Genomic DNA, 72,089 nt, shown 5'->3' with positions numbered 1-72,089 from the left:
CCCGAGCCGCTAGTTGAACACTTCACAAAAAAAAAAAAGAAAAAAGTATTTTTGCCTCGAAAAATATATGAAAAGCATTGGAATTTTTAATGAAATTTTCATTTGACAGGCGTGGTGGCGGTTTAAATGCACATTAATCCCCATCTGTACTTATATACCTACATGTATACATTCAAAGAAGCCAAGCTCAGCTCAGCTCTTTGCTTGTCTTAACATGTGACTTGGCTGTCACATTAAAAGGATATGTAGTGCATTCTCACTAACTCACTTTAGTGTATGTACGCAGATTCTTACCTGGTTGGTTGGTTGGTTGGTTGGTTAGTTTCTTTTTTCTTTTTTTTTTTTCTTCTCCTCTCTCTCTTTTTAATGCTGTTTTTGTAATGTTTGCCTTATTCATGTATTTGTGTTTGGACGCGACAGTGATTAAGCGAAAATTAAATGGTAAATGTGTGGCCGTTTATTAAAAACGTAGTAAGCATTAGTGCTATAAAACTGTTGATGCTTTTAAGACTAAAAACAGTGAACAGTGGGTGCTCTTGTTATAATACTTATAATATTTATATAGGCGTGTTTGTGTGTGTGCGTGTGTGTGTTTTTGTGCACCTAATCGGAAAGATTATAATAAATAAATGTTATTTTGTTTTGTTTTTTTTTTTTCTTATAACTTTGCCTTCTGCTTGAAATGCAGATCAGTCAATCTTTCAGGGATTTTAATTGAAAATGAACCGGAGCATATTTTAGCTGACAGCCTGTTAAGCGAAATGAATTGAGTGAGGTCATAATGTTAAGTTGATATGTCGGAGTAGAATGGTGATGGCTTTCCTTTACCTCTTATATCACGTATTAGGTAAATACTAAATGCTTTAAAAGGAAAAAATAGACATATATCCTGCTGAGTTGATGAATGCGTTAATATGACTAAAACAAGCTGCTTCTACTGTTGTTTGCTTATTTGTTTGCTGTTCATTCCCCCTCTTTCCTCTCTTTCCACGTTATATGTAAGTATGAAAACGATGACTGATATATGCCTGATGTATGCCTGATCATTGCTTAAGTTGCACTAAGTGTGCAGAGGAAAGAGCTGATAAAAGAACTTTTATGCGATGCATGTTTGCATGTTTTCCACAGTAAGCAAAAGCCAAAAGCCGAACTTTAAATAATAATATTTTCCAAATACTTTCTTGGAAAACTGAGATTTCCGCTTACTAAAGCGTCATGAAAATAAAAAGACTGCGTACTAAAAGAGTCTTTGGGAACATGGAAATATGATTTTTATTTTGTCTGCCCGAAAATATGATATACCAATTTAATTCTTATCGCTCGTTTTCTTGTCCGAAAATATGATAAGCTTTTATATAGTACAAGTTTTCGGTCCGAACTTATACTTTGGCTACTATAATTTTGCTCCGTAAGTATCATATAGGGCTTACACTTTGTTTCGTTTCCGTCTTGAAAGATGCAATATATAGTCTGTCCGCAAATATGGTTTGCAGTCTACATAATAGACATGTAACATTGCAAACAAGATCTTGAAAAAGTAAAAGGAAATATACACAACATAATAAAACATTTTTCATGTTTTTAATTTTCACAAAGAAGTTTATCCGTTTCTGTTAGCTAACTGCTTGATAACTTGTACGACGAAAAGACAACCTCTCCATCCCGTACAACTTAATAAGTTGTATTTGCTTATGTATGATGCATGTATTTGCTGAACACTTGTACTATAAGTATATGTTGTTCTTACGTTTATATGTACATTCAATTAATGAATGTTGTGCTTAGTAATAACACGGGATTGGCACAATCTTACGTTATGCACAGTGCGTTCAATCATCTCATTATTGACCGTAAAAAATAAGCGAGAACAGCGTAAATGCAAATTAATTAAAAAAAAAAAAAAAGGCGAAAAGTAAATAAAAGCTATAAGATGAACTTCGAGAACTCTACAGTATGGCATAGTACGGGCTCTTAGCCTAACCTGCAAACTACATTCAGTAAAAGCAAGGAAGCTCGGCTTGAGTTGTTAAGCATTGCTTTGTCTTATAGCCTTGCGAACGTCCAATCATATGAGAGCTATTGTGAAATATTTAAAAAGATTTTGCAAATGATGCAAAAAAGATTTCGGCCAAAAGAAAAGATTTCTGCTATAAGATATGTCTGCAAAAGAAAAATTTCTGCTAAATAACTGTCGCTGTTAAAAAAATTCCTTCTATTGAAAAAAAAAAATTCCCATTAAATATAGGACATGTGTAGTCTAGTCTGCACAAGGGAAGTACCTTTAAAGGAAGATGTTCTTTAAGGAAAAGTTTCTTCTAGAAAGGGATTTCCTCTACAGAAAGTCCTCATGATGCTGCCGTTTAGCGTTAATAGAAAGAAACGTTCGTAGAAAGAGCGTTTGTTGCTGAAGAAGTTTTACTGAATAGCTAGCAATCAATACAAATGAAATAAGTTCAAGAAGAGCACTGAGCTCAACACTTTCCTATAATTAATACATTTCTTTCAAGTGTCGTTTACATCTCAATCAAATTGTTTTGAATCGTTTACGCAGAGCAGAGAGAGTAACATTCTATGAAATGTAACTACTATTAGTCATGTCTTAAAGGCATTTTTTTAACTAAGCAAAATACTTAATCTAACAACGCGTTCGTGTAGCAAAAGCGTACAATTTGGGAGGTCTCGTTTTGAAAGGCGTGAATTTGTTAACTTGTTTGGGTATGTGTATGTTAAGCAAAACTGACAAATAAATGACAGTTTGAATGTTTGAAATGTTTCGTTGTTTTTCAAGTCATGATCTGTGTGATTAATTTGTTGTACTTGTTTTCCATTCTTTTTATTTATTTTTTTTTATTTTTTGTTCGCTTTTCATTTTTTAACTTTCATAAGAAGATTTAAGACTTATTCGCAGTCGCAAATGTTGAACTCGCAGACTTAAACTGTATTATGTCTTACTTTAGAATATATGATGGATATCCTGTCATAATAAACTGCTATTCAACTGACATGCATAAATGGCTAAGGCTTTTTTCCATTTTTTTTTTTTTTTTTTTTTTTTTTTCGAGCTATAAATATTTCAAATAATACGGATTTGAAATGCAAATAATTGCGGAATCATTCAAACAAAATGTCGAAAAAATTAAACCATAATTTACGAGTTCTTTAACCTTTCACAATACTCCATAGATCTACTTGGAGTAGCAATAAGTTGTTCCAAAACGTAGAAAGAAGAAAATGAAATAGAATCTGTTAAATCCTGGGCACGACTATTTCTCAAATCAGAAATCTTATGTAGAAATCTTTGGAATTTCACAAGTTTGAAATTCGAAGAGATGCGGTCATGTTTGCACAGTCACCAGGCGCTGTAAATGCTCTAAATGCTTTCCATATTTTTGGTATAAAGAAAAAATTAAAAACTTCTAGCTCTTCCTTGTATTTTCGTTTTGATTTTTTCTTATCGCTGGTAAAACTACAAAGGAAGAGATTGCCTTCACAGGTGGAGGTGGAATATATTGCGTAGGTGGAATGACAAGAGCGTATGCCGCACCTTAGGCGGAAATTGCTAAAAATTTGAAGACTGGATTTCCAGTTAAGCTATGTTTTCATGCAGGGGTTTGTCGGGAAAACTTTCATATCAAGCCGAAAGTTTGTGTCCAAGTTGCCGTCTAATGGACAAAAGAAGAAAAAATATTACGTTATTTAATCATAGCTTATTAATAAATCGTTGCCAGTAATCAAGCAAAACTAAAATATTATTGCTATTGTGCTCAAGAACAATGACGCGATCATTTGTACTGAGACGAAGAAGTCATCCATTGTAACTTGAAAAGTTTTAGTAAGGCAATGGAACGACAAGCAAAAGTTAGTTCGAAGAACTCCACGCTTCTGCTGATTCTGATTCTAGGTAGAACCAATCATTAAATTTTTTATTGCTACCAGCTACTAGAAGGGAGCGGGTGAGATATAGGGACAAGCGTATTATCGTATATCAATTGCTTTAAAATTACTTCTTACGATGTATGGATCCTTAATCTGAAAGCGTTAGGCAAGAGTTTCTTGAATTAATCTGAAAACTTTCTATTATAGAAGCAAAAAATTTAATATACTTGTGAAAGGAATGGTAATGATATGACAGCAAAAAAAAAATAAAAATAAAAAGATGAAAAAAAAAGTAAAAAAAAAAAAAACTTTGTTATCTTTATTTTTATGAAAGAATGAAAACTTTATATATTTTTTTATTTATGACATTTGTTTTTTCTTATATTATTGTTTAAGCTCTTTAGTTTACCATTTTACTTATGAAAGTTAAGCAAATCAATTTTTTTGCTTTTTTTATTATTTTCAAGGATAACATATATGTGGTCATTGCATAAGTTTTTTTTTTGTTATTCTAAAGTTATATCAAATCTCTTGAAACAAATTCCACGTAAGAAGTTTTCTTTTTAATGAAATCATCTGTGACCAAACGAAAAAGGTTGACTTAGTATATGTAAATCCTTAAGAGCTAATGCGCCAGAGAAGTACAATGACAGCCACACAAATTGACCAGGATACCGCAAAAGCGTCTGAATGAAAGGACAAAACTATCACCTACACTAAGCAAGCATTGATTTTTAAAGATTAGCGCAGACAAAAATTCATTATAATTGAAGCTTAAAAAATATTTTAATATATTTTCGAGATGAATACTTTCCTCTTTGCAAATCGTAAAAGTGTGTCATTCTATGGACTTAAAGTAGCCATAAGCAAATCGTGTTTTGGCTGTAGATTGGGTTTTAATATATTTTTAGTAAGTGGTAGTAGTAGTAGGTCTAGTGGTAGTAATAGTAATAGTGGTACTAGTAATTTTAGTGCAGACAACCTGATTAACATAGGACATACGAAAAAAGAGAGAGAGAGAGAGAGAGAGAGAGAGAGAGAGAGAGAGTGAAAGAGAGGATTTGAAGGATTTCATTTAGATCCTGAGGAAGAAGATAACCTCTCAACTACTGACAATGCGTTTATTTCTTGTTGACAAATCTAATGACAACATTAACATACTTACTTTCTGTGAAGATGCGTGAAAAAAGAAGAAAATTCGAAAAATCTCTTTGGTTTATGAAGCTAATGTCAAACGTACATATGACTTAATAAAAGTTTTAAAACAAACGTACATTTCTCATAAACATTTCAGTACAATATGCATGAGTACCAAGAGCAGTTCGCATACTTCCAAAAAAAGAAATAAGCAAACACAAAAAAATTGTGTTAGAAGCAACAAAAAACTGTAGGAAAAACAAAAAAAAAAAAAACAAAGGCAAAAAGTTGGATTTCTCTAATCCGAAAGTCATAAAAGGTAAAATAAGCGGAAAGGACATTAAAAGGACCAAAACATGAATTGCAATAAGTTTTATGCCAACGTGGACAAAATCCTATCTTAAAACTGTAAGGTGTAGTGACCTAACCTAAAGGAAATACGATACAATAAAGTAATAAAACAACAAATAAAAATCTTCTCCAGGACACGAAGCCATAAGAAATTTTTGAAAGTCTTCCGCATAATTTGCAAATATAAGTTTAATAAAAAAAACAAAAAAGATAAGAAGGTAAAAACACATAACAACGAAATTATATTTGGCTCTGGTCAAATCACCCTTCACTTGAATTTACTCGTCAGCTAAAAAGCACTGTAAACGTAAGATACTATGCTACCTTCTCATTTAATAATTGTCCTAAAGGATTTTGAATAAATTTCCGCCGAATTTTTAATAATGTTTACAAACAACAAATGGCACGGGGTGTGGCACGAAATACAAGTAAATAAAGTATTATACTTTTTTAGATACTAGTTATCTAATTTTTTAAACAGATTATAGGTTTCGTGAGAGAAAATCGGATTCCACTCAATCTCTCGGGCCTATACACAAAACGAACAATTTTTTGGGTGTCATTATAAGAATGCAAGCCCTGCTTGAATAGACAATCACTTATCCTTTGAAAGCGGTATTATTAGGAGAGAGCTATGTAGAAGGGGTCAATGTTTCCTAGGAATGTTTGGCCATAAGAGCTCGAAAGTCATCATGCATCAAAGTCTTAATATTAAGACTTATTTCCTAACCGTCTAACTTTATGAGAGCATTGGTTAGACGTAGTCATCATTCCTCAAGCAACTAAAGTATTTATATAAAGTAACCTTAAGTTGCCAAAACTGGTCGAACAATGCAAAGTGAAAGCAGCTCCTCAGCTAGTAACATTCATATAACATATGAGGACACATTGCTTAAAAACATCTCTTATTCCTTATATATACATTATAATTATATAGTAACCTAAAAAATATGTAATATGCAAACTAAAAAATATTGAGCTGTCAAAAGTTTAAAACTTATGCGTGTAATGCACTTCTTTAGACTCGCTTTTTCGACTATTCATTGTAAGTCGCGTGCTACACGTCATCTAACATAACTTCTCGAACGTATGCTATTGTTAACGTAGCGTACATAAAATAACCAAAAAGGATGTAAGGGACAGATTGATACGCCTAAGCAAAATTGGAGAATACGTTCTTGGTTTTTTTTTGGTAGCAACGACAGAGCTTACAGGAAGATTTACTGGACCGACAACATCAATTTGATCGGAATCAAGAAAAGGGATCTGATGCGTGATTTTAACAAACAGACCTTTCGAATCGTAACATGTAATAAACGTAATATACTTTCCAGAATGAGTGTAAAAACAAGTTGGAATAAAATTTAAATTTGGAAAACAAATCTTTTATTAAATATTTTCTATAAAAAAAAAAAAACAAGGTTATCGCGTTTAATTCATGCTCCCACATTTATACTTCCATATATATATATATATGTGTGTATATATATATATACATAAATATATGTCTATCTATGTGTTCTAGTAAAAATAAAAGACACGTGTGCTTGTTAAAGCATATGAATGACTTTTTATATTGAAATAAAAAAATTTCAATGCATATGAAATTTATTTTAAAATTACTTCCCTTTCTTCTTTTTTGGGTCCCATAGAAAGTTTTTGCTTAACTTCAAGAAAGTTTTTTTTTTCTTTTTTTTTTTTGTAAATCGTAATGAGAAGAATAAGAAGAAAGAGCAGGAAAACATATGTGGAATTAGAACAATTCTGTTGGTGTATGAAAATCGTAAAACTATTCTATATTTTATGACAATTTTACCTGATTTGATTTGCAAAACTCAAAACAATTTCTACACGCATAAGCATATTGTATTGTACACGAATACACTTAAGGTAAGTTTATATTGTAACTATTAAGCAGAGTACATTTTATTAGAAAAAGAAGTAAAACACAAAAACTTGTGTATTGTTTATTTACCTTATAAAACTGCCATCGAGGTAATTGGAAATATTTTAGAAAATTGATGTACACATAGAACCCACAACAGCTGTTGTGTTTGTTTGTTATCTGCAACGAAAGGTAATAATAAATCAAAATAAATTGTTGTAGATTAAAGTGGTTGAATACACACATTTATTTAACATTCAAGCAGTAAAATCATTTTTTTTTTTTAACCTCAAACAAGATCTGTCTTCGAAGAACAAAATTCTATATGCACAAGTTTAAAGTAAATCGAATCAGTCACACGATTTAATTTATATAAAAAATGTTATCAAAAATATATAATAACTGGATGAATGTAACGTGCTATGCAGTCGTAAGCATTCCATTCCATCGATGCAATTATGCGCATGTGCACTATTTACAGCAACACTTACCACTTGTTGTGCAAGGATGTGTTGAGTTTGTGCGCATCTATACGAGTCCCAAAAGAACTTGAGATGGACCCAGCTTTTGTTACACCGATCGATTGAGAAAGTGATTGTAGTCTGTTCATCTGTCCGTCTAGTTTTCTTATGTTCAAGACGACGCTTTTAATTGATATTCGAAACTCAAGTACTTCCGAAGTAAATATTGTCTCGCATTTTTAAATGCTGTTGCGTAAGGCGTTCCTGGCTTATGGAATAAAGAAAGAAAGAGACATTACTATGATAATTATTAATTTAATCGAAGAAATAAACTCCCAGACTAAAGTGTTATAGCATTAACATCTAACGCTATCAGCTTTATTGAAAACTCTAGCGGACTTGAGTTTTGGACCCCACAGAGCTCGAATCGAAAGTCTTGCTGCAAGTACATCGCTTTAGTGTGCAATTTTCGCAATTGTTAAAGCAGACAAGGAGGCATGCGGCTGTTTGCATAGAATGCCGAACTTGATATAGCCAAACGCTATTAATCAAATTGTAATCGATTGCTAAGGTATCAGAAAAATAATATTTTATCAAGTATTATATGAAAGCAATTAATGAGGAATAAAAAATGTCTTTTTTTTTAAATTTTTTTGACAATGTATTTACAACGCGAATGATTTCGAAAATTTCATCAAATCATTTCACTTGAAATCACAATCTCGTTTCCATTGTCCATTAATTGTCCATAGTTGCGATGTTTGTAAACATAAATTTTTTTTTACACGCGAGCATATGTTGAATAGTGAAGAATGGGAAAAAAAATTGTTATTGATTAATTAAGTGACAATCAAATGCTTCTGAATGTTTGTTTAATATCGCTTTGGTGAAATACGTTCTATGCATACAAACAATTAAATTAAAAAAAATATAATTAAAAAGTACTTTTTTTATGCGATGAATAGGCGCTGCATAAACGCACAAAAAAAGACCGCACAAACACAGTTTGCGTATAGTGTTTTGTTTTCTTTTTCATGGCTACTTTTTGTATAGTTAAGCATACAAAGCAATGCTGACTAATCGCCTACTAATTTAGGATCCAAGCGAAGAGGTAAGCTTACCGTAATTACTTATAGTTTTTTTTCTGTTTTCAACTTCAGCTTGCATCAGTGGAATCACACTAAGTGTAAATACATGATACGATTCTATTTGGAAATGCCTCTGAGTGGTGCCATTGTTGAATGATCTTTCTACAGATTTCTGCGTACATCGGACTTGGCATGAAGGCAACTATGACTGACAGCGTTTTTCGATTGCAGTTATAAGCCTGCGAGCTCGTTAACTCTCGAAAGGGTTTTTTTTTATGTAGGGCCATATAAAAATCAAAAACTGTTTACAGAATACATTTTCGTTACACTAGATCTATGCCTAGTTTTAAAAGGGAAATAAAAAAAAAAAAAATTCGTTACATCAATGCACAGCATTGACGATATGACACACTTTCGCTTGCACAGGTCCCGCCTGTCCACCTCTCTGCTTCTCTCGCTCTATAAATAATCGTCGCAATTGTCGAAAGTTTATAAGGAGTTGACGATGATGATAGAAAATCAAGTCGAGGGAAGTTTACTAAGCGAGGAAACCAGCCAAGTGTTATAATGCAAACCAAAAAGACCGAAATCAAAAAAAAAAAAGAAAAAAGAAAACCAAAAACCGTCAAAACTTTGCAAGGTGGCCATGTTTGGTCAAGTGTAAATTTATGAAAATTGTAAAAGCTCGCAAACTTGTAACAACACGTATTCTACATACATATATAGCATTATTATTGTAAAGTAATGGCTGACGTACATAATTGCAGTGCAGCAGTATAGTGTATAGTGTATAGGTATAGTAGCGCTGATAGGAGACACGCCAGTTCGTGTTGTTAAGTTCGACTGGTTCTATTGATATAATGGTTGACATGATCTAGGCGTTCATTTTTGTTGTTGCAAAACTTATATGCTCTCGTGCATGTCCATTGATTTGCAAGCGCTTGCATGTTTTTAATGGATATTTTACTATACAGCAACACATGCTCAATGGCAGAGTTATACACAGGTACACATATAGACGGGTATATATACTATATAAATAATCATGTTTGAGTAATTGTCGATCAAAGTAAATTATAAACGAAAATATGCGACAAAGATACTATCAGTAGGATTATAATGCTCGGGTAACACGGTAGTGTTGATGACCCTAATGGTGGCCGGTATATAATGAAAGGCTACATAATTATTTATATACTTTCGTGACGTTCCTACTTACATACATTCAAAAACAGATATTGAAGGTCTTGTTGTATGTATTTTACTTTACCCTACCCCTACCTAAAGTATGGGCAATTATGTGTGTGCCTATGCATGTGTATAGGTGGGCGCTAGAATGTTGACAATTTTGACAAAACACGCAACTGGAAAAACAATATGGCCGCATAAATTGCTTTTAATAAATTTGTATTTCTCTCTTTAGATATATGCTTAGTTATAGTTAGCTATATACAGATAATATATATGTGCCTCGGTACGAAACGTTGTTAATTCGTTGAAATGAAGTTCTAAACTTTGGCAAATTCACGCAAACTATGTAAACAATACACAACACAGCGGATAAATAGACGGACGGATATACAGACACTGCATGTTTAATATAATTAATCGTTATATCTGTTGTTGTTTTTGTTGCTATTGCTTATTTTAGCTGTTGATTGCAGCGATTATTACACAATGCACAGCCATTAAGATCCCATGTATGTAGATAATGTTTTAGTATTTGTAGTAAGAAAATATTTTGCGTGCATTTAAAGGCACACTTATATAAAATTTTTTAAAATATTAAAAAATTTATTAGAACATAAGCGAGGAAGAAAAAGATACAAAACAAAAAGAATTATGACCAGCGATGCTCAATCTTCTTATTGTTTCTATCCGATAGAATCATAGTTTGCCGAAAACACATAAAAAACTTTCCAAAGTACTTGTCTTCTAAAAGCAAAGCAAAAAACTAAGTTGAGCGTTTTCAACCGTATAGCAATTGCAAGGGGATGTCGCAACATCATCAAGTCAATGCGTTGACCATATTTGATTTTAGAAATTTTCACTAAGAAGTTCGCCAAATGATCCTATCTTTACATCGATATATCCTAAGAGTATTTAACCGGCTTAAAATACTAATAGGCGAATAAAAGGTCAAGCCATTAATATATTTTCATAGCTACTTGCAAAATATGGTCCACCGCAGTTCGTTCAAATTCAAATATCAGGTGACAACTCCACACTCATATGATGTCGGAAAAACGCAATAAAGTCATGAACCAAATCGGTGGCTCTGGGGTTTTAATAGCACACTTTTCAGCACTTCACTAAACGTTTACTTAATTTTGATATGCAAAAAGAAAGCCACAGATTTTTCTGTAGGAATAAAGTTGGGGATTATCCCTCAGTGAACGCAATTGAAAAAGAAAAAAACAAAATTTAGGAAAATCTGTTGTAATGGTAGCAAATTTTGCACTGTGTAATATAGAAATCGTGTTTTTCATGTACCATGTTATACAAGGGACACCTGTGTCTGCTGTTATTAGTCAATTAGAGGAAATAGTTTGGAATACTTATGACACTGAATTTTTTGAAGACATTGTGAAACGCCTGTGAATGTTTGACTTTGAAGCATTTTCACATTTGTCAGCGAACCAGGTTTTTAAAATGCCTTTCAATGGCAGACACATATGACGCACATATGACTTTGAACTACTGGCTTATGGGGATATCATATGAATGCTTGGCACTTGGCAAATCGATTAACTCTACTTTTTGAACTTTTTTAAATTTTACTGTGAAAGCCCTTAACAACCCTAAGCCACCACAAGTCAGACGGCGTTTGTTTCTTTGTAATTTTCGTGGCCTATGAACCTTGTTCTGATACCAAAACGTTTTACTTTAAGTATTCATGTGGGATACTATAACCAGATCGATAGGAGATTACAAAAGCTATGATTAAAAAACATATTGTTTTTTCTTGCGACTAGTGACCGATCAAATCGCCAGAATACAACACGATGTAGAAAGCGGTCAACAGACAATTACACCGCGTTTCTCCATTTTTGGTTTTATATTTTGTCTGATTTGCAAGTGAAGCATTCGTATCACCATTTAGTAGAAAGACGGCAAAACTTGTTGAGTAAAACTTATTTTTTATTATTCCTATCATTCTTCGAAGCTTATTTCATGTCTTTTAAAATAATCCTCTTCGGAGATAGGAATAAGTATCTACTTCCATCTTTCTCCTTCGAAACAATCAATATCCGAAAAGGCTTTCAACAGCTATTTCGATTCGACTTTAGCTTTTTAATCGAAAAAAACGAAGAATTGTTCGCCGATAGCGCTGGCGTACAGGTTCAAGTAAACGACGTCTAACATTCGTATAACATCTATTGTCCACCATAATGCATCACACGATCTTAATCAAAAAAATTGCAGTCAATTACTACTATTTACTACACGTTTTGATTCCAATAGAAAAAGTTTACACAGCCTGTACTAACTTTTTTTTATTTTTATCGTTATATTTATTCCTTTTTGGGAATGATCCGCCTGAGTGGCCGAATAAGCAAAGAATCTCGGGTAGCAATTCAAAGGTGGATGCGTTCAAATGTCAAGTGCGGTAGAGTTTTTAATGAAGTCGATAGCCCTACACGTTAGTGGTTTAATACTTTAGTCTTAGAATCTATTTCGCTGACTAAATCAATAACAATAATGAAAACAATAATAATACTACTTAGGAAACACATAAAAGGCTGTCTATGCGTTAATATCCAATTCTTTAGTTTCAACGTAACGTAGCACGTAGTTTTAAGTACCGTTCTAAACTAGAAATATCACACTTAAAACTGACGTATGTATTGAAAGTATAAGGTTGGGCGCTGCATATTGCCGCGAAACACATTCAGAAAAAGATTTCTAACTCAAGACATAACAAGGTACTAAAATAAATACCAGAATTAATTCTGACCGGTTTCTTTAGTAGAAGAAGTGACTTTTTTAAGAGAAAGATCTGATTTCATTTAAAGTAATGTCGATGGCTAGTTAAATATTTTCCCCGTGTTACCGATAGAATATGAAGTGATTGGTGAACGTTTAGTTGGGCATCACCCTAAGAATGAATACGCCATTCAAACCTCTAATAAGTCAAAGTAAATTGCAATTAATTGTGATCAGAAGTAGAAAAATCTTCGGAATAGAACAGATGTGAACTATGTTATAAGTGCTTAACTTTTAGATTTCTACCACTTGTAGATGAAATTATCAATCGATTTAACAAAATTTGAAAACTAACTCAGCGAAAGCAAACAAAAATATTTGAAAATCAAATGTATTGAACCACGCCAGCGATTTAGCAAAGAGACGGAGAGAGGTATACACTTAAATATTTTAAGCAAACGTAAGAACTTTTTTATAATCTTTATCTAGCACCACCTATGCGTATTCTCACAAACACTAAGGAATTGTTTTGAAAATGTTCTATTTATATAGAACAACTATCTTCATCGTTTCGCTTGAACTATTGATTGCATTAATGTTTTTATGTATGCTTCAATCATTGCTAAGGGGAACATAAGCGTAGCACTTCACTCACTTCGCATACCCATACGCAAGTGATCGCTGCCTCCTACTGCATATTAATCTGATGCATTCATAAGACTTTGGCTTCATTCAGGAAGTGGTTAAGCGGCATTTTTGCTTACGTAGCTGATAAATTTTATGAATTTTTAAACTCAAAGAGTTGGGGGAGAGAGACAAAAGCAGATAGATAACTTAATCAAGTACAGTGTTTAAGATTCTATTTTTATACTCTACCCTACTTGTGGTAAGAGTAGATTGTGTTTGAGCGGATGTGCGCCACAATTAGTGTAAGCCAGTCGATCTCTCTGTTTGCCCGATAATTGTTCATAAATTTTTGGAGATATTTCAATAAAGTCATAATGCCATGTTTTGACCACGTCAAAGACAAGCTTTATCGAATCTGAATTTTGATATGGATTGGAGCTATTTACACAACTACTCTCCATATAAGACCTGACTTCAAAAAAAAATCATTATATTTCTCACTAAAGCCGACGCATAAATGAATATTTGGTTGAGATGGGACCCTTTTTAATTTCAAGTCCATGTCAAAAAAACATTCTTACAAAACATAAGTCATTTATAGTTTGTTGTATTTTATTATGAAAATGGCTCTTAAAGGACAACTGGTTAGCCTAAATCGGGATCAGATAGATATCTGCCCGATCCGATTGGACCTTTTGGTGAGAGCTGGGGCTTTATATGCCCAAAAAGCTACAAATTTTCATATTATTTGAAGAATTAGATGGAGAAGTGTGTATGTAAATGCAGTTATAGAGAGTGCTTAATAATCGCCTTATTCCGATTATTATGCTTTCACTTGTTGTATGCTGGAAAGTGCATGAAAATCTTTAAATGTAAATATTTACGAGTAACAGACATGAAAGGCTTTAAGCGAGTTGGCTGCTCATAGACTATATAAAGCGTTAGAAGAATTATTTGTGCGATGGCAATTTATTAGATTCTGATTGTACGATAGAAACGTTGAGGAACGAGCAAGAAAACAAGCAAAAGAATTGAAGAACAATTTTCCAAGTGTCAATTGAGAGAACTGAATGCAGTGCATGCTTATGTTTACTCAGATGATAAGAATCTTTTCAAGCGTGTATTAGGAAATAAGGAAACACGCACTAAGAGATTTGTTGTTATTTGTTGCTATTGTCCATCAGTTATTTATTCCTTTTTCGTTTTCTTTTTGTTTATTTTTGTTTTTTAAGTCTCGTTGTTTTAATTGATGTAGTCAAACTGTAATTGAAGGCAATAAATGGACCATTCAGCATATGTTGTACGCAATGTACTACCAAGTAATTGAGTTTTCCTTTTAGTTTTCCTTTTTTTTTTTAGTTTTTTTATTAGTAGCTACACACGTACTAAAGTATTAATGCCTATGTATGTTTGTTTGTTTGTATGTGTGTGTGTGTGGGTGCGTAGAACATATCGCCCATCACTACATATTGCCTTGGAAATGTTCCTTGTAAAGCCTTTAGAAAATTTCATTTCATAATCTCATATATGCGGGCTGTGACGGTATTGACTACAAATTTCGGTGCAAATGTTGCCACAGTATAAAAGGATTCAATTGGTAAGTGCGTGGCAGTGTTATAAAACGATTTTAGTGACAGAAAAGGATTACTGTTGCGCCAATATAGTCCATTTAGTAAAGCATCATAAGTGGGGACTGTGCGAAATAGCAGCAAACAATAGAAATCGACACCATATGTGGCGAATGGTTTTTACGTGTAGTTTACAAATGCCAACACCATTTATCCATCCTTTCACCCCTTACCTTATAAGAAAAATGCATTAAATTAAAAAAAAAAAAAAAAAAAAAAAGGGAAATTCGTAATAAATGGGAAAAATACCAAATTACAGTCATAATGGAGTCACATAGTAAATCTGTAGCGCTCATAATTTCTCTCTCTCTCTCTATCTCTCTCTCTCCCTCCCTCTTTGTTTATTTTTTTTCCTTGTCTCTTTCTTTGGTTCTCTTCTACCCTTCGTGCACATCGACGGCCAGTTTATATGCTATATCCATAGAGACATCAAAGAAAAAGTTTAATGTGCGTGTAAACGTCATAAAACTGTCACAAAATTATGAATTTGTTCATGTAAAATGACCGTCAGTCCGACCATAAGTTGACTGCTCTGCCACACAAGCGGTATGCATGCAATTTATTTATTTTGCGTGTAGAAAAGAGAACATCAATCACTTCGGATGCCATTAAGTGCCACTAGCAAATGCAAGGACGAGAAGCGAATCGTTGCTGCAGCAGCCAAAGATGCCGCTTAGATGAACCACCAACCAAACAAACAGCCAACCAACCCGACACAACCAATCAACCAAACAAACAAACAAACAAACAAACAAACGAACGAACGAGCGAGCGAACGAACGAATAGAACATCTTGTCGCAATATAAACTATGAAATGCTTATTTAACTTTGCAATATAAGAAACGTTGCCAGCGGCAGCCAGCAGGCTAATCAATGGATATTTATGTCATTGAAAAATAAAAAATACACAACAACAACAACAACAACAAAAAGGAAAAAAAAAAAAAAAAAGGAAATAACCAAAATGGCTATTAATGATCGCCACTTATGTGTGGGTTTCTTCGACAGTTTTGGTGGCAGTTTCACCGTTAAAAACCGCAAATTGACGGCTAGCCGGTGCTGCCGTTCGCATTTGATTTGACATTGATTGCTTCATTTCTCTACTAATTTGGAGAAGTCGTAACGAAATACTTAAAAACAAAGCAAAAAACTGAAGCAGAAAGTTCAGCGCATTTACCGATTTCTTTGCGTACGAGTGCGTTCCGCTGTAAATTGCAATCATTTCCGATGTTTATCTGTCTGGTAGTTGAAGTCGCGAATTGTTAAAGAACGTGTCATTTTGGCATGTTACGCTTCAAAAGTTTCTAATTGCTTTCAATAGACCGACATTCAAACCATTAATTAACAGAAGAAACGCTACTGAATACTACTACGTTTTGGTTTTTCTTTTTTTTTCTTTTTTTTTTTCTGTTTGCCTTTAACTGGCAAAGCAAACGGAACCGTTGTTAGACAGAATAATTACGCGTAATAGTGTTCAATTGAGGTAAAGCGTTCGAACTCTATTAAAAAGGGTTGGATGACCTATACCCCTGCATAAATAAGGTGACCAACTAAGCAAAATAAAGAGTTAAACACGAACGAACTGTACTTGCGTGCAACTTCTTGTCTTCATATAATGGGTGATATAAAAGGGTCTCCGGTTTGCACCTCTTTTGACCTTCTTTTGGTAGCCCGCTCTGGTGGTGGCTGGTGTTTCGTACCTCCGCTATTTCCTGACAGTTTGCGTGACGCTCCTGCTTCACTAATTCAACGATTTCTTCAGTTACTTGCCGAGTAGAGCGAGATGCATCTTTGATATTGAAATTTCTCTACCGCACGCGAGCTTTAGCGAACTTAGTCGGGACTCTTATCTTATCAAATATTGGAATTGCATTAACAGACGGAAAAAAGGCAAACTTTCATCAAAATTTCTCGTGAGGGGAGTAAAGATAAGAGGAGATTATTAAAGAAAATCGTAATCAATTTATTATGCATTTTAGAGAAAAGATTTCTAACAACAAATGTGTGATCAGAATTATATAAGTAAGTGGGAGCGTCTTATCAAATAAATAAAAGAACAATAAAGTTAACGACAGCATTGGTAGGATAGATGGATGGATCAGTCAAAGCTGAAACTATTGTTGAATCGCTGAACAATTGCAGCATGTGAGGAATATATTAAGAAAAAAAAAAAAAGATGAAAAGAACAAAAAATTAACACTTACTTTCTTTGAGTGAACAATGATGAGAAACTGAAATTGTATAAACATAAGAAAAACAAAAAAAAAAGAAGAAAAAAAACAAAATAATTAAATTTCGTTGCATTTAGCTTGAATTGAGTGGATAAAGGTTATTGTTCAATCATTGAACATTTACAACGGATCTTGCGTGTAAGATGAGTTTCAAGAACGTGAATAAAAAAAGTCACCAGCAAAAGGTGAAAAGTGGAAAAGCCAAACATAATGCCTGTCAAACCAATTCTTTTTCTCCTTTTTTTTTTTTTTCTTTTTCTGCCTTTTTGAAGAACAATAGACTCGAAGGAACCTAGAATTGTGACAAGAGATGACACTTGCTTTGATAACCGTTTTTCCAATAATAAGAAAAAAATTGAAAATAAAGTAAAATTTATCAACAAAACCAAAATCACCGACCAAAACATGACTTGATTAGAAAAATCTCACTCTCTCACTCTTATACTAGGATGCTGGTAAATATTTCTTTTTGCTGCTGCAGTTTAACTACAATACAAGATCGGATAACAATCAATAATTTTTAAAACACATACAATTTTTTATTGCCCAGCAGGAGTTTTCAGGTCGTATTTTACTAAAGAAATGAAAAAAAAAAAAAGAAAAGAAAAACGAAAATCTTTCGTTTTATTTTTATTTATTTATTTATTTTTTTTTTTGTTTCTAATTCCAATAAAATTGATTTTATATGCCTGTCAGTAACTTGAAGGCAACGTTATCGGTTTCTTAAGGTATAAATATCAACACCGAAAAATCTTTAACTTACAATACAAAGAGAAAAAAAAAAAAAAAATAGTTAAATTACGTTTATCAACACAATAAGAGAGAAATTTTTTGTTATAAAAAATATTTAATAATAAATCCCTTAAATATTGATAAACATATATAAACAATAGGTGAAAGAAAAAATCCACCAGAATTCGGATATAGATGAGCGTTTAGTGTAAGAATTATTGAATGCTGATCTATTTAGGTGGCCTGATCTTTTATTACATTAGTATTAAGATCGCAGACTTGTTGCAGTCAAGACTGTCACTAAAGACCTTTAGACGCCATGCAAACGAAACCACAGGTCATTAGTTAATAAACCAACGAAGAAGGTGTTGTTGGCAGAAGGGAAAATAAAAGCAAATCTTTAAAAATAAAACTAGCAAAGGAGAAGCGACTGAGAGCCAATTTTGTCTTATTTTTTTTATTTTTTATTTTTTTTCTTAAATCTTTTTCACTTAATAACAGCGTCAATGGTTTTTACACCTGATTCGCATACACAATCGCACAATGAAAAGATTTATGTTCAAGGCGTCGTTGTTTTTGCATTTTGTTGATGCTGGTGTTCGTGTTGCTTACTAAATTAATATAGAGGGCGTGTCAGAGCGATCAGCATCTTCATCGTTCGTCCTCATCATTAGCAGCGGTTTTCATTATCCATGCATCTTCTGTAGATTAAATGTTTGAGATCAGCCGCCACCATGGTCGCCACAGTTCGGTTCAAAAGCTTTTCTCTTTGACATGCACACATAATGCCGACAATATGTTTTCAACGCTTTCTGTAAGAGCAAAAAAACAAAAAAAGAAAACAAAATTTTTTTTTAAATATAAATAAAAGACTACGCGAGCGAACATTCAGCCAACAAACAGAAGACGACGTGTTCAGCGATCAGCAGCGGAGGCGTTTACAAAAATTTTGAAAAATAACAAATGCTCGTGTGAATGAACCCACAACTACCACAACCAACTGTTAGTAAAAGAGCTTTAGCAACAGCGCCATCACCAACAGTTAATCAAGCAAGTTCAGTTAAATAGAAAATCAAATCAACACACAAAAAAAAAAAGACACAAGATTTCTAAGCAATCTTCGCTATCTCGATTCGATTAATTTTCGCATTAAAATCATGTTTGAGCAAAAGAGTAAAAATAAAAGAAGCAAAACAATATAAATATCAAAAATAACAACAACAAGTCAAAATTCACATTTTTTTATAAACACACACACACACACACACACACACATAAATTTAAATAAACCCCTCCTTTGCTGTGGTGCTCGATGCCAGTTTGATTCTCTGCCTTATGTTGTAATTGATGTGCAAGAGATCATCAATCGGATATTTCGTATGAGCAACAATACTGTGGGCGCGGTAATGAAATCAAATTAAGCAAGTGCTTGTTACAGCCTCCATCGTATAAGCATTCACTGAGAAATCACTTTTTTTGCCATTACATGGGCAGCGATGTTAAAGAGGTGGCCAGCTGTTCAAACCAATGAAAACGAATTTGTTGTTGTTTATGAAAAGTGTTAACCAAAGAACTCATTTCGAAAAAAAATTTGAATATTTTTGAATTTCATACTCGCTGTAAATGACAGTATGGTAGGGCGCAGGGAGATTACCGGCAGAAAACCTTCAAGAGAAAGATTGTAATTCGAAAAATCATCTAATTACTGTCCGACCTACACCTATTACAAAAAGGCAGTAAATAAATTCCTACTTCAGCGTACACTCGAAGAATTTGGAATACTTTTGCTGAGGAAATTGTATTTCAAGATAGTTTCCGGATTGTGCCAATTATAAGCTCATCTATGAACTAATTCACAATTGACTATCAAATTGCAATGACGCCAGTTTAGACCAATATTCATACAAACTTCCAAGCTTAAACTAATACCTGACCTTGAATCGAAAATAGTCACATTCGGACAAAACACAACATGCGGTGCACTGGCTTAATGAAATCCACCAACAAGGCATGACCACGCATGTTATCGAATTTAAATAGAACTTCTTTTGCTTTAAAAAAAAAACCGAGAAAATAAATGAATGAATAAAATACGAATCTTCTGCTGTAATGTACTTATTTAACCAAGGCATTTTATCAAGCACGATGACGACATAAGCAACGTTCACTGCCCTTCTCATTTATCAACGCGCCTCGATACTGATCGTTATACATGAAATATTCTTTTAGAGGTTTTTTGGACTCTTCACGAGCCTCGTAAGTACGAGGCATGTGTAATGTATAAGTTTTGAAAGGAGATGGCAACCTGTCTGTACTTCTACCACCACGAAGTTTCAAACTTTGTATGTAACAAACGTAGGATAGCAGTCTATTTACTATATATTGCGAATTGATATTTTACAAACAACAGTCTGCATGGAACTTTTTGCCATTACAGTTCACTAAACTTTTGCCACTGGAAAGACAAGCCCATCATTCGTTTTGTGAGCTTATCACAATCAGTGATCAAGTCAGAATCCACTTAGTACTTTTATTTCTGTAGTTAATAGGAGCGATTATCAATCGCATTTTAGCAATGTGAGAGACACTTGACCTATGTCGATTAAGAAGTCTTCCAGCAACCGCAAATATCAGTTTCATGGGTACTTCCCATGACTGCATCACTTGCCGGCGTCTGACTTCTGATTTAACCTAAACTGATAAAATAGCACATAGCAGAGGATAGCTGGCACAGATAGCAGCATGTTCGCCTAAAACACTTAGATGCGTACCAGTCAACAGTGGCCTCTAAACAGTGTAGCAGTAAGAGTTCAGTTTTCAATTGAAATTACGGTTGAAATTGTAAGCAGTGCTTGAATGCTTAATGGAATAAGGTTTTGTATTGGAAATCCCAATTGAGCCAAGAATTCTACTTACAATTGAAGATTGGGTGTAATGGAGGTACTAATGAGACCGTCGCATTAAGATTAAAACTGATTCTATATATATATAGTTGGGACGCTAATTGCAATCTGTTATCTATCTAATGTGGATCATAATTGTGGTTACAGATTTAAATTAAACGGAGTGGGCGGGGCAATTTGAATCTGAAGGCTTCAAGGCCGTTTTAACTTCGTTTAACATTCCAATTGGGATCGAAATTTCACTTCTAGTTGCACCTTTGAAGTCTAATTGTAATTTGGATATCATCTGAGGAATCTAAGGCGCCGGGTTTCTAACGTGAGAAGACCTTCCATTGGGAATTTTTTACACCATCCAATTGAGGTTGTAATTATACTTAGATCTGTAAATGCAAAAAGGACCGGAGTTCTAACAAATACTCGCAATCGCAATACTCTCGCTGATCGGGTCTCGAATGACCGTCCACGCGAAATCTAATTTAGAATTGCAATTAAGGCTTATTGCAAAGGATCTTTCGCGTCCTAAGGAGTAGCGTGTATGGCAGTGCATGTTATTCTCTCTCAAACTGAAAAAAATGCAGCTGCACTTATGAAAATAATTAAATTGGCTTGGGATGAAAACGTAGTAAGCTGCGAATCCGTTAGAAAGAGACTTGGGAAATTTCCTAAAAAAAGATTGTAGTCTTGATCATGATGAACATTTTAAAGCAAGGTTTGGCAGGATTGCAAAGGAATCATTTACTGCGAACTTACAAAGCCTGGTGTAACTGTTACATCTGAGAGACATATATCCCAACTAGTTAAACTAAGTGACGCATTTGCAGAAAAAAGACCATTCACGTATAACGGAATTGAAAAATACACAAAAGTTATCGACACATCTTTTAATAAGAAACAAGCAATCTGGTCGCCTTTTGCCGCTAATTATCGAAGTTCTTGCAATAGTTTTTTATAAGTTCATTACAATTTAATGTTTGGAGGCATAGATAATAATGCCTGGAATAGTAGAAATAGCATTGTTGAATCTGGCAATTTTTGGATTTCTACGTAATACTTGTCCGTTTTCAAAAATTAAAATGATAATCAGGCACATTTTGACATTCAATTAGTAAACATATCGGTTATATATATATATATATATATATCTGATATATATATGTCAAAAATCATATATAGACATACATCTATTACAAACTGTATTATGTATATATACATAGGATCCCTCCGTTCCTTACGTTAATGCATGGACCCTCCGAACGAATGCAAACCTCAATGAAGCCGTAAAGTTTTAATATTTTTTAGACTGCTTAAATTCCTATCTAGCAATGATTCTTCCGATTTGAGCAGAGTAAAAAATGAATTTTACTAAACAAATTACGTAACAATGCCGACTTCAAGTGTCAATACAACAGATACAGCGGATAGACTTAAGTAACAGATTTTTGGTGATGACTTTACGCATATGAAGCATTTTTATTTAACTAAACTGATTTCTACTCGACTCTTACTTCATATTCACTAAATACTAAATTCTGCCAAATAGCACACATGCACACATGCACCTACGTACATCTGCAGTAAATCTAATAAATCCATGTTTTGTTTGAATAGAGTAAAACAAAAAAAAAAAAAAAAAAAAAAAAAAAAAGGCACTATCGACTATAACGACTTAAATTTCATGTTATCTTGAAAAACAAAATTTTAATTTAGGGTTTTGTTGTTGATATTTTGTAAAACATATATATATTTGCAAAATTGAAAAATTTAAGTTGACTGAGAAATAACTTTGCACGGTATCCTTGAAACGTAATGATAAACTCATCCTCGTATAACCTCTGTCATAACGAAGATCACATATGCACAGGAACGTACACATACACAATGGTGTAATAACTCTTGTATGGGAAAAACAAATCAAATAAAGTCAAATTGCATACGCAAACAAACAACAAATAACATAACATTTTTAATCCTGTCAAACTGTAGCAAAATCTAACAAAAATGGCAAAAATAACGGAAAAATTGAAGAAGAAAATCCCGCATGCACATCATATTGAAATTGAAATTACACCCCATACACGCATATACGTGCATACGCTCGCACTTACTAACATCTATCTGTCGCCATGAAAAGAAAATCCTTTTACAAAATTGACAACATTTGCACAGAATTGTTGGGTAAAAACTATTTTGTATTTCGTAAAACCAACAAAAATAATAATAGCAACAACAACAACAATTTCTAAAGGCTTTATTATTATTCTAACGCAACCAATACACATATGTATGATTTTTGTATACATTCAAGCTTTTATACATTTATGTATGTACGTGTGTTTATGCATATACATATGTATACGTGAATTTTTAATTTATTTACTTTTACCGGATTATTAAAGCCAGCATTTGTTTGATATTTTACTTCTGCTTAGTTTGTTTGTCAAAGATATGCAAATAATTTTGGTAAGAAAGGCACTCACGTAAGGTTTAATAATTTGAATGAATGACACTGATTGAATCAACCTGTTCATCCTGTTAGGAAAGATATTAATGCAATTGCCCTGGAATTCTATGATCGTGAAATCGAAGCATATTAGAATATCATCTAAAAGAATAAAGGCGTACGATAAAAAATTCAGAGGTGGGTTTGGTGATTGTACAGAAGGCTTATAATATAATGAAAATCGATGTTGGCCTTATTTGATTGCGACAACTTGCTGAAATTCTCTCATCACAGAATCAAGGCTAGAGTAGTCAAGTAGTAATATAGGCTAAGGCAGGTATGATCAACTTCTTTATAGCTTCGACCCGGTGCGGTAAAAAGCACAAATAAGCAAGGCTTGAGACAGACGCCCTTTCATTACTCCACAAATATATAAACCGATTTAATTGACACCATAAGATATCGATAATCTCAATCAGCATAAAATTCGGAACCAAATTTTGCTCTGGATTATTCGTTCTTCTCTTATTTTTGCTGTTGGGTCCTGTTGGGGTAATTAAGATAAAAAGTGAAAATTTGACATTTGTGCCGTTACTTTATGGTCACATATCTAATATGAAAATGGTCGTAGTTTATCGGCAACCATGCCTATAACTAGAAAAATAACTTTATCTAGTCGCCTATAAAAAAATTTAAATAAATTAATAAATTAAATATGAAATAATAAATATTTCATTCAAAACTGGTGCAAATAGATCAGCGAAAAAGGAGAACTAACAGGGCTAATTGACTACAGTAGAGCCACCTATAATAGTTTAGTCCTCCTATCCTCACTGAGTCCCTGCCTGAAGCGACTCCTCACATTAACTCCCTGCGCGGCTATAATCGGATAGAATCAAAAAATACACTTTTGACATTTCCTCGACAGCTATCTGTCATGATCGTCGTTGCCGCCGACTGATAATCGCAACCAGCTGACATGTTTTTGAATGTAATAACGCTTCTGCTTTCCGGGCGAATTGTACAAATAATTCCTATAATCTGATAATTCACTAAGAATAGGTAAATGAGCAAAGTGTATACATAGAAGTGTATACATACAAAAAGCGTATAATAATGCATGCTTGTGCAAGAAAATTCAAGATAACATAAATATATTATATACATAATTATATACTTAAGGTAATATAATATAAAGTCGACTAAACATAATAATGTGAATCAGAAAAATATATTAATAGATATGCAGAAAATGGATGACCGAAACGATTCTGGGACCTTGGTCTTAACAAATTCTGAGAACACAATATCGAACACTACAAGCAGATATATCCATTTATCATCGATATATGAAATTGTAAAACACACCTAACATATGTTTTGATAAATTTGTGACAAATCATTTCTGCTGGAGAATTTAAATATCGCCATTGTATGCCTATGCGGAGTAGGAAATGAAACTTGAACCATATACAACTGATGATATAACAACCGGTACGTACGTTATCCGCAGACATATGCAAATTTGCTTATGCAATTACAATAAAACAATTTGTTTATTTTTTTTCCGTTTTTTTTTTTTTAATTTAACGACTGCCAGCGAACGGTAGACTAAACTTGTTACCCCATTCCCATCACATATAAAGATATACGAAACTGATGCCTCGTTTCTAACGTTTGGAAATAACGAATCTAAACATGCTTAAAGAACTAAAGAACTACAGGTATTAACCAGCACTAGTACTTACACTACTACTACAGTTCCAAAATATGTTTTACATTTCATAAAATAATTTAACATTGCAGAGCATTCTAAATTCTCTAATCTAACTTAACTCTAATCGCAACCTGTTTTTATGATAACAATTAAGACATATGTTATATGTAAGATGAAGAGTTTTTATTGAATAAAAATATATGTAATTGCATGACGAACTTTTGTGTTGTAATCTGCATTACAATGTGTTAATGATTGCAAAGATTACGCAAACATCAAAGATATTATGAATAAATATTGTAATTAAGAATATTAAATGAAATGATCGTACGATCTTTTCCGTCCGAAAATATAGTTTACTTTTCGGAAAAAATTTGGCGCTTAGCCAAACTACCGTTATCTAGAAATTTGTTTTTTTTTTTATTCTAATTTCTAGTAAACCAACTGATTTACACGATACTGGACTTATATTTAAAGCTTAAGCAGGAAGGAAATTTCGCAGTGAAATCAACGAATTGTTTCTATCAATAGGGAACAGATTTTAATTTAATCCTTAGGGTCGGTATAACTGCTCTATACGGGAACATTCGGTATATCAATAAAAAGAAGAAAGAAAGCAAAAAGAAATAGACAATGAAGATTAATTTTGGACTTATGTACAGTATGGGAAATTGCAAAGATGATCGTAGAGTTTCGCGGAAATTTAGGGTTAAAGAATTAGTTTGAATCAGTTTTTAACATGAAACTCGTAAAATTGAAATGAAAATCAAGAAATTTAGACCCATTCCATTGAAGGTTGTTGCCACCTAAAAATCATATAGAATAGTCGGAATATCTACGGATCATGGACCATGGGCTTATTGACTTACTACGGCAGCCAAACTCGCCATACAAACCAATGCAGCCGTACAGCGGAAGCATAAAAAACCCCGATTTATTTATTAAATATAAATATAATTAAATATATTCGCTATTTTAAAAGGTAACTTTATTCGAGTCCCGATCTGTTTTATAGTTCATATCTAAATCTTAAATTTCTCTCAGGACGGGCTTAATTCATTGCAAAATATTTATTTGATATTGAATTGATGGCATAGCGTTACTACCGTTTGCTATGTAGACAGTAGGAGGACCTTCAAGAACTATACATTCCAATGGGCTAAACAATAAATTTTATGTATTTAGCAAAGGATCAAATCTATTATTATGCATCTACATACAAGTGATAAACTGGAAAAATCGTAGCAGGGGCACTACATACTAATATGGTTTTAATATGCTTTACGTTTTTATACTTTTCGTAGCGACGGTTAGTTACTGATCAGTTTGGAAAAATAAGGAAAATAGAAAATCATTTTCTCATAAACTAAAGTTTATATATAAAGATGACCACAAAGTTACCATTGGCCTATGGAAGTATCGCGTTGAAGTTTTGATAAAATATTTTTGAAAAAAATATCGTTTCTAAGAACTCAGTTGAAACTTTTACAAGATTAAATTTTGACAAAATCCTTACTAAAGTATAGGCTGTAGTTGCTCCAAATGTGTCCTGAAGCCTATGTAACTTTTCATCCACTCATTAGCTATCATATTTAAATTTTCTTTTTTTTTTTTAATTATGTTGTTTTCACACGCCATTGTAACAACACCGCTTATAGGTTTCTTTTTTGCTGTTTAACGCTTTATTGTTGCTGTTCTTGTAATATGCTGTTGCCGAAAATGACAAAAACGAAAAAAAATCAGCAGAATTATTGTATTCGCTTCATTTCATTTCCATGGTACTGGATTGAAATACGATGAAATAAGGAACAAAAAATGAATAAAAAAATAAAAAAACAAAGGTGCAGGATATACATAAACTTGTACACATTCATAAATACATCAATATATATATATATATATAGATATAAGAGCATGAGTACAATTTCCGCCACTCCTTCCTCATTTATATAAGGCTATGGTAATGGTGGCAGTTGTGACAGCAAAGGTAAAGTATGCTATATACCCTGTAGGAAATGATGGCTACGGTAGTTAAGTCGCTCTTGTAATGGTGTTGATATTAATGTCTGTGGTTGCATACACGCCTTAATCATTTTGTTATTGTATCTGTCTTTTGTTTTTCTTTCCTTTTTGCCAATTGAGCCACAGTTGTGTTCGTTTCTCTTTTTTATTTATTTTTTTATTTTTTTCTCAACAAAATTTTTTTTTCTACTTTCAATTTAATTGAATTTATAACGACAAAAAATCGCAAACATTGGAAAAATATGCTTTATATGTGTGTAACATGTATTCAAGTACACAAACACACACAGCTCGCACATTTATGTTCACATTACATACATATTTAATGTGACAACAGTAAACGTATATGTAAATAATAACGTTCTTGATGTTTTCTTTTTTTCTGCCATTGTGTTGTTGTTGCTTTTGTTCTCTCTCTCTCTCTGTAAATACAAACAGGTTTCGAGAGCAAGCGGATGACATTGTCACTAGATTGAATTAATGGGACGGGAGTGCGCGAGTGTATGTGCGTATGATTGAGAGTGTACGCGGCATTGTTGTCATGGCGGTGATGGTGTTTGCAGGGGGATATATAATAAATTTGTTATGTCGCATTGACAGTTTATGTGATTGTCTATGCAAATGAAGGCTGTTTCTCTTCGACGTTATTTGTGTGTTTTGCACAGAAACAAAAAAAAAAAAAAAAAAAAAAATCGAGCAGCAGAAGGGAACACTACAATAAAATATGTTTATTTGACATATGGAGGGCTGTATACACATTCATGCATGGAATATTTAAAAATAAAATAAAAATCCTTCAGCATTAATATATGTATATGTTCCCCCACATATACGAACATATTGAAGTCCTTACAGCAACCAGTTTATTCCGTTATTTTTATGCAATAACAAAGCAAAGCTTAAAATAAGAAAGAATCTCGAAAATGCTCTCTCTTTAGGAAACCAAAGTGCTCGTAAAGGAAAACAACAGTATTTTGCTTTTACTTTGTTTCGCTGCACTAACATCAATAAATAGTACGCGTAACAAATTCTGGAGCAGCAAGTTTTGTATCCCATAATTGCAGTACTACATAGGGCATCGTTGCTCACGGATAACACACTATTAATGTAAAATATCCAAAGAGTAACTTATTCCTAACCACCTTTTCTCATCAGTTTCCTAAAATATATGCCAGAAAAACCACATCAGCATTAATATTCATTTAATATACTCTCTATAATTGTAATTTTTTTTTATATATGTTTTTTTCGTTTACTGCAATTTTCTAGTGTAAGGTAGGATATGTGCCAGTAACAAATCGTTTTCAGCAAAAACTATAAAATTCTTCCCCTCTTCTACATCAGCAATACTCAGTAAGTCCAGAGGAAATGTCCACAATGTACTAGAAGGCGGATACAAACAAGTGTCGATACAACGACACATCATTGTACAGCTTCCTGAACATTTTTCTAAGTGAAAATATAGTTTTATAACTCGATGCACCTTTTTTTAGCTCAATGCAGTAGTTTGCCTTTCCAAAGCTGATTATGCAACAGCCCTTTAGATTGTCCTTCATTGCGATCAATGCACAAGAATCTAATTAATCAGCATTTCTATACGCTTGAAGAAAAATGTAGAAGTATGGATCAACGGGCTTTTTGCAAACCTATTTTCAGTTGCATGCCCGGGCTGTTTTAAATATATTTACAGCCAAAAGCCCACAAGCAATTTTTAAGCAATATCCTTCTTGCGATTAGGCTTGCAGAGATAAACGGGTCGCCAATATTCATTCTAATAATACTTAATAATCTATGGATTTTTCTTTACCGAAGGTATACAGAACGTTTCAGATGGTAGAACAACTCCATGATCAAAAGAAAATCAGTATAGCCAGGGAATTAAATGATTGCAATTTTCTCTCATATCCTTTGTTATTTAAATATCACGTTATTTTGTGATTTCGATTGCAGTCACACTTTTGCTCCAAGAAGAGGTTGAGACGTGCTGAGTTTCTATGAAGTGACATAGCTAGACATCACTTTTATACCATGAAATGTCTATTCAAAAAGTACCTTGAGGATCTTTCAGTTCAATCAGTGCTTAAATAAATTTACAAACTGTTGCTGCAATTTCAGTTTCTTCACAATTCCCATAATTTGCAAGTAATTGTTTTTTAAGTCAAAAGAAAAAAAACCATTTACTATATCTTAATCAGATCTTCATTGCCTTTTGGAATAGTGTTTAAAAAATTTTCGCTTGACTTTGTGTAAATACGTTATACTTTATTATATATTTAATTTTGCATTTGTTGTTTTCCTATAATTATTTGCTATAACACTTATCAGATTATTATAGTTAAACATGAATTGTATCCTTTTTTTTTTGTTCTTAAATGTTTTCAAAACTCTTTTAAAACAAAAGAAGAAAAACGGAACTCTCTTCTAGCTCTCAGTCATTCGTTCTCAACATATGAGGAATGAGGTGGAATCGGATTTGTGCACATATATTGCTAAATGAAACAAATATGCTCTTCTCTATTCGCACACCTTTACTAGCCAACTAGCCATTATCAATATCCCCAGCAACTTTAAACAGCAATAACATCTTGAAAGGATATAAAATAAGCAGAGGTAAGAAAGCATTTAACTGTCAACAAGAAAACAAAATGACGAATTTATGAGAAGCTAAACCAGTTCTCTTTCTTATTTTTCTTAGCTGATTGCCTGAATGCAAAAGCAGAAAAGAGACAACTAGTTAAGCAAGACACGTTAAGGCAACATTTGTCGGCAAAACCGACATTTTTAATTTTCAAATTGGAAGCGAAACCCCCATCAAAAACACTCAAAGCATATGCAGAGAATATTCTCTGAGTGCGGAGAGAGAAAAATAGAAAGAAAAAATGCATGTACATATACGTACATATGCATTCGCATACTCTTTCTCATATTATTTAGTTTGACTGACTAACAATTGGAAAAGCACTCAATTCCCAAAAGATATCTGTTTATCTCTTTTATTCATATAGATTTTAAAGAGTTTGGGTGTATTTTTTTTCTCTGATTTACTATATAATTCTAGGTTTCTGTTTCCTTTTGCTTTTCTTGCTAATATTTATTTAGTTTTGTATCTCATGCCAGAGCATTAAGTATGTATCAAGCAAGCTATAGGTGAATGTGTATGTTATAAGAAATCGTACATCATTCGCCAACAATGCCATAATCAATGGTTTTGCATCTCTCTGTAAACCTTAATCATATCATAGTCGTCTTCGTCGTGTCGTGATGATTGTTGTTTACGACTGCTATTCAAACGCAAACACGTACAAGCACACAGTAAATGTAATTCAAGTGCTTTCGTGTAGAAGTGCAAGCGCGCGCGTGTATGTGTGCGTGTGTGCGTGTGCGCGTGTGTGCGTGTGCTTTGATAGCATATAAAGCGAATATGAATGAATGAAGCAATAAATGCTTTTGGGGACCTGCAATATAAGCTTGAGCTTCCGCACGTTGCCATTGCCTCTATTGTTTATGCGCGTTCTCTTTTTCTATATATATATATATATATATATATATATATATATTTTGCTCACCTTGCGCCTCACTCTGACTGAACTCTGATGGCTGACTGCCAGAACCATTTTTGCATTTGACTAAGCGCTCTATTTGTGCTCCAATCTTATAACAGTGCTTTGTGCGGTTTTTTAAACGCGGGCTCACAAACAAAACAATTCAATCGACGGCAAACTCTGTCGTTACGTGTAGTTTTTAAGTGCCTTAGTGTTTGAATAAGAGTAACAACACACCAACAATAATATCAACAACAATATTCAGCCCGGCCTTATTGGCTCCCAGTCAAAGTATTGTATAAAACTTTAGCCTCATACTGCTGGTCGTCGTTGTTAACATTGTCGTTGTCGTTGTCGTTGTCGTTATCGTCTACGGCGTTTTTCAGTGTTGCACATTTTCACTTGTGTTTTGAGTTTTTCCGTAAATTAACGCTTAAGTGTCTCTTATTGTTATGGTTCTGTGCTGCTTTGTTGATGCGAAACTCAATTCTTGCTAACGTTCATTTATTCGTGGTTCGCTTGTGTTAATGCGGTTTGTGTGTCGCCCCGTACGCTCCCGATCCCCTTAAAGCCCACCCTCTATCCAGTATTACGTTTACCATGAAAATGTGTTGAAAGACGAATGGATGCATGTTTTTTTTTAATTTTTTCTTTATTTTTTTTGTTGTTGTTTGGCGAACGGCACATTGAGTGTGAATGTCAGGCAAGCAATTGTCGATGTCGATTCGATTATGCCAACAAAGAAGAAACTTCTCTCGTTCAATGTCTTTCAATCATATGTTCACTTCACTAGATCACTAGTTGTCTGGTGCTGAGTGGCCTTGTTGCTGTTACCGATTGTCTAACCGTTGCTTAATACAATACAGTTGACGATGCGTATATCATGTAAACCTCTGCGCACATTCCATACTCGGACTCCCTCAAAACAATCCAATACCAATACTGCGCGTTTAGTTTCTGGCAAACAAACAAGCGCCACCTGATACAATTTGTTAACTGCCGCCGCTTAGTATCGTCATTCGTTGGTCAACGCAACAATAGAACGGTTGTCGTGTCTGAACGCTTAAATACTTCATTAGAAATGTTTACAGTTACGTTACTTAAAACAATAATAATAACAATCAAAAAAACAAAAAAAAACAAAAAAATAATTAATAAAAAATAAATAAATGAATGTAACTTTCGGGGGCCGTATCTTACATTACCTTCTGTAAAAGTGCTTCGCGTTGTGAGTTTGATTTGTGCGTAAAACAAAGAAAAAAAAAAAAAAATCTTTTTTCGTAATAAAAATTCTATAAAAAATGCTTTTAAACAACTACGCCCAATCGAAGCAAACGAAACAACACGTGTCAGTGAATAACGCTTTGCAACAGCATAAGGAAATATTTCATAATAACAACAACTACGTAGATTTATTAAATTTCAATACATCTGCAGAGACGGCGAACTCAACATCTGCAGCCTTGTCCTTAGCATCGCCGACGAAAGTAACTGATTTACTTAAAAAACATCACTCTTTGCTGCTAACAACGGCGAGAGCAACATACGCGACAAATACCGAAGCAACAATCACTAGTAATAACGTGTATAGTAATCAATTTATCAATTATCATAACGGTTCTTATATCGGCGGCGCCACGGATTTCTCAATAGCAGCGATAATGGCAAGAGGCGGTAATGCCTCAAGCCGTGAACCATCCGAAAGGAGTTTGAGTGAGTAATGTAATGTACATTTTTTTTCCTTTTTTTTCGGTTGTTCACACGGACACCTACAGACACATACAGGGCCATATTCTTATGGGCTTATAATGATGTATTAAGCAACGGGAATCAAACTTTTTTTTCTTAGTTTTTTTTTTTTTATTTAACTTAGTAGCATTTAACTTAAAGCATCTGTCGCCGGCAGACCTTGCAAGACTATTCACTTTCTTAATGCGGTTGTAAATAGCTGATAAAGTCGAAATATTTTTAATCAGCTGTATATTCTGAAACGATGTACGATTTATATCCATACATCAAAGCCAGTCCATTTTATTACCTTTCATAAAATTTAGAGTTCCATCCTTAACAAATTGCAAAGGAAGTCAAATCACTAGCCTTCTGGCAGTTGTTGACTTATACCTCAGAGTGATGCATTATATATATTTTATCGTATGTAAATTCTAAAGTTATCTTTGGGTTAATCAACGTTTACCTTCTAAGGAACATCAAATTTGCATTCTAGGGAGATAATCCATTTCGAACGTAAGATAAATATGCACGAGAGTTACTGTCCGTAAATTTTTGGAAATTGATTTCCACGGCAGTTGATATTGGTAAATAACTTGAAGCTTTAAATTAAGCATTTTCATTGAGAAACCTGCAAAAGCAAGCTTTAAAATCTAAATTTGCCCAATACCGTTTGATAGGTACATAACCTGATGCCCTCCTAAGGATAAGAGTTTCTTGGCGACATCGCATTAGAAGAGTAAAGAGCCAATTGTGAACATTTCTGATTAAATACCTTTGAACTCTTGAAAGATTACAAAATGGAGCCCACGTAGTTGTATCCCATCTTCAAACGTTAAAGTCTTACAATTTTCAACTTTCTTCCTCTATCTTTTACTTAGGCAGCTCTTTTACATTCTGCTTAACCTGAGTATATGGGAAATTCTTGCTAAGGCAATGTTGTAACTTTAAACATTTCTCTTTCGTTAGTTATTATCTATTATCTTCAATGTTGTAAGCAGGAATATTTCGTCGCGTTTTTATTCAAATTAATTTCTTTGTACATTTTTTTGCACACTTCTCATAGTTCATTCCTGGTGCATCGCGTTTTATTATCTAGGAGTTGTCTGCCAACATGTCATAAGTCCATTTCTCCTGATGTCTTTTATCGATATCGAAGACTTCTTAGTAAAGCACTCCCCGCGCTCGTGACTTAATGCACCACAGACCACTCTTGATATAGCAAATACGCTTTCAGTGACATATTAGAACGCAACTTCTAAATACGTAACAAGCTCATTGTATTTAGCCGCTCTATTGTTTTTCATGAGAATTTGTTGCCACCATTCTCAAAAAATCGTAGTCGCCATTTTTATCACCTTAGAATTCTAGGCACTATTCGCATCATCTCGGTATATAAAACCACATCTGATGTCTTTGCGAAGCTGGGTGATTTGAGAGCCAAACTAAAATTTCCTCCTTAATACTCGCCTCAGTGATTCTAGAAAGTTTTTCTTTTAGATAAATAAATATTTCGCTTGTTTTGCGCAACTATTCGTAAGAACCAAGATCCTCGCAAAGGAACCAGGACTATTTTGCATATATTAAAAGGCCTCGGAATGCGAATTTTATGGTTTTGTGAGTTTTTATCGATAGGCCGGGAGTAAGGAAATTAGAGATATACGAAGACATTATTAAGATATCAGTAAAGATGTACATCATTCATTATATCAAATCCGGGGCAACTTGGATTTTTACAAACTGGATTATCAATCAGAATAACAAAGCCTATAAGGGTCGGCCTTTTTGAGCATAAATGCATTTTGGCTTTAGACCAATTTTATCAGTGTTTGCTGAAATTAACGTTCTTTCACTTAGTCCAACCAATAGAATCTTTTCTCTTTACACTACTATTGGAAAGATGCTATTCAAGGCTGCTTAGTCGCATAGAATTTATAATTTTAAAAGTTAAAATAATCAATTTTTTTTTTAACTTTTTGCTGGAGATTGTTAAACACGACCTAAAAAAGGAAAATAACTATCGTGAACTTAGTTTCAAAAGTTTTGCTCTCTTTTCTTCAAGTTTTCAATGCAAAAGTGATCTCCTGCTTCTGCTAAACTTAATTCGCTAAGAAGAAGGAGCTAATGCTTTACTGGAGGCAAAAGTTTTAATAAAGTTTACACTCACTCTTCCAATCGCTTTTCCAAAAAGAGTCATAGTTCGTATTGTAGACATACATACGATTTACGATATGTGATATATTTAGGTCTACCCATATTTGAAGGATATAAGAAAGAGTTAAAAATATTTTATCCCCAATTTTTTCCACATATACGCGAATTATATCTAATTGAAATCAATAATATCTTTAATATGCAGGCTTTATACATGACTGCGCTCTATTGTGTTTTCATCCACCTCACATATGAATGCTGTGTCCCCGTTCATAGAATTTGTACTCACTAACGTTCTCTCTATTATTAATCTCAACACTTTTATACCCACAACTCCAGTTAAGTCTTAATGCCAGATTACATGTACAATCTGTCATTACAAAATTCTTAACCCGGGTTCGTCTATCTATTATCAATTATTAGAAATCTCCCACTTTCAAAAAGTTTCGAATAGAAAACGGAAACTTAAGTAGTGTACGAGGCGTGTTCAAAAAAAGACATGACTTTTAATTTTTTCCAAAAAATATTTATTTATTGTCTCCTCCAAAGTGAAAGCAATCTCTGTTAGACATAATCAGCTTGTGACAGTGCAATCCAATCCTCGAAGCACTTCTGATACATGCTTTTTTGGTATGATATTAATTGTGACGAAACTCGGTCCTTTCACGGGTCTTTTCAGTTTTGGGAAACGCAAAAAGTCCCAAGGGGCCGGTGAGCATGGTGCCGGAGACATCATCACGGCGCTGTTTTTCGCCAAAAATTACAAACATGCAATGACGTGAGCTGGCGCGTTATCGTGGTGCAATATCCATGGCTGATTGTTTCACAATCACAAGCGCTTTTTTCATGTTGCTTCACGCAAACGGCGCATAACACGTCAAGGTAATGTTCCCATATTGGCCACATGAACTTCGAGCAAGAACTCATAATGCACGTCATTAGAATTGTGGATCATAGTGGGCAAAACCTTAATATTTAAAAAATTCAGAAATCGACTTACGTAGACCACACACATTGAAAAGTCACCCTTTCCATGAACACACTTTATATTAATTTATGGCATGACCTAAGTCTATAGCATATATAGTGTGGGCCAATTTTCCTCACAAAATGCAAACTATTGGACGACATAAGAGTGTTTATATAGAAGGCATTCATAAAGTGGCCCCTCCCATCTTATGTAAGTTTTTCACATTCCTTTGAGTGCACTTTTCCCAAAATTTCCAGGAAAATATTATACTTTTTTTTCTGATAACCACTTATACGCGAAATGCTTGTAAAAATGATGCGCTTCCGTACGGAGAGTCCATCATAGGACCCACACACATTGTAATGCATACTTGATGTTGAACGCATAAATGTACATTAGACAGATGGATAGATAGAGACACTTAAATGGATACGGAAAACCATTCCGGATAGATTAGTTTCTAGACGCTGCACAAGTCCTCACGAACCTAATATACATTGTGTAAGAAGCGGTGAATGGATTCAACAGTGACGCATGTATGCACTCATAGCGACTTGAATTTTGTATTTGAATTATGTCATTTTCTTTTAAAATTCTCAATCGTCCGTATGATGCAACATCCTTCCGTCAAAGAAATTCCCCTCTTTCCTTTTAGACTGATTTCCAAGGCAACTTAATTCGTTTGACTTTTCTTTAAAGTATCTCTAAAGTGTTTCAATAATCCGTAGGCTGTCTTGGGCTTTATGTGCAGTTAGAATACGCCTCAGATCAGTAAAAGGAATTTTGTTTTGCAATTGTTTTTCCATTCTTCCTTCAATTAGTCAATTTAAAGCATCATACTTAGGTGTCCTTAGTTGAAAGGGATTCCGAGTTGTAATCGTTTTACAAAATTACTTGACAATAATTCGCATCGACGTGTGTATGTGTCTGTATTTAATTAAAAGAAATCGTTTTTTCGCACGCTGTTTACTTATCGCTTTTATCTTATTGCCAAACACAGACACTTTTTACATATTCTCTTCATTTCTTTCTTCCTTTTTCATTATAACTCAAACCAATTAATTTATAAAACTCTTTCCCCGCCAAGACTGCGTATACGTGCAAAAATGGGAGGTACGTCCAGAATTCTTCAAGAGCGGGAAAATATATGCTAATATCTGCGGGTAAATTTAAAATCTGCAGAACCTCATATACATGACTAAAGTGTTTGAAGCTTTTTCAAAATACTTATATTAGATGATGAGCAAAAATATTTGATGCTACTTTCGCTCTTGCACGCAATTAGAGAAAGTGACGTATATGTACGAAATCGCGGAAAGCGTAACCGTATCGGTTATCTGATTATAGCCAGGATCAAGTTTAGCCAAATTAGGCAGACCCGCAAAAAGCTTCTCAATAACACATTTTGTACAAAATCCTTATACCTTTGCATCTAAGCGCTCAGACGGTATCGCTATACTTATAAAATTGCTTTCGTGGACACTTTGCATTAGCCTTATAGAAATAAGTCATTGCCTATGTGTTTTCAAAGCCTTGTACAAAATCCGAGAAATGTCTTCTTTTTAATGCGACTGCAGAAACTTTCTTAAGTACATTCTATAGAAATAATTGATCGACATTGACGTACACTTGCATTAGTTTCCGCAATCCCTGTTTATATAGATTCGTCCAAGTTTTCCATGTTACATAGCGTACGGTGAAAATGGTGTCTTTTTTAAAAGTTGATTGGATTTTGGCCAAATCCATGTATACTATATAGCACAGATTACACAGAGGCATAAGCGTTTTGTTGATCGGTCGCCTTTCCGGAGTAAAACCATTATATAATCAGATCATTGGCAATCGAAAACGTCTTATGTCTATTGATCAAAATTATAGTGATTGCTTTATGTTATATGTTATGTTTTCGAAAGTCAACAATGTTTGAAGTTGGGGATGAATGAACAAAATCTGTAAAGTGTTTTATTCGCTGATTATGGGAACACGTATTAAACAAACCTCTCTTCTTAAATAATATAATAATAACGTCTAAGGTCTATTATTTTCCAAAAATTGTCCGATCTTGATTAAATTATTGATGATCCGCTATGAACGCTTCCCTAATTTTACAATAACGAGGAACGATGAGCAATTAAACAATTCACTTGGATCTATTCCAAATTTATTTGATTTGGTTGACATTGACTATCGCTAAATGCAAGTTTAGGTCTTTGCACAACAAAGTGAAATTTTGTACCGAATATTAAAATAGTCTTCTGTTCGCAATTCTATTTCACTTTATGCCTTATACGTGCTATACGATATCGTTTTACTTTATCCAGATTATGAAAAATATTTCTTTTCTTACGATTACCTCAACCCGTTATAAGGCTAAATTTTACGAATATTTTATTGCTAAACCGTAACTGTACGGAAAATTTTAGTTTTACTTTTTATGACATATCTCGTCGGATATATCAAAAAAAAAAATATGCGTCTTACTGTCTGGTGAGTTTTGTTGTCAATATTATAGAAACACAGACGTTTGTATAAAGGCTTATGTCTTATGAGCTTTTTATCATAATCGTAAGCGATTTGCATTCTAATTAGCTATAAACGTGTTGTTCTAACAAGGCCTTACGATAATCTTTTCACTATGACGAATCTCGCAGGGGATGGTTTTCTATAGGTATAACACGGGCATGGTCAGAAAGAAGTGAGAAGAGAGAAAGAGGAGAGCACGGTCACAGCCTAGTGTAAGTTTCGGTTATGTCGATTGTGCACTTGCAATTCCTGCGGCTAGCCCGCACTTGGATTTAAATTCGCAAGCATCGACTTCATAGACGCGGTTAGTCTATGGGGTAACCCAAAACCAATTACTGTTAATCCACTAGCTAAGGGATCAAAAAAAATTTTAATATCTCGTCTTGCAAGATATATTCTTTAAATCCTTATATGCGGCGACTTTCTCGTGCATATTACCGCTGGAACGTAGTCTATTATTAGTTTTATATAATTCGGCTGAATTTTTTTGCATACAGCTTCCTTTTAGTTATCCGCAAACTCTTCTATTTTGTTACGCAGAGTATTTTATACCAATAATACTCACGGGCGGGAATTTTCATACCCATTTCTTTCCATTGTTCAAATTTAATTCAAAGAAAAAAAATAAATAAAATTTAAACTCAACTTAAATTAGAATGTATTTTTGAGGTAAGAAAAAAAGGCAACAACCATCTGAAGAATAATTAAAGAGAAGTGTGAAATGATAATAATCACACAACAGCTTATGTTCGTTTAATGTTTTTCGTTCAACATGAACAATTTTAGTTCTGGCAATCAGAACGAGCAACAACAATGTCTTGAATGAATATGAATTGTATACATATTCATAACATATAAAAGATCTTAACATCTAAATCAACAATAACATGATATTCAAGAAAAATGCAACTGACAGACAACAAGTGTACACTGAATGGATGACGTGCAAATATCTAAGTAAGGAAATATTTAAAATCAAAGGCCCTAATAGAGTACAAATAAACAAACATATACACATATACACACATTATACACGAATATATTACGAATATATTATCTAACATTTATAGTCGCATTGAAAGTTAACTTTTCAAATGCGCGGACGTTAATGTGATAGTTATAGCCCCAATATATTCATAATAACTTTGTAAGTCTAGCTTCCTCAAAACATCATTTATTTTGGCCATAAAATAAGCAAACAATATAAGAAATAAAAATTTCTCCCATGTTTCATTTCGACTATGTACAATTATACTCCATGTATGTAGTGCATCACTCAATAAGTTCATAGGATGGCATACAAAAGACGTTAATCTTGATTTTGAGACAAGATCAACATTCAAAATATCTTGACATTTCCATACTAGTTTTGGTTTTGCGAAACAATGGAAAATTGCGAATTACTTGTGTCAACGTAATGCCACCAAAGCAAGTAAAACTTTTCAAGTTGCGGTCAAAATATCATACATTTCAACATATTTCGTTCAAAGGTTGACACTATCTAAAGCCCACTAGTCGTCAATAATCCGTCGTATAATTGTATGACTAATCATTCCAGGGATGTCTCGTTTACATGCCATGTAGCGATGGGCAGAAATAGATAGAGAGGGAATAGTGAATGGCATCAATCTAATGACCGTGCGCTCAATCGATAAAGTGTTACGCCTTTACCGACACGTATGTAACGAAAAGTGTTTCTATTTAGATAGGTATCTTAAGATTGAAGCGGAAATTAGACCCGAATACAAGCGAATGGTTCGTCCATTCATCGCACTCTTGATATTTATATACTCATATACTTACTCTATTGATACTCTTACATCGAAAGGCGGTAAAACGTTGGTTTTTTCGACTATTTTACAATTTCATGTTATGTTGTGGACTGTTTCGAAGTGAACTATTGACGAAGTATACTATTTGAGTTTAATTTATTTATGTCTATACATTTTGTAAATAAATTTACAAAGTATGGATTTTAAAGGTAAGCGGATCACTTAGCCGATATTGAAAACTGGTAAAAGATTCTTCGCCAGATTTATATGGTGACAATTGTCAATTATTGCATCACGACTAGAAGGCATTGATCCACTTTTTGGCCAGAAGGCTCGTTCATAAGAATGAAGAAAACCAATTTCCTTCAAAGCAATACTTTCTGCAACGTGTTTCAAGCCATCAATGAAACAATCGCTAACAAGTTAGTTAAATATATTGCCATAATAAGTCGTTTCCCCCGTTGAATGATTATTCTCCAGGGGGATTAATTTATGTTTGCATATTCACTTCCGACCGATGTAAGGCAAATCTTGAGTCATTGAAGAGCCTTTCTTAGTATCTCCCAAGTGATACCGTATACATTTTATAATATATCCCGAAATTATCAATTGCGACATTGCGCTGGAAGCACAAAACTTGAGATGAGCATTTTTCGCTTTAGTAAAAATCGTGTACAAGCCGCTTTTTTAGAGAAAGCAATTCGTAGAGGATTTTGAAAAGTGACATCATTGCCAGCGAAGACGGGAAGACGGTTTAAAGGAGTTTTTTAAACAAATTACGTTATGATATTGTTCACACAGCTTATCAGCCGTATACTGTGCAATGTCACATAGGTGTCACAAGGTACAAGGTATTTTTTTGTTTGTGTTTTTCGTGACTTGGGAATCTCAATTTATAACAAAACTGATATTGAAGAGTGTTATTTCGACTCTTTCTCGAGAATACCAAATTTTGCTTTGAAGGTGCAAAAATACTGACACGAAAATATGACGATCAAGAGACCATACAATCAAAATTCACTTAAAGCGTTTGGATATTTTTCCTCAAATTATTTATCGTTCAGACCCCGTGACCAAATGTCAGTAATGAGGATCAAACAAGTGGCTTTAAAAATACCTTGTTTTAAAAAAACATAAATATGCTATGAATGTAGCAAATCCACGCATCCTTAAGATATGCAATATTCGTATCTAACTAAATATTACCTCATTCGCTATCAATCGTCATATATACGTGACACAGCCTAGTCTTGGCACAACCCGATGCCTAACATATTGAGAGTACAAATTAGTTCGTTTCGCTTTCTAAGAGAAAGTGTCAGCAGTGCGGTGGAGGGCAGAATGAAACTGCGACCTCTTCATTTTAAAATGTATGCAACTGCATAAACGATCACACTAAAGCGTATACAATGTAGTTTCGTAGAGCTTTAAACAGGCGTAGTTCGTGGTGCTATGGAATACTAACTAATCCCCAGTAACCGTGATGTGGAGAAGGCGGACCTTTAATATCGACGATAAACCCGAAAATATGTAGCGACCCCATTGTATGGGGGGATGGGTTAATTGGGCGTGATGTATTACAGTGTGATTCAACCAAATGAATCACTAAGTGATGTGTCAAAGGTCATGACATCGCGAGTTTTCAATATAAAAATGTTCGGCACCGTATAGCGAAACTCGGTCAAATCTTGCGTATGAATTAAGTCATTTTTAATTTTTATAATCGTTCGGAAAACCAATAATTTATAGATTTCCCGTTTAGCTTTGATCTCAACTTTTAACCTGAAAGCGTTTAATATTCTTAGAAATGATTTTTTCGCTTAATTTAGTTTTCTCTTTTAATTTAGAATGAAATTAAATATTAAGTGATGAAAAGTTCTTATGCAAGTATTGTAAGCACAAACTTGTGTTCCGCTGATCATTGTGATTAACGAGAAAATTAATAAAGCATTTTAAAAATTGTTAATAATAAAATTATTGTTTGTTAATATTGCTATAATTAATGTGCATGTTGCTTGCGTGAAAACTAAACGCATATATAAATGCGATGAAATATATATATATATATGTGTATACAATAAAGCAATCCAATGTCTGAAATATTAATGAATAGCGAACTGAATATTGCGATTTATTGAAATATTTATTTATATTAAAAGTTATTTGAATTTATTTATCAATCGTTTCTTGTTGTTTATATGTTAAAAGTGTTTAACAAATAAAATAAATTATATTCTGAACATCATTATAATCAGCAACAAACCGCTAATGACGATGAGAATAGCAATGTCGTTGCAAACATACATATGCGCGGATATATATGCGTGTGTGTGTACATGAGATGCACATGAGTGCATGAAGAGATAATTTTATGTGAAATTGTGTAAATTTTCTACAGCATCCTATTAAAAATGTATCAAATGCATGCAAATGCAACAGCAAGTGTATGTGGCTTTCGCGTGTACATTTAATATACATACTTACACACATTTATATTAACATGATGTTGTGTTTTCTCGTACAAATAAACGAAAAAGATTATATTGTTTATGTTGTTAATGTTGTTGCAATTGAATTTGCATTCAGGCATTTATGGCAAATACAAAAAAAAATAAATAAATAAATAAAACAACAACAACACATTTATACCGCAACGAATTATATTACTTTTGTTGGGTTTTATGCAAAGCAAATATGTATGAATTCATTAATGGATAATGGATTTGTATTTGAAATGGAAATATTTCTATGAATGTATGAATGTATAGATGTGGGAGTTTTTGTGGTCACGCAAAAGATTTTTATTTGAATTTATTTCTTCTTTTTTTTTGGTTTTTAATCAGATAGTCTAGAAATTATTTAGCCTTTCGAAGGTTGATTTTTTCATAGTTAATGCCGAAACGCTCTTGGAAAAGCCTACAAAGTAAATAAATATTCTCCTCAACAACTAATAGTACTTATGTTCTCAAAAATGTTTATTAATTCACTAACTTCTCTCCCTATGTAGTGGTTGTTCTCAAGTTTTTTTTAATTAGCCCTATGCATAATACATATATGCTTAAGAGCCATATCCGAATATCATTATCTTCCTAAATGTCCTTCGATCTCAAAGAAATTGTTTGTAGGTTATTACAGTAGTGTCTCCCCTTAAGAGATCCCTTTAGCCATTTTACAAAAATAAAGACAAAACACATTAGAGTCGCAGTTTTCGTTAATTTTCATAATATTATCATAACTTGTACAGGTTACGTGCACATCATACACATTTTCAAGCAGGAGGACAAATTTCGGTCGGCATCTGCCGAAATTTGGTAATAAAATTAATCGTAGAGTCAATGCTTACATAACGTAATACCTCGTCCTCTTGTGGCGTTTGTTTCTAACGAACGATTCAATCAGTGTCTGGAGTGTCTTTGATTCTTTACTTTCTTATTTCTGCTCTCTCTCTCTCTCTCAGAATAATCCTGTAAGAAGAGCTAATCGAGGAAACACAGTATTGATTACCTCGATCGCAAGGTCAAGCTATGCTTTCTGAAAAATATTTATTTCAATGGGTTTAAGTTTTCCAAACGCAGAGTTTATAAAATTTTTAAAAGACTGCAATGGTTAAGCCGATCGGAGTCAGTGTTGTAATAATTATTTATGTTTTTATATATGTACAGGTCCTCTATCGGTTGAACGTTTTCCCGACGCTGATGACGAAGTTGATGTGGATGTTGTCGATTGCAGTGATTCAGAGACAGCATCGGCTTTACGGCATACAAGGCATCATAATACCAATAAATCAATTTATAAGCAACGTCAGACGCATAATGATTGCAGCGGTAGCAATAATAGCAATAATCACAATAGCAGCTCGAGCAGTAGTCGAGGGAGAGCCTCATCGCAAAGTCCCAGCAATACGGAAGAGGAACGCTTGACTCCGGAGCCAGCGAAGGTAAAACAAAAAGTTAGCTAATCTCCATAACTAACGAACAGGAGCACATAGATTTAATGTCTGCTCTTTGCAGTCTTCGCCCAAAATTGTGGGCTCATGTAATTGTGATGATCTATTGCCAGTGCAGTGCCATTTGGAAACGAAAGAGTTATGGGATAAATTTCATGAACTTGGCACTGAAATGATAATAACAAAAACTGGCAGGTAAGTGTCATAAATTAATTAATTAATTAATTAATTAATTTGTTTAAAAAGTTAATTTGCACAAATTGTCACTACGTGGAAATTTTAATTGAAACTTAACTAAAGCTCGGCGCAAATAACAACAACAAATACGATTAAGAAATCAACAAAGCGCGAAAGGCATGAGTTTTTATTGCATATGAAAGAACCTAAAAGTTTCTACTCTGCTTAGAGTTCCACGGTACCGTGAATGTGGAGGAATGTCGTGGAAAAAATTTATGATTTCTTCAAATCCGAACTGAATGGTGACGGTGTTTCTGTTGCTAGCCTGTCACCAGAGTAATGTTGTTTGAAGACAGCTACAAGAGCTGACTGATATAAATACGTTTTGCTTCGATGACGGTGGTCGTGTTAGAGGCTCTTCTTTATGCAGCTTTTGGCTTTAACGTTTCGTTATGCATGCCACAATTAACACCACTGTAGAGAATATTTAATAGAAATTTTTTTTGTTTTTTGTTTTTGGGAATAAACAAAAAAAAAACAAAAAAAAACAACATTTGCTCATAATATCTAAAGTATGTGCGACTACACGTAAGAGGCCCGTAACACGCATCAAATAAATGAAATTAATTTTGTGCATTTTTGGGTGACTTCATGATCGCAAAGTATAAACCAATTGTTTCATGATAAGTAACGCTGACCGAGATATGCTCCAAAACACTCATGCCAAACTTTTGCCTGATTTACTTGGCCACTAAAGTTTTGCCCGGCTAAGCAAATCGTGATGTATTCTAAACAAAAGTTGTTCCGAAAATCCTCAATTTGTTTTTGCAAATAATGTCCAATGTCCTCTTGAGCATTAAAAATTTACATCCTTTCTATAAATGTTGCTTTTCCTACTGCGCGGTGCTATAACTGGCAGAAGGGATCGGGGAAATTTTCAGTCAATTTTTTGTAAAATCTAAAAATAGGTATCAGAGAGACAACATATATATGTTTCTCCAAATGTACAGCCGCGTCCTCATGTCTTTCTATTGTCTTTTACTGGAAATGCTGAAGTTTTAAAAGCGATAGTATTTCTATACCTAGTGAGATATAATCGTCAAGACGCCGTAAGAAATCACGTTTCTCTTTGTCCCTCTATTCTGTTCTGTTGTAATTATTGGTGTTGACGATGGAAACTTTGTACATAGGTTCTTAGTTGGTGATCTCTGTTCGAATAAGAAATTATAGTCATGCTCGACTCTTCTTCTTCTTCTTTCTTCTCTTCTTAAATTGAAGTAGAAAAGAGAGAGGTTCAATCGTAAATGCTCTAAGCTTTTACGAAATGTTTAATAGGACCAAAAATTTGAAATTGCTGCTATAGGTACAGAGCTAAGAGTCCGCATAAACGTCTATTCAGAACTATGAATAGGTCCGCATGAATCATTAAACAAAAATATTCTCCACTTAAGTCGGGCGACGGGTGTACAAGGTTCGTTGCTAGACGCATGCATCTTAGGTTTCAGTTCACAGTTTCGTTGCAAGTAAGCAATGAATTAAGGTCGGATTATTCGTGTTGAAGACCATTTTTCATTCATATTACAACCACATGCATCGTGTGCGCCTACATTAACTCATAAATTTTAGATTACATTGTTAAAAAGGGCGATCACTAAAACCTAATGTCCGGTACAGAAAATATTTGTATTTATACATATATGTATATAAAATATTCACGTGAGCGCCGTTTCATTTACTGTGTTACTGTGTTGAGTTATTTATCCATGTCCGTTCTGTGCGGACGAATTATAAATTCATAATTTTATAAAAAGACATCGGCGCAACGAGAGATGTTGAAAGAGCAAGAAATAGATAGAGAGAGAGAGAGGGAGAGAGGAACATAGAGAACTATGTAAACAAAATTTTTTTTATTTTTTTTATATAGTTTCTGCAAGAAAGTAAACAGGTTACCTTCCTACAACACGTCTATAGGTTAAAATAAAAAAAATACAAAAATACAAAAAATCTATCATTAAAATTTTTAAAAAGAATTTTTACAATTTATTCGTTGCCTACCGAAACATGTGTTAAACACCTCTCTGTTTTGCAACCAGCTACTGTTTTGCTGTTCTTCAAGAGCGTCAACACTTTTAAAGTATTTGTCTTTGATTTTTTCTTTCCTTGTTTTTGTTTTTTTTTTTTTGGTTTTCTGCCATGTTTTTGTTTTGTGTATTGGTTTCATTGTAAACCATGTTTGCGGTTGTCGGTCATGGAAATGAAATATCACGTGGTTAACGTTTTCGTTACGCTATACGCTGCGGATAGAAGATTTATCCTGCTGATCTATAACACAAAAAAAAAAAAAAAAGGAAGAACAACTCGAACTACAAGTCAGACTTATCACTAACACCAACACCATCCAGCATAGTGCACAGGATAATTGATGTTTCTACGCTTTGTAGGCGAATTGTAAAGCAAAGCAAAGACTGTAAATATTTGTCAACATTTGATGTTGATCTGATAACAAAACCGCATGAGAATTCTAGGAAATGTCACATTGGCGAGAGAAAACAAAAAAAAAAAAAAAAAAAAAAAAAAAACCACGTAAAATAAATTGTCACTGGTTATAGTATGTTCCTTTTACTTTGACTACTCTGTTACAAAAACGAAACGCAGCATCGCTGACAAGTGTTGGCAATACTTTCAAGTAAGAGCAAAAAAAATTGCAATTTTCATGGTAGGTTATACAAAAGGACTTCAGCTATTTACGCAGTCGAAGTATATGCTACCAGTTGTGACGCTTACTAAAATTTTCCAAAAGTTGCGTCTGTTACTTTTTACGGTGTTGGCATCTTCCAAAACGCTAGCCTACAAAAAAATGTTATTAATCTTCGGTCCAGAGTCATGATATTCATCTTTTTCTTCTTTTTGCCAATTTATTAGCGAATATGTTCGAAAAATCTAAACAATCTTTACGATAATAGAGGAAACGTAAGCAGACCAAGTAAGCGTAGGTAATGCGTTGTTCACCAGCAATCTAACAGTCCTGCTTATACAAAGGGAATCTATTTATTTATATTCCTAAATTTATTGCATATAATTGATTTAATTTATAATAATAATAAATTATTCTTTTCCATAAATTTTTTTTTATTTTTATTAAGAGAGAAAGGAACGTATAGTAAAAAGGAAAACATAAGACATAGAACACGCTCTACATCATAGAACATCCTTTACCCGGTTTCTTACACGATTTGTAAATAACACGGTTTGCCAACACTTGTTTTACACGAATTCTTTCTTTCGGTCGTATGCTATACTTTTCGGTCGTATGATATACTTTTCGGTCGTATGTGCCTATGTTCAGAACATAATGCGCATAATGCAGAACATATATAAAAACATAGAATACAATTATTATTATTATTATTAATTTCGCCAGAGGAATAAATTCTAAGACTGAACTCTTAAAGCACTAGCCTCTATCGGCTATCCAAATTTTTTTAATTAAAAACTTTACGGCACTTGAGACTTCAAACCCATGACCATTCAGTTACCAGTCGAGGTTCCTCGCCTTCATCCGCTCAGGCAGATTAGAATATAATATACTATATTTTATCGCATGAAATATATTACATATATTTATTATACATACCTAATATAATATAATGTAATAATAACATATATATTTCTCATATATTGTATTAAAGGGAGAACAGATAGAATATATTTTGTATGCTACATAATATATTATATTTTATTACAATTTATTAGATGAGAACTGGTAACCTCTACATACGGCAGCATAAGGTATATATGGCTGATTTTTTTTCATTTTCAAAATAAAAATTTTTGTCGCATAGGGATGTGGGCGTTGTGTCGCGCGCCTGGAAAAATTTAAGTCACTTCTAAATTCTTTTGTAAATTTGTAGGCGATATCTTCATTTTATCTAAGGGGTGAAAGTTTACCACAAATACTACACATTAGCACAGACGGACAGATAAATAGACGCGCAGACGGGTATGTTTAGGTGCATTCCAAGTTGGAAATTGGCCAAGAATTTATACACCTTATGGGGTTATTGAAGCTTGTGTCGGCGACTTATAAAGGTATTGAAAAAAAAATTAAATTTTGATACACTATAATATTGCGTAGGCGTGATCAATGTTCTGCCATTTGGTAAAGGCGCTACAGTAACGCCCATAGAACATGCTTTTAAATTTTTGTAGATTTTTCTGCTACAGTTTATGAGTATTGAGGAAGAAAGCAATTTGTTATTCATTTTTAAAAACAAGTGTTCTCGGGTTATGTGCTGTTGTGGGCGCGTCTCCACACCTATGTGGCCCAATAGCCCAATAGCAACCTGCATGCAAGAATTTTCAAAATTTCTGCCAAATTTGAAATCGACAGCTTCACTTTTATGGCGGGGAGAATTCTTACAACTGATCTTACACACACGGACGGATGGACAGAGGGACATGATTAAATCGATTTAGACTTGGATGCTAATTTCTTGGATATCCGATGTTTCTCTCTGAGCGTTACATACGTTTTGACGAAATGAATATATACGTCGTGCTTCGGTGCTGGGTGTGAAAAATACACCCTAAACCGCTTTTTAATATCAACGAAATTAAACAATTTTGGTTATTGCTCTTGTGAAACATTCTTCAGTTTCCCAGGAACTAAATATCTCGATACCTGTGAGAAAAAGATTAACAGGTGGAATAGTAGACAGCCGCAGTTAGCTCTTTTATAAATTTTATGGTAAATCGACATAATGTAGATATACTTTAGAGAAATTTCGATACTTAATCCCAGGTATCGTGTTCGGAATAGCGAATTCATTAATTAATTAAACATCTGGTGGTTGACATAAAAATACAATAAAATCGTCCGAGTTTTATGTTTCAGTATCAATAAAAAATCTCAATAAGAATGTTAAAGAATAAGAAGAAGATGATTTATATTTGTTTGCTGCAGGCGCTGTTATACGAAAATTATTCAAATTTCTAATTTATAACACTCTCTATGATCATAGTTTTTATGACCGTAGAAATATTTAACACTTTCTCGATGTGAATAATAAAAAGAATTTATGTAACAAAAAAAAAAAAGGAAGAAAAAATATAAATATAAAAAAAAGAAAAGTAAAAGAATTTATGTAAATAGAGAGGAAAAAAATCTCTACTTGCCTCAGGGCGAATTTTCGTCATCCTCCTTCGGATTATAAGCGTGTTTCCGAATGCATAACGCGCAGTTTAGAGGTTCATCTAAGAGTTTCTCAAGTCGAATATCGATATGCAAAACTTTGTTCTCCGGACGGATATGATCAAATCGTCTCAAAATTCCAATCTTGTCAGAAAATATTTATACTTGCAAACACACACACACACACACATTAAAGTATCTATAAAATGATATATCTCTACTCTGCCTTAGTTAGCCAATCAACAGTTCTTTTGCTTTGATTTTTCAAATATCGTTGATAAATATTTAGATAAAAAGCCAACATCTGCTATAGATGAGCGAATGGAGCTCTTTCCATGCGTGAACTGGTCTTCGAAGGGCAGTATATTTAACCATTGAACCATATTCCGAAAAAAAAAAAACTCAGTTTTCAAATCGATTGGAACTATAACTATCGTGTGGCTTCCATGTACGGCTGAAACTCATATGGTGTTTACCGGCAAAGTTTTCTATTTTTTAAATGTTTATTTATTATTGTCATATTTCACGCGCTTGTAGTTCCTCCAAAAGCTCTATTGCTTATTTTGCTTGTTATTTAGATAATCGTGAGAATGGATTTGAGCAATAAGGTACCAAGGTAGCGACTTTATTATACATGTGATTAACTAAAATATTTTAAATTTATTAACTTTATCAAAGTCAAGCGTCATTTATTATGAAATTTTAACTTTAGATAAGATGACTGTCGGAAGAAATCCATCAATGAGTCAAAAATTGAATTGAAATTTAAAAGATGTTTGAGGAAATGAATTAACGCTGATGAGAGGCTAAGGTCAACGAAAAAATTTGAATCTTATGTTTTGAAATCCAAGAAAACATCTCCAACGATTAACGCAGAAGTTGTGAATATGTATTGGTATGTTCAGCTACACAGGCAATAGGCGGAATGGTTGCAGATGATATTAGCATTTCACTGACTTGCTAACTTTCGTTAGTAGGAATATTGAACAGATTTCTAGTCTTCTAATCTAATCTTTCTGCAATTAAAGTGTCTCAATAAATTTTCACGTATGCAGCTATTTAAGTAAACACATGGAATAAGGACCAAAAATGACATTTAGAACAAGAGAGATTTGCAGCGTTACGAATACGCATGTTCAACGATCAGAGATGTATTGATGAGCGAATGGAAGCTGATCGTTTAGATCCTTTCAGATTATATGCTAAACGTCAAAATTATTCTGTTACTTGGTACTTACGTTTACTTACTTTTCTATTAGAAGAGTGATATGTTATTTTTAAATGATTAACTCATGCACTTCTTTCACGTAACCTGCTTGACTATCCTTGTGTTTGTTTCCCTCTAGTTTGCATTTTGTTAGAAATGAAAAGAAAGATATATGAATGGAAAGTAAAGCTTACTTAAACTTACGCACTTAATCGCTGCCAAGCAGACAGTCACTCACTATTCAAGAGAAATTGCACTCTTTATACATAATCCTGCAAGTATCATATACAGATAATTCCTAATTAAAAATATTCATATATAGGAAAAAGAATAAATTCCGCTAATTAAAATTAAACAATTAATTTTGTGCAAAATTACTCGCAGTGTAAACACTCTATCATATTTAGAAAGAGCGAAAATTGTTCAATTCATCCGGAAAAATAAGATAAGAAAGAATAAATTTAAAAAAATTAATTATTTAATTACCTAATTTGATAATTTTTTAGTTCTTTGTTCAACTGAATATAGCAAAAGAAAAAAAGAATTTTCAATTATTTAATTAATTAATTAATTAACATTAACTAATAATTAAATAATCAAATTATTTACATATTTTTATTTAATTAATTAATGATTTATTAATATAAAGTTTAATTAATAAATTAATATATTAATTATTCATTTATTTAATTAATTAAATTTTCAATAATTTTTATTTCATTATAATAATTACTCACTTAATATTTTAAATAACTTTTTTCATTTTGTTTAATGTGGAAATTGATTTTTTTTTTTTACTTTTATATTCAATAAGATGTCTCTGCACACACGCCTATGAATGTAATTTCAATTATGTCCTCGAAATATTTCGCTCGCAGTTGTAAACGTTTATATTGCGGGCACTTTATAGCGCGGGCCGCCAAATTGATGGGATTCCATCATCAGCGTTATAAACTGGAAGCCTGCTGCCGTTATTCCATTCATTTTATGTTCCGCGACATATACCGTTCATTTAACATGAACTTCCCCTCGTTACTTATACCGAGCATAGAAGCAGTTGCTTATCGTCTTTCTAAAAGTTGAGCTTAATTTGTTTGCAAACGTTTGTCAAATTGTAATTTCTTCTTCTTAAAGTATTATGTTCAAGTTTTATAAAAAAGCATAAATTATCCCTCTGGAGTATGTTCGGCACGTTTAACATTCTTGAGCCCTATGCCAGCAAAATGCCAAACGCGGAAAACTTTCCTCTTTCTGACAATGCCGCTGAATACATGTTCATATATTCTATATCTATCTATGCTTCAAACGTAAACAACTTGGATGCAGACTGGCCCATCTATGAGTCGACTTTTCAACATTAACGACATTCAGTTCCATATGCTAAGATGCGCTCAAGAAACATTAGAAGCACTTGCGTTACGACTCAGACTACATTCACGATTCCTTCTGATTAACGTCGACAATTTGTCGCAATCCATAGTTTATTGTCGCCCCGAGTAATGAATTCATTCTTATGCGAAAATGTATAGCCACGGAAAACGTCTAACGGACTAAAATATTTTTTACAATTCAAGCGAATTTATTTTTTTGTTTTTCCATTGTTTAGAAAAAGCAGTGAGGATTTATTGCCAATCTTGATATTATACAGCATTCAAGAGTGCGAGAAAATTGATTTTTTAAAAATAAACTTTAGATTATTTATTTTTTACCTTTTCTTACTGCGCTTAAACATTGCCACTTTTTCGGTCAATTGAAAAGATATTTTAAAATTATTAACATTTTCTAGGTTTGGCTCCGTCATACCACATTTCCGAATTCCGAAAATGATTAAAATTCATTTGCAGATTTTTTGCATTTATTTATAGTATAAGCATAGCCAACGCCGAAGGACTGACAAACTTATATCATAAAACAAAGCAATAGGTGGACTTGAAATAACGAAGAAGCCGACGTAATTGACATGAAGTTATTTTAAAGATATAATAATGAGGTGGTGTGCTCTCGGCAAGGAAGTTATAACTTATTAAAATTCAGGCTCAGACGAGCAAGGAAAATATATATATATATATATATTATTTAAAAGATTAGTAGAATTTTTTTTCAATTTTTTTTTAATGAAAGAAATTTTGACTGACGCTTTGCATAGTGGTTGCATGATAAGTTGATTTGCAACGCATTGTTGAAAGCTCGTTGGAAATTTGCATATTCAGTGTTTGCCTTTATTTACGGCTCGTTACTAAAATTTAATTTAGCATGAACATCAAGGTGCTAAAATAAAGGTTACGATGTGTCTATCACCGCAAACTGCTACTACTACTACTACTACCACCAACGAAGGGATTAACATTTAAATTGCATTATAGTTGATTATAAGACAAGCATGACTTTCTACTATCCATGATGGGTCGCCCTGTGGCTAATCATTTATGACCATATATATATATATACATAATATTTCTATGCATTAATGATATTGAAGTAAAATGTTGGTTATGTGTTTTAAAAACGAAAAAAAAAAAAAATATATACATGTATAATCCCGTATATGTTACTTTAACTACGCGTGGGAGTTGCCTTATTGCATTCGCTATCAAATGGGAGGTTCCAGCCGTCCATACTAGAAAATATAATTTTTTTTTCATATACAAGCATTGGAAATTATATTAAAACTTACATATGTATTTACTTACACATATATAAACCAACATTTAAGCCCATATAAAGTAAACAAGCCAGACATAACCGAGCAAACGAAGTGTTGACATAGATCGATATCATAATATAATGGCAGTACATTCAAAATTGCATGCAGAAAAGACTTGAAAAAAAAAAAAAAAAAAAAAAAATGACAACAAAAAAAAAAAAAAAAAAAAAGTAAAATAAATAAATAAATATTTCTACATATATATATATATATACGCAAAGGTAGTCAGTTAATATTTATATACAATACTTATAAAGGTAAATAAAGGTGTACTAAACAACACATCATCATCAACGGTACTTTAAAGCTGAGCTGAACATGAAATTAGTGTTCGCTTGTTTCTACTGCTTTTGTTTGTTTGCCGCACATTTAGTCTAATTATAGGGCTAGTATACCTACATATATTTTATTATATATATATATATATAAATATAGTTGCTCATGTTTTTTCAAAGCAATTATAACCCGGCTACTACACATATTTATTAGGATATTAAAGGATATTTATAGCAGAAAATTATTTAGAAACACAAGAACAAACAGTTATAACTACTACCAGCAGCATAACGACAAAGCACCGAAATTTGATTGTTAACCGCGTTAGTAAGGTAATCTACTATCATTACGCTGCAATTTTTACATCGTTCTCGTTTATTTATCAAAACAAGACAAGAATAGCAACTTTACCGAAAAACAAACACAAATGCAATTAAAACGTGCATGCATATAAAAAAACGAAACGCTGAAATTGAAACGTTTCATTTTTAAGATACTCAGTCATTATTATGCTCAACACAATTGCTTCGCTTAATAAAGGCGTTCATGTGAATGCGTACAATGCTCGTAAACTAAGTTACGTAGTAATTTACGATGACGTAATATTCAAGCAAAGCATATACGAACTCTTTACAAGGAAACGTAGAATTTACGATATATACATATTTTGGTAAGGAAATGTGTCGTAAGATAAACTGATAATTGATCTGCAATCTTTACAAAACTATTGGTAACTTTTTCCACCTACTTTTTTGGTCGCAGAGTTAACTATAGAATTGTGATACAAAACGCTTCCCTCTAGTATCGCTCTGTGTAAACAAAATATTAACAGCGGAGTGCTCTGCTTACGGCCTAAAAAAGCAAACAATTGCCGCTAAAAAAATTAAAACTTAGGCCAGTTTACAGTCATGGACGCCGAGTAGACACGATTGTATTTTGAATCTGTTACTCGACAGCATTTCTACAATCGAAGGATTTCTCACTCCATGGGAAGGCTAATGTATACCTTATCAACAGCTATAAAGCGACTGTTCGTGACAGTGCCTCGATCGAATTAAAATCGAAGTAACTCGATATCGATTCTCTACTGGATTAACTGGCCTTGATTCTCTTATTAAATGTTTTTCCCAAAAGAAACATTTATTTTACTACTATTGATAGTCCGTAGAGAAAGGGTAGACATGTCCTCATAATATATATTGTGAAGTAAAAGAGAAAGATGTGCAGACCGGTTATGTTTAACAGCAATCCATAAAATATTTTCAATGCTTTGGTTAATAGTATTATCCTGTTTATGGATTTACTTAATTCTAACCTTGCCACAAATCTATTGGCTTAGTCCATCTCTGCTCAACATACCAAAAAAAAAAAAAAAAAAACCTTGCCACGGGGTGGCTCTGAGCTACATTTAAAGCTGGAACGTAAAGTTTGGACTATAAACTATAAACGATAGCTATAGTGTTTCTTGTGAGTGACTGAGAGTCATATGGCCGTGTAATTCGTTACGAAAAAACGTAGTAAGTTTACGCTTAATCGCATTTTTCATTGTATTATATTATTAGCTTTATCATTTAAATAAAAAAACTACGCGTATAGCGCACCTGTAAGAAATTTGTTGTTGTCTCTTAAGTCATTGATCCAATGTTGCAATAGATTCCTATGTTTCACTTTAGTCTATTTAGTTTGATATCCTGTTAAAATAAAAAAAGAGTAAATTTTCTTTTGTTCTACACCATTCCTAACCCATTGGATAAACTTAATATCTTTCACCTGCCATCGAGCTAACAAAAGTGTCATTGCAAACCAACAAGACTAATGTTTCTGTTGCATGATATCCATACATATTTATGGAATATAATCATGTATATAACATATACATAGGTACATATGGTTGTGAACTTATGCAGAAGCATGTGTACACTCAAAGAATTATGTCAGTAAAACTCGTAAGATCTATTCCAATTACGTCGGACAAAGTCGGCATTAAGTCAATAAGAATTTTAAAATTAGTATCTAGCAGGAACGAAAAAATATATGCAAAGAGGAATATATAAAAGGTCTGATAAAATATTTTCCAAATAAGATAAGATGATAAGTGTTTCGCTTTGTTTGCATGCACAATTTTAGCTGGACAAGCACTCAATATCAAAGAAATGCAGTTCAGTCGTGTTATGCGTATAGGAGAAAAGGAAAAAGAGTTACGCATATAGAGAATGAAATTATTATTATTATAATTAATTTAGATTGAGAATAGATTCGATCACTGAAGTCTTGGAATCGAAATGTTATCAGGTTTATTGGGATCTCTACCGTGCTTGGGATATGATCATTGAACATTTAATCGAGATTCTTTGCCTAATCGGCCACCCAGTCGGATAGAATGAAATTGAATACCGATTATATAATTTATATATATTATTTATGGAGGTAATATGTTGACAATAACGTTAACCCAAAATACTGAGCCCTACCTCCCGCTTAGGACTTAATAACAAAGTCCGTCTAATACCCGATAAAATGGATAGTATGAGATTACCATAGAGAGATAGAGAGATTAACTGGTACGCGGATCCATTTATGAAGACTGTTTAACAATGCTTTTAAAAAATTTGTGTGAACATGGTTACAAACTTGTAATGCTGAGGCCGAAAAAAACAATTGTAATATAGTAAAATATTTCCAACTATAATGCAACGGATGATAAAGTGAATATCATATCTTCGCTCTAAAATGAATTAAACCGCACTCTTGGGCTCTCAGTCAATTACATGAGTTAGGCAACAATGACTTCCCGTAATCACCTAAATCGTCTATTAAAACTAAATAATAAAAATCATTAAATTGTTTACATGAAACGCCGAAAGGAGAAATGAGTTCATAATTATCCCCTCATTGAATCAAACGAAAGGGAAGAAATTTCCTAAACACTCTGTTAGATGCTTGATGCTAATATTAGTATTAAAATGAACCAAGAACAGCGCCTTGAATAAGAGTATGTAAAACGTTTGTTCCAAGAGTCTGTCTTGAGCTTTCAAAACCAGGTAAATTGATCGATGGAAATCTTAGGTTTTACAAAGATATTTTCTTCGAAATTATTTTCGAATTCGACTTGAATTGAAGGTCATTCTGTCAAGCGTAATGTGAGAGAAAAGAAAGAAGACAATTCATGGAAGGTGCGAACAGGTGTACTAATGCAATACAAGCCCTGAGAATAATTTTTATATAAACCAACTGTATTTCAATGCACTACTCTTGTGAGTGCCATATGAGTGAATTATATATTTTAGTAGTTGATTGGTTTTCAAATCATTTATATATTAAAACAAACTATACAAAAACATAAACATATATTTTTTGAAGAACGGCTCAATCTTACTGCAAGCGTGCAAAAGTTAAATGAGCGAATTATCAACGAGTTTAAAGCCGCGACGTTGGGGTATATTTGCTGAAGTTCAAAGGAAATACATCATGATGATGTGTAAGCTCAGTAATTAATTCACGGCAGTGTTGTGCATATATTAGGCATAAAACCTTTTCCATCTTCTTATTTTCGAAAGCGTTAATTTTTTCAATTTTCGCTCAAATGTATTGTAAGTGGAGATATTCGAGTTCAACATGGAAAGCTATTTCTTTAAAAACCTCGGCTAAAATAAAAAAAACATGATCTGAAATTAAAGAAATTGGGAAGAGGTCCAGGTGTTCTTCAGCTATCGTGTCAAAGCAACGAATGTTAATTAAGCGATATATTCTGTTTGCCGTAGGCAAAGAACATTCGGCTTTCGCATCATAATGAGCGATCTTCTCACAATGCATTTGGGTCTTTTTAAGCCCTTCTCAAGAACTCTATTTCCCTGACTGAGCTTGTGGTTCCTTTCAAAACTAAAATAATCATTCAGAGGACAAGGCTCTGACTCGTTTAAAGAACTAAAGTCAAAGCGAAAAATCCTTCGTTTTAATACAAGTACATAAGCGTCGGTCATTAGCTATTGAAGAGTTTCATACGAAATTTGGCATATACGTCAGTTAGGCTGCCACCGATTTAAACAGAAAAGTTTCTTTACCTTTTCACTATAGTTTTGTAAACAAAGAGGAAAGGGTTTTATTTACTTGTAGAAGAAATTTTCTGATATTGAGTTGGCCCTCCTTGGTTTCATCCAAATTTAGAAGTAATGTTTGCATTGATTGCAAGTTAAAAAGTTTTTCTTAATTCACGAATGTTTGAAAATTGGGATAATTCCCGGAAGTCCTTTATAACATTTTTTCGATTACCATTTTTTACACATTGAAGAATATAGGCCTTTCTTCATTGCGCGCGTCAGCTCAAACTCGATTTGTGTCCATCCATTTTAGACAATGTATGCTTGAACCATGCGGAAATCTTCCTAAATTTCACTCTTAACTTTGGACATGTCAAACGCCAGTAGATATCACATGGATATCTTATGCGGCTCACAACTTATTGTATATATTATATGGGTGACCCAGGTACACCTATGTTGCATTCCAAATTTCTATATTAATATTTTCAATCTTGAAAGGTGCGAATGAATGAATTATAAAAAACTCGCTCGCAGAAAAGCTTTTCTGAAGAGTAAAAATGAAGCCTTCTAAAAAGTAGTCAAAGCTTTGTAGAAATGTTTAATCGAAATTTCCTTGATTGAAAGCTACAAACTACACACTAGTTTTAATAAGTTTACAGAGAAATATTTATGAAAAATTTTTTAAAACTTTTTTAAAATTTATAACAAAAAGTGTTTATACAAATTATATTTGAGGAATGCTTTGATATTGTTAATGCTTTTCAGACGTATGTTTCCCACGGTACGTGTTAGCTTTTCGGGACCATTGAGACAAATACAACCGCCCGATCGTTATGCGGTGCTTATAGATATAGTGCCAATGGATTCACGGCGTTATCGTTACGCTTATCATCGTTCATCGTGGTTGGTGGCCGGCAAAGCGGATCCTCCACCCCCGGCGCGACTTTATGCCCATCCCGATAGTCCAATTAGTGTGGATGCTTTACGTAAGCAAGTTGTGTCATTTGAAAAAGTGAAATTAACAAATAATGAAATGGATAAAAGCGGTCAGGTAAATGAATTTGCAAAATAATTTCCGCAAGTTGACAACACGAATCCTACTAAACGCTTATCGTGGTAAGAAACGTAGAAAATATTGAGCCTAATAACAGAGATTTCTTTAGTTTATTCCTAATAGCGATAACTATATACGCTTGCTAAATCGGTTAACTTTGCTTTTCCTATTTTTTTTAAGTTGTATCTTTTTAAATGCGTCCTTTTGGTTATTGAACAATAAAAAATTTGTTTTAGGAACCAATTGGTAAATTGATGTGAATCGTATTAAAAATTTTGTTAAAGAGCATTGTTATCAAATAACAGGTAAAAACCCCATTTAGCATTAAATATCCTATAGTTAGTCATATAAGACCTTTTCAAAATAAGGCGTTACACGGGAAGTGGTCAAAAAACTGGTCTGATCTGACGCATTTCCTATAGCTTTCGTCCTTGATTTAAATTTTATTAAAATATCTCGAAAGATGCAAGCTGTAGGGCGAGCACAACAGGTTGGACGGATGGACAGACGGACAGACAAACTTAGATCTTACTTATGTTTATCTGTATCAAAATGTTTGAAAAAGGAAACAAAGGAGACGGATGTAGTGACAGACGGAGGTCTATGTCAACTCCTTTTGGATGTTGAATATATCCGCACAAACCTAGTATACCCTTGTATTAGACGAGACGGAGAGTATAAAAAAAAATCGTTTTCTCTCTTTATCAAACACATGGTATAAGAAAATGTAAATAAACAATTCCATCACTTCGCTGTGCTTTTGGATCTACGGAGTTAATCGTTTTGGCAAATGAAGCATTCATAGATGAGTTGAATGAATGTCAACAATAAATATAAATTTTAGCTTTATTCATTTTTCAGACTTGATATTTTTTACGCTTCTAATATATACACTTATGTTGTTAGCGGTAGTGTCGAGCACTACATGCATATGCACATATAATAAAACAGTTGAAATGATTTTTTTCTATTTTTTATTAATGCTGCTGGATGGCTTTCATTTATAGATTGTATTGAATTCAATGCATCGTTATCAACCGCGTATACATTTGGTGCGTTTAAGTCATGGCCAGACTATACCGAATACACCCAAGGAACTGCAAGAAATGGATCATAAAACATTTGTATTTCCAGAGACTGTGTTCACGGCAGTTACAGCCTATCAAAATCAGTTGATAACTAAACTGAAAATTGATTCTAATCCGTTCGCTAAAGGATTTCGTGATTCGTCACGTTTAACGGATTTCGATAGGTAAGAGCAAATGTCGATTTTAGAAATGAGAAACTTTGCCTTTCCAGAACAATTTTAATTGCTGCATATTATCATGTATCATCACGTGCATATATATATATATATGGGTTTTTAATGAAACCAAATCTCCAATATAAGTATAGAATAGGAAAAACATCATTATTATTATCTTTAGTTCGACAGTAACATGGCAGAGTGTTTTGCAATCATTCAACAGCAATAAACATAATTTCAACAACAATTAGGTGGTGTTATAATGGGCTGCCGAAAGTGTTGAATGTTCAGCATTTATTTTTGTGTTTTTCTTTTTCCTGAGAAGGAAGTAAAAAATAAAAAATCACAAAATTCACATGCCACTGAAATTGCTCTTTCACAAAACGCAAACAAAAAAAACAAAAAAAAAAAGAAGAAAACCTGCACAATTCTGTATCTTTCTTAAGTTGTTTATTATTATAATAAACCATCGCAACGAAATTGAGAAATATTATAAAAATGAAAACACGCACAATATTCAAGTGTGAATGGATGATGGTTTGAGTTGGCTGACTGTTTGAATCGAATGAAATGTGAGCGGTGAGATGAACGCCTTTCTATTGCTTTGGTTAATAACAATATCCTCATATTGGACTTACTTTGGTAAGTGAAAACGATGGCAGACTAAAAGGCAACTTACTGTGAACCGAAACACTGAGCCGGAGAATGCAGGTGTGAAACGTAGGACGAGAAAGAAAAACAGGCGAAGCAAAATAACAAAACACGAAAAGGATTCTGAACCCCTTCTTTTTCTTTTCCGTTGTTGTTGTTGTTTTTTTTTAATTTTTATATTTTTCGTTACTTTTTCGTTCAGAAAATTGTTGCATGAACACTTAAGTAAAAGACACAAGCTTATAGACGCAAATAAACATATACATGCATACAAGCAAACACATTCACATAAACGGATATTTACATATATATATAAGGAATACAGTAGTTACTGCAGCGGTTCTGGTGTTGTATTGTATTGTTGCTGTTGATGGTGGCGTCGGCAGTGTTTTAAGTGGCGTAAATTATAGGTCGGCGTATTTAACTTTGATGCATATTCGTACATGAAAACACGATAATAATGAGTAAATTGTGAATGACTTTGTTATTGTTGTTGTTATTATTATTAAAGTTTTTTCTTCGGTTCTGCTGTTGCTAGCATTGTTGTTGTTGCAGTTAATATTATTATTTATGAAAATATTATCCCGTAGAGGTAACATAGAGAAATTTTATGACTTACAATTGAGCCGAAGAAAAACGAGAGGAAGGAGAACGAAAAAGGAGAACGAGAGGTACAGAGGGATAAGAAAATTGCTTTTAATAATTTGAAAACGATACTTGCGCTATTGTGTAATTATATACATGCATGCATGCAATATATGCAAAATGTTTATGGCAACATGTTGCCAGGAATTAGTGATTCTTTTATCGCACTCGTTAAAGGATCGGGAAAAATCGCCGCACAATTCATATAGATTCAAGGCACTTTTCACTTAACTTCACTTTCGTAACACACATAAACGATTTACGATTAGTACAATAATTATCTTCATCTGGAAAGCAAAAACTTGGCATCATTTACACATCTATACAAAATGAAGTAAATCTATATGAAATGAATTCAATTCTATATAGATTGAGCAGAATAGTATGTATACGTGGGATGCGACAAAAAACAAACACTTTTATAGGAGAGAAAGGACCATTTGAAAATCCTTTAAAACACTATCATGTCTTGTCTAGCTAATGCCCGATATTGCCATAAAATTAGGAAAATCAATTCTAATGATCTCTAATAGGAACATACTTAAAAGATTTATTACCATCGCCTGATAAATTACTTGATAACATAAGCAGAAGCTCTATTACTTATCAAATTTTTTTTTTTTTTTCAGAGACCCTATGGATTCGTATTTATTCGAGCAACATTTACGATCGCCATTGCGTTTCTTTCCGGATCCTTTGATGCAGCAGTTGTCGCCCCAAGAAACCGATGCTGCATCTTTGGCTTTCTTGGAGAAGGCTCGTCAACATTTGCAAATGTTCGGCAGAACTCCCTATACGGAAATGTTGCTGCCGCAGCTATATCAAAGGCCACCGGCTGCTGCTGCTTTAAGCGCCTTCAATTTGGGCATTTGGCAACAGCAATGGCCTCAATTAACTGCCGGCTTTTTGGCTAATCAACAGGCTGCTGCCGCTCAAGCAGCTGCCAATGCAGCAGCTGCTGCTGCCGTAGCTAATTCGAATCGTACGCCACCCCCTCCTCCACCGCCCGCTACTACTCCGTCGTCGTCTGGTTCCCCTTCGCCAGATCTACGTACAAAGCATTTTCAACGTTTCAGTCCGTATCAAGTGCCGCAACATCATCAACATGCTCCACCGCCAGCACGCAGTCCACCAAATTGATTTCTTACTTCTTTAACGGCTGTTAAACACTTCTCTCGTACTAATATCAAATTTGAAAAGTGCAATCAAAAAGTTTCCAAAACTTTCGCATAAACAAAAAAATAAACAATAAAAAATTTTTGCCTTTTGGCTCTTCTATCGAAAATAAATGCCAGAAAATATCGAAACCAAGCATAGTGTGACGTATACAGATATTACAGAGTTAAACAATATTGTTGATAATAGCACAGATGTAATATTAAAAATAGAAGCAAAAATCTTGTACATGACTCAACATATCTTCAGTTTTAGTATCAGTTAATCCATTTCTATTCCAGAAGCAAGAAGAGTAACTGCTGCATGAAAGAAGAAAAAAGAATCATAAAGTAAAAGGAGTCTACTGAAGTTACGAGCAAGTCTAAACTCTGGTTTAGTTGGTCTTACTATCTTTTTTAATTGTGCAAAGTTTTCTCGCGGTTTAGGGCTAATTTTCCTTTTGCTTCTTTCGAGCTTGTGTGATAATAATTATTTGACGCCGCAGCTTGTTATAGCTGCCTTTCTAATCAGCCGGAACGTCTTTACAAAGAAATGTATTGAACAATTTTGATTTGTTTTTAGAGGCGAGGTGCCTCTTAAGTTAGTTTGTCGTACAAATTTGGGGAACAGTACGCCCGCGGTTTAAGGTTCTGACAAAGGCGGCCAAAATTGTCTCAAAGAGCTGGCGCCGGTTTATGATTCTCTATATCGAGTAAACTCGATCGATAAGTATGCATTTTTCTTAGTATAGAAGAAAAGGTGTTTCGAGCGTGAAATTGTTGCCGAGTAAGAGAATCAAATTCTGATCTGGTTTACTCTATATAAAGGACCACAAGATGTTACCTAAGGTTTCGAAAACGACACTCGTTAAGAAACGTCTTCACTTTTTAGCAGCTCTTCTAGTTGTGACGGTCAGGTATGGGAATTCAACACTTGGGGGTATAGTCCGTGTTTCTGATTTCCTCTAAGCAATACACTATCACTCTTTTCTTTGAGTGGCTTCAGGTTACCTTATGAGTCTAAATAAAATTAAAAAATACTTTCTATAGCAAACTTTCAAAATTAATTTATGTTAATCGAAATATTCGTACCTTTAAGGGCTTTTTTAAGAGCAATATGCGCGATTAGAAGACTTCAATATGTCGCACTTATGGATAAACATATCTATTTTGAAGCCAGGAAATATTAATCACAAGCGTCCTATAAAAAAATATCTAATCTTGATCAATTTAATTTCGAATCGATTTTGTCACATAGACGACCCTGAGCATATTCTATTTGGTTGCTAATCTCAACGAAAGAAGAAAAAAATGTATTTTATTTTCGATTAGTTATGGTTTTGACTTTCTGGCATTTGATTGTGATACAAATTGGAATCACTTAACAAACTTTATTAATGTACTTATTTATGTATCTATTATACATGTATAATTAATTAATTAATTGTTCCTAATGTTTAACTAAAAAACAAAAAAAAAAAAAACAATTTGTATTTATTTTATATGTAAAAATATTTTTGTTGAAACAAATGCATTAACGCGTTGTTTTGTGTAGTTTTCATAAATAATTTTGAGACTCAAAATAATAAAAAAACAAAAAAAAAAAATAAAAATTGTTTTCTGTTAATTTTAGAAATATATCTTGTGTATGTATAATTAGTTTTCTGTATGTATGTGTATATATATAAAAAAAAAAAAAAATTTAATCAAAATAAATGAAATTAAATCAAATAAATCAAGTTTCGAATTTTCAATGGATGTGCTTTTTTTTTTGAACGAGTCCATTTTATGCGCTCACTCTCCCTGGAACTAAGAATGCATTTTTTCGTAGAGCACTGAGGAGAGAGCGAAAAGGAGAAGTCTTCCAACTAAGAGGCGCCGACTGTGAGAAAGTTTTAAAGAAAGAAACACGGAAGCACTGGTGAAATATCGTCGCAGGGTTGTGAAATACTAAAAGCAATCAATCCATCCACGTCGGTTAGAAGACGAGTTGTTTGAAATCCAGTTAAGATAAGAAACCCATTGAGGAGGCGTGCCTACAAATAAAATAATGTACGGCGAGCGCTCTATAAACAGTTTACTCCTCCACCGATTGTCTTCACATCGCACATTTTATCGTCCGTATATATGTATATATATATATATATATATATATGATGTCGTATTTTGAATTTAGACCGCATCGCAAAGAATTGTTTAACTAAAAAAAAAGTTATGCTTAGATTTTTGTTAGGAAACCAATTCATTTATTCAGTTAGGTATTTCTCGTATTTACGTTGAAAAATTGTAAAAGGCGTAATCGTTTTGAAGGAATTGCTTTGTAGTGGTCCCCCTAGAATGAACCAAGAGAGTTTACAGCAAAGTGATTGATTTTTCTCCAGAGCCGGACAAGGCTTCGCCTCTGAAACCCGTCTCCCGTCTGAAAAAATATGAAAAAAAGCAAGGAGATCTATACAAAGGTGACTTTCCTCTACGATCATGATAGTATAAAAGTGCCCTAGAGAGATAGAACTGGTAAATGGGCTTGGAAATGTCTGTGCGGCCGGAATTTTTACCTCGGACATGCCAAATTCTACTGTGGAAGGCAGCCATACCAGAGATAGTCGCTTACCTCGACTATTATAGGCGGCCGCCGGATGCCAGCTCACACCTTTTAGGCTATTTGTATAACTATATATATATATCTGTATTTAATAATAATAATAAAAGAATTTTTAAAGTGAAACTGAAGTAAAGACATCTTAGGAACGCTTAACTAATTCTTATAAACTGGCCAGATTGACACCAGAAATACCCTGCAACAGAGGAGTTTGAAACCAAAGTTTCTATATCCGATTTAGTGCAGAAAATTTCCTTATCGGTGTGTTAACACAATCAAGCCCTCCTCTTAACGAATACAATCTGTGAAGTTGTTTAGTTAACAGACTGAAACTCGATCTAGGGACTTTGCAATAAAGACTTATATTCAAAGAGGTACAGGGGATGGTCTCAATAATTTACAACTAATTGAAGATTTTAGAGAAAACTCGAGTAGTTAGTTGTTTGCCGAAATCTAAATTCATAAGCCATGGGAAAAAATAAATCAAACATCAGCTACGCAAAATGTTATAGAAATCATTATGAAAGGAACCGATTTAATTGGAAGAAAAAAGTTTTTGCTATAGTGAAAGACGCTTTGCTTATGCTCTGCAAAATATTTCTATTAAATGCTTTAAAAATGTTATTAAATTGAGCAAAATCTTGAATATTGATTGAAGTCCCTATAAAATGCTTTGTTTTTATTTTATTGGAAATTCCTTATTGTACATAAAATTTTCAACACTTTAAAGTTGATTGTTTAACATTTCATTCATTCGTTTGTTCATTTATTGCACTAAAGAGCTGAAAAGTAAAACAATAATCATATATGAAAACAAAAATACTTACATACGTATATATGCGTATATGTGCATAGCACAAGGTTCGTTGAAAACAAGTGAAGCCTATATTACACTTCAACACAATCAAGTGTTTTTCAACGGCCACTTTGATAGGAATAACATTTGTAAGTACCGAGAAAAAGAGTAGACCTACTTCTTACGTATTAATGGTGAACATATATACATATATATATACATATCCTGTACTTAAACATATGTATATGTATAATGAAGCTAAAGGATTGAAATTTGTAAACTAAACAAGCACATGCTTATGTACTTAACATATTTATGCATATGCATATGCATATATATATATATATAGAATAACATTAGAGCGCTTCAAGTCGAATGAGTTCGCATGTGTGGTTTATTTTGTGTATACATGAATGAGTGAGTGCACGATGAAAATATTGAAAATTTGCATGCTATTCAGGATATTCATCTATGTGAAGCATTCTTCCCTACTTACCTCGCTGTTATCCTGGCTTTCTGCGGCTAACTGTTTACGGCTTTTGCATGTTTCATGCATTTCGCCTAATTGTAGTTGTAGAGAATGTGTTTGTTTGTTTGTTTGTTTATTTATTTCTCGCTGTGTGGTAATAATTGTTATAGGAACTGCGCGAACAATGCACAATTATTGTTATGTTCTACAACCAACTAACAACTCGAAGCATTGCTTATGAAATAAATATTGAAAACTTAAAGTCAGAATCTATTCTAAGAAACATGCACTAATATGCCAAGAGGCAAAACGATACAAAAGAATAAAACAATCAAAAAAAAAAATAATCCGAATTTTTCTGCTTCAGTTCACTTATTCTCTGGGAAGTTTAATCGGTTGAAAGTAACTAAATGCAATTATTACAACTCTCGGTAATGCTTCCGCAAATTGTTGAAATTTTTTGTTTTCTTCTGTTGCTGGTGCTGTTGTTATTGTTTCTTCACCTTTTAATTTAATGAACTTTATTTAAGCGAATCCCATTCAGTTCATTGTTTTGTTCTATGCTTCTTTTCGGCCACAAGAGGGTGTGAAATAATTTGCTAAATGCCAACAACACAAAATGATTTTTCAACGATAAACGCGCGCGCTTACAATGTTAATATCTTTAGCCAGCGCTGTCGTAAACTTCTTCCTATCTTCTCTCTCTCTCTCTCTCTCTCTCTCTCTCTCTCTCTCTTTCTCTCTATCTCTTCTACTCTTTGCCGCTGTCACTGCGTAAATAAATGGAGACCTAAGGATAATGTTATTTTTTTGTTTGTTATTTCAAATGCTTGCACATAACTACAAATTGCCGGACGTAGTACAAATAAAAATGAAAGACTTTTTTACCCTGAAAACGGGAATTTACATACAATAAGGACGAGTGAGGAAACAATGAAATTTAAAATATTTTTCTGATGATATTCGTTTAACTTAACTAGACGTTGACCGCAACAATGACTCTTCGAAGATCGGTCGAACCAGATAAGACGCTATGCTATCCGCTAGAGTTTACATTTAGATATTTTACTCTTTTGATAAGTAATTTATTGTATATTTCGCTTATTATCTTGTAATACACGCATATATAAATTTAAAACCTTAAAATATGACACATACCTTGGTACCTTTATTATCCTTTTACCTTTTTTTTTTATTCTTCTTAAAATTTTTGGTAATTACTAGAGGATATTATGTTTACAGGAGATCCTCTTACCACTTTTATTATGAAAACCATTTCAAAGAAGTAACAGAGCACACATAACCTAAGTCAATTGCGTCGGTCGCTTAGGTGTTACTCTGTTGGCATGTTGAATAAATCATCCTTGTTTTCAAACAAAAGACGGAAAGGAATATTATATGACTTTAAACTAACCAATGACTTTTTCATCCGAAAGTACCATATTTAAACTTTTGAGGTTAGGTCTGTAGTAGTAAAAGTAGGTGTTTTGAGCTTTACATAGAACGAGATTGCTTTTTCTGCTAAGATGTACAGTTGGTTTACCTGCTAAGAAGAATAGTTTTACATGAACATGACGCGTGATGGACAATAGATACGTTGCGTTATCTAAAGCGTACATACTTACGTGGTAGGCTGGACGAAGATAAAGATAGATAACATTTTTTGAAAGTCAAGTTTGAAGTTTGCTAAATTTTGGTCACGTCATGTGATATTTTATGCATCCTCCAATATGCGGGCTTTCCTGAAAAGTATGTCTTTACATGAAAATAATGAGAAATATTTGTTGCTTTATTATTATTAAAATCAGTGAAAAAGTGTTTTTAGCGAAATGCTGTAGGGTATCTTCTTTTTATATCACAATAATGGTAGTCTTATACCAATAAAAGCGTTAATGATGCACATGCTGAGAGATATGTAATTAGATTATATTTCGAAATGTATGAAACGAAAACAATATACAGTTATTCATATTATGACTTTTCAAAATTGGCATCTATCCGAACCGTTTTGAACAGTGTTCGTCCTTGGGCCAAAACACGCCGGTGTACCAATTTTCTTCAATATGTCTCAAAAATTGGCCATCTGTAGGATGAATACAAAAAAAACAAAACAGACAGACGGACATACAGCGAGATAGGCGGACAAAGAAAACTTAGCCCGAGGCAAGAAGTGGTTCGGAAATGATGTTTAATTTTTATTTTAAGGGTCAATTTTTCTCCATATAGCGACCGGTTCTTTTTTATTGTAGCGCGAAATTTACTTTTTCCAATTATATAAACAATCGTAGTGCTGTTTTTTTCCTCGCGGAGTGAAACATTTGCTAATGCGTCTATTTAGTAAACCAAGCTTCTTGCAAAATGTATGTATGAGTTTAATTTGGTCCTCTTTTGTTTGTGAAACTGTGCAGCTTTTAATGATATCTTTAACTTAATATAAGCATAGCCGACTTTTAAGACCACTACCATCGTATGAAAATAGAGTAATGTTTTTTTTGTTTGTAAAACCCAAAAATACGCATCAAGGGCTTCGCAAGATATAGAGCCTCTTGCTTAGCGTTAAAGTCCAGGTCTCGTTAGCCTTGTCTCTTTTAACTCCGCTTCACTTTGGATCCAAAGGTGTCTTGTGTACATGGGTTTCATCTAAAAGCCTACATTCTCGCTTCTCATCTTTCCGTAAAAAACAGATTTTGAGAGAGATGCTGCTATTTTTATCGAAATAGTCCCGCTATTAAAGCGAGAGTCTGGAAACGGGACACAATATTATATCAATATAGTCTCTCAGTTCGCACATAAACAACCAAAATCACTATGAGTAGGGGCGTACATGAAAAGTCAAAGCTGCACCCGTTATCCGCACTCGATTCCATCAAATGCTGTTCTGCGATGTTCCTTTGCATGCATACCGAAGCTCCAATCACTTAAAAACTCAATTATTTCCCACGCAATGGATTCGTGAACTTTCGTTTGAAAAATTCATGCTAATTGGATGACAAATCATCTTCACTGATAAAGTCCTGGCTTTGTTGCAAGGAGGCAGTCTTCGTTAATGTATGCCTGCGCAGCCACAGATCCTTTACTTGTCAGAAATGGGATTGAGAAGGCAAAGGAATTTCTTATGCAAGCTCCATTTTCGAATGTAATCCCGTAACCGAAGATATAATAATCACTTTAAGGGTAGTGTCTTGCACTCGATATCTTCTCCATTAGCTCAATACAGCAATATAGTGAACGAAACATTTTAACCTCAAATACTCCCTATCGATAGCACAATATCGATTCGCTTGTAATTTTGGCTCAGCAATGACTGACTGCCATGCGCTGAACTTCAATTTCTTTTGCTTGTGAAACTCGACATATGTTTTTTCATATTTTTAAAATTTTAAATAAAGTTATTTTCCTGTCATTCTAAGCGTTTTTTAATAATAGCTTACGCCTCAATGGTTTCTTAACTACCAACTTTTAACCGTCGAAACTTATCACTGTTATCCAAATACGGTTAGAAAAGTTGTTTTTCTCCTACGATAATTAAGTTATTGAATTCTATTTAAAAAATAAAATATTTCTGCGTTTAATTGGCTTCGATTATTATACTTTTTTTCTCTGCTATTCTCTGGTGGTAATATTAAAAATCTTGCTCGCAAGAGCAAAAAGAGGTTAGTGAACCAAAACACCATTAATTTGTTGACGCAATGAGGTCATCGGCAAATTGCAATGGTCAGGATTTACTTCTATATCGACTCGAACCTTTAATATTGATTAACCTAAGAAATGATTTAAGATAAACGAGAAGAGACAGTAGAAAAACATAAAATACCTAAAGCTGGTTAAGCGGAAATAGACAAAGAAACCTTTACGGAAACCTTTACCTTTTATTCTACGCTCCAGATTACCTAAAAGCAATAGATGATTTCAAGTCGAACAAATTACAGTTACCTACTCAAAGGAGAGATATTAAATCATTCTTGACTTGCAGGCTCTGCGCGGTTTTGCAAAGTGTTTTACTTCCGAAAGCGAAGAATCTACATTTCTTTCCCATAGCATAAGTAAATAATAGATTTTGCCAAACTTTTAAGAGAAAGAGTTCTCGTTGTAACTTTACAAGCATATATACATAAGCACATTAGTCTTGCAGTTTGTGAATCTTTCAATACAAGTGTATGCATAATCTTGATTCTGATAAAAAAAGTTTAAGGAATTCTGTACTTAAGGTGTGTGTGTAAGGAACCTCACAGAAAACGCCTATAATATTATATATAATTTAACAGTTGAAGATTGCAAACTTAATATTCAAAATTATTCAATGTGGAATAGAGGCAAGTCTTTGTTTAAATATTCGTCTTACGGTGAACACTGTGGAACAACACCGCTATATAATTACTGAAGGCATTTTTGATTTTTGTTTTAATAAAGAGTTGCGTGAGAAAGTTAATCTAAACATGTCTTCTTCATAGGGTAAACAATACATAATAAAGCATAGAAATATCCATAGGAGAGTCCGAAAACTGTTATAGCTTTTAGAGAATTAGTGACAACATTCTGTGGCGAATTTCATTTCTTGCAAATTAAATTAGCTATCACGTCGATTTTCAACCTTCACTCAAGTTTTGGTTTTCTAATTCAAGCTCTTCATTGCAGCTTTAATTGACTAGAAGAACGAGTGGATACATTGAAATGCATTAAGCATCTTAGCTCAATCAATAATCCCATATATCATAACGAGTAAAGTTTTTAAACACACTTTAAACATTGGCTGTCAGAAAATTTGGTTACTTGCCAACTTTTTTGGGTGGTACGAAGATAATAGCACACTTTGATGACTACGGCAGAAACGTAATCGAGGGATAGCAAGGAGGCAAACTCCACGGTATAAAGACCCAAAAATAGAAAAGCTTGCATTACAAGTTTCTAATGAGATTAATTTAAATTAGTGCATTAATGGTCTATGCTAAGCTGAACTTTGCTAAAAAATAGTTTAAGGGAGAGCCGTTTTCAAAGGGAAGCTATTGTTCAGCCTCATATACGGGCTTGCCGAAGAAAACTCGGCTAGTATTTCTCCTCATTTTCTTACATGTATTTGAGCTTGACAGCATTAACAAAAGCTGTCATTAAGTTGTTAGTTGTTACGGTTAGATTCAAAAGCCCTATCGACCTACAATGGTCTCTACACTTTTAGAACTCGATCTGTGGTTACGTCTTGAAATCGCTTTATATTTATGGCAACTTAACAACGCGTGCTTCTTATTTGATTACATTTTTAATCAGTGGTTTTGTGTGATGTGCATTTGTTTCTCTTCTCAAGACGAGGAGGATTGAAATTATGTGAAAAGCTTAAAATCATTGCAATTTTCCCCCGTCTCCCTCAGTTCTTAACGGTTTTCTCTTCTCAGTACTGCTGCCAAATTGATGTCAATGTTGCCGCCAAGCATATAGTAATATAGTTGATGCAAATTTTTAATAGAGCTTCTATTTCTAATCTTCTAAAGAGCGCACGGATATATTAACTTTCTTTTTCCAATTGCGAGATTCAAAGAAACACATTGGAGGTACTATGAACTATATATATATATCTATATATATATGTAGATATGTTCTTGAACAAGGCAATCTTAGAAAGAGGTTAAGTCTGAAAGCACTGAAAATTGAAACCTAGCCACGAAATGTAACAGGGTAAAAACGTGTACATATTTTTATCAAAGGCCTACGATCTACCATGTGACCGATGTTGCTGCTAACGTGGGCTGAAATATATTTTTGAAATCACTCGAAGTGAAAATTGTATCGAACGGTCAGCATTACTCAAAGAATGTTTAATAAAGCGCTCTCTATAGAATAGAGTTCGCCCTTCTCTTTGGTTTATTTTCGGGAAGGAGTTATTAATAAAGAACTACATTTATATTACGCTTAGACACGAATTACAAGGTGCTGTAGGATATGGCAGATGAAGGTTTTACGAAAGGCCTTTTAATTATTTTGTTTTCTTATGGAAAACTTTTCATTAAAGGCAGCCATACACAAAGTCAGAAACATACTGCAATTATTTGAATATTGTACGTACAATAAATGCATATATAAGCCATTTGTGAAGATATATGGACATATACAAACATATATATATATATATATATATAATAGATTCGTATATTATGTATTTAAATAAATATATTTATGAATGTAAGAAAGTTCAACTGCATCTAGTGCTAAAATTAATCATATTCTTTG

The 72,089-nt window shown here is 33.4% G+C and overlaps 1 protein-coding gene across 2 annotated transcripts; it reads left to right on the top strand.

The window, feature by feature from the left end:
• Nucleotides 1-30,683: 30,683 nt before the first annotated feature.
• LOC119633433 (T-box protein H15-like) lies at nucleotides 30,684-61,994 on the top strand. 2 transcript variants are annotated; one of them, XM_038026987.1, is made up of 6 exons: nucleotides 30,684-32,281; nucleotides 43,378-43,652; nucleotides 43,726-43,856; nucleotides 58,022-58,307; nucleotides 59,318-59,562; nucleotides 61,482-61,994. In XM_038026987.1, exons 1-6 carry the CDS (start codon nucleotides 31,870-31,872, stop codon nucleotides 61,990-61,992), a joined length of 1,860 nt encoding a protein of 619 aa, XP_037882915.1. In that variant the 5' UTR covers nucleotides 30,684-31,869; the 3' UTR covers nucleotides 61,993-61,994. The 2 variants fall into 2 exon arrangements, with proteins under 2 accessions (XP_037882915.1, XP_037882914.1); XM_038026986.1 differs by having other exon boundaries at nucleotides 43,378-43,664.
• The last annotated feature ends 10,095 nt before the right edge of the window (nucleotides 61,995-72,089 follow it).

Source organism: Glossina fuscipes, unplaced genomic scaffold (assembly GCF_014805625.2).
Source record: "Glossina fuscipes isolate IAEA_lab_2018 unplaced genomic scaffold, Yale_Gfus_2 2, whole genome shotgun sequence".
Classification (NCBI taxonomy): domain Eukaryota; kingdom Metazoa; phylum Arthropoda; class Insecta; order Diptera; family Glossinidae; genus Glossina; species Glossina fuscipes.
The sequence above is the reverse complement of the archived record's forward strand: the minus strand, read 5'-3'. Positions and strand labels throughout refer to the sequence as shown.

Excerpts from the sequence above, each read along its gene's own strand:
- LOC119633433 (XM_038026986.1), top strand. The coding sequence starts at position 31,870 with ATGCTTTTAAACAACTACGCCCAATCGAAGCAAACGAAACAACACGTG. Across the intron at positions 32,282-43,377 it reads ACCATCCGAAAGGAGTTTGA|GTCCTCTATCGGTTGAACGT; the intron begins GTGAGTAATGTA and ends ATATATGTACAG. Across the intron at positions 59,563-61,481 it reads CGTTTAACGGATTTCGATAG|AGACCCTATGGATTCGTATT; the intron begins GTAAGAGCAAAT and ends TTTTTTTTTCAG.